Here is a 72089-nt window from a genome sequence, read left to right as displayed (position 1 = left end):
AATATGTTCTGCTAGGAACCGATCCTATTAGGGATCACCCAGTTAAGGAATGGCTAGAATACCTGGTTAAGGGTTAAACCCTGTTAAAGGCTACCTTGTCAAAGGATTTCAAGAACTCAATAGCTAAAGGATTTCAAACTCAATAGCTTTGAATTACCCTATTAAAGGATTTACAGCAAGCCTGTTAAGGCTACCCTGTTAAGGGATTTTCCAACTATTGAGGTGGTTAGAGATCAACATGTATTGCAATAATCTAGTAACAGCACTCAATGCCAATGCAGATCCGCTCAAGCTCCTCTTCACCTTCTATACTTACACTCTACAGGTATCACTTCCCTCCTTTCGGTTTGGCAAGAATCACGTATCCCTTCTCTTGGATACACACACACAGCTTCTGCCAACAACCTCAAAAAGAGACACAATATCGACCTTATAGGAAAATAGATAGGTTGGTAGCATAAACCTTAAACCCTAAACCTGTTAGGTTAAGGAATTCAAAAGATTCAATCCTGGCCGTTGAGCACACTGCATTAAATGTAGTAGTTCTTGATCCAATCTCAAGACATTCTCCATCGTCCATTTCCACCTATTTCATGGTGGCTAATAACCCATCACATGTTATCACCATTTTACAAACTTCTCACATTCCCGAGGTAGATAGGAACAATCTTCTTTATGTAAAATCCTTCATGTGCACATGGCTTACGTGGCAACATGATCTGTTCTTTGTTACCATGCTAACTCATCACATAAAGTCACCAATTGAGCCACATGGGTTTGAAGCACTTAAACTGGAAACCCTGAAGTTGAGACTACCAACCGGTAGTCATACAACACTTCCATATGCCAGTTCCCATAACTCTATGCCCGTTCATCATGAACAAACACACCACTTCACTTTGGCACAAATGCCTATTCACATTGTTTTACCAGTTCTCTCATATGCTAGTTCTCACTTCTTCAACATATTGACATCAATGACAAAATACAATGTCATTATGTCCTCATACCGGTTCACATAATGCCAACAATCTCCCAATTTGGCATTGATGGAAATATACAAAGATATCTCTCCGCTTCACATCTTCTCCCCAATTTCTGCAAATATCTTCTCCACTTCACATCTTCTCCCCCTTTGAGAACAATGCCAAAGTGGAGGCACAAGGTTCCCTGTTCCATTATGTTGCTCCCCCTGAGGAGTAGCATCCTTCAACACATCAATCCTAAAGAAAAATTTGACTTTGCAATACCTGATTGATGTGGAGCATATACCTTTAGTTTACCTCCTGAAGGGGCAACACCCCTAATTCACCTCTTAAGTACATAAATGTAGCCTTTGGGAGAGGCTAGGTGAATATTACTACTAATTTCTCCTAACTAGAAACATGTTCCAGTACAATCTCTTTGTTCTGAACCTTTTCCCTCAAGAAATGATACTTAAGCTCAAAGTGCTTGGTTCTAGAATGTAAAACTGGATTCTTGGAGATATTAATTGCACTAGTATTGTCACAAAATATACTTACCAGTTCAGATACAAGAACTTTGAAGCCATTTAATACATGCTTCATCCAAATTGTCTGAGTGCAGTTCATGAAAGTTGCAACATACTCTGCTTCCACTGTAGACTGAGAGATACAACTCTGCTTCTTACTCATCCATGAGACCAGTCTGACACCAAGAATGAATGCACCACCAGTTGTTCTTTTCCAGTCATCTATATTGCCTACCCAATCAGCAACTATGTATACTTTCAAGTTGAAATCCTTGCTATAAGGATACCACAATCCATAGTCAACAGTTCCCTTCAGATACCAAAGAATCCACTTGACTGCAACCAAGTGAGATTCTCTTGGGCTTTTCTTGAATCTTTTAGTAATGCCAACTACATGTGCAATATCCAGTCTACTATGCACTACATAATGCAACTTAGCAATCATTGATCGTATTCCTTCTCATCAACCAATTCTAAGTCATCTTCTTTAGATAGTTTACAACCGGTCACCATCGGAGTACCAACTGGTTTACTATCTTCCATGCCAAAGGTCTTCAACACCTCTTTGACATACTTGGACTAAGTGATAAAGATTCCATCCTTCATCTACTGGATCTGCAGTCCAATGAAGAATTTAATCTCCCCTATGAGTGGCATTTCAAACTCTTTCTTCATCTCATCTGCAAACTCATGACTCATCTTGTCATCTCCACCAAAGATAATGTCATCAACAAATACCTCACAGATTAGGATCTGATCTCCTTCAGACTTCAAGTAGATATTACTATCTTCACTTGTTCTCTCAAATCCAATCTTCACAAGATGGGAATGCAGATGTTCATACCATGGTCGAGGTGCCTGCTTTAGTCCATACAAGGCTTTATGTAGCCTACATACAATGTCACTATCTTCAGATAGGGAAAACCCATCTGGTTGCTCAATATACACCTCCTCTTCAAGTACACCATTTAGGAATGCAGATTTTACATCCATTTGATATACTTTGAAACCTTTAAAGGCTGCATATGCAAGAAGCATATGGATTCCTTCCAATCTGGCTATGGGAGTAAAGGTTTCTCCACAGTCTTCTCCTTCTTCTTGAGCATATCCTTTGCACACTAATCTGGCTTTGTTCCTAATCACTATGCCATCCTCATTCAGCTTATTGAAAACCCATTTAGTACCAATGACATTTTTATGCTTTGGTCTGGGTACCAAAGACCATGTACCATTTTTCTCTATCTCGTCAAGTTCCTCTTCCATTTCCTTGATCCAATCTTCATCCCTATGTGCCTCTTTGAATGATTTAGGCTCAAATTCAGAGATCATACATGAGTTTTCTCTGACCTTTCTTCTTGTAAGGATTCTTGCATCCTTATCTCCTATGATCTGCTTAGGATCATGATTCAGCTTGACATACCGAGGAATGGTCTTGATAGATTCCTCTTGCTTTTCTTCTTCATCCTCATCTCCATCAGTATCAACATCTATATTTGTTGGTGTAGGAACATTGTTACTAGTACTTGGTTGGTCGTCAACCGGTTCCCAGAAGGTTGCAACCAGTTCGTTTACTGCTTGCTCACTACTGGTTTCCTCAGTTTTCTCAGAGGTTTCATCAACTCTTACATTGATTCTTTCCATAATTCTCTAAGTCCTATTGTTGAAACACTTGAGAGCTTTGGTCTTGGTGGAATATCCTAAGAATATTTCCTCATCACATTTTGCATCAAACTTGCTTTGGTGTTCACTCCTCTTGATGTAACATTTGCTACCAAACACTCTAAAGTAGCTAACCACAGGTGTCTTACCAGTCCAATACTCATAAGGAGTTTTATCCTTACCTTTCTTGATGAGTACCCGGTTCATTGTGTAGACTGTAGTGCTAACCGCTTCTCTCCAAAAGGTGTGAGCTACCTTTCCTTGAATCAACATGGTTCTAGCTACTTCAACCATAGTCCCGTTATTCCTCTCTGCTAGGCCATTTTGTTGTGGAGTCCGGGGGGCAGATAATTGCCTCTTGATGCCATGTTCTTCACAGTACTTGTTGAATTCACCAGAAGTGAATTCCCCTCCTTGATCAGTTCTCAGGCACTTGATCCTTTTACCACTTTCCTTCTCCACTAATGCTTTGAAAGATTTGAACTTTACAAAGGCTTCAGACTTGTCTTTCAAGAATGTGACCCACATCATTCTTGAGTAGTCATCAGTGAGAATCATGAAGTACCTATCACCCTACACACTTCTAGTTTTCATAGGACCATACAAATCAGTATGTACAAGACCAAGCAAGTTGTCAGAAGTGAAAGATTTACCTTTAAAAGTTGAGGAAGAAATTTTCCCTAATTGACACTCTCTACACAAGGTATTATCTAATTTGTTTAGCACTGACAACCCTCTAACTACCTTGATCTTACTAGCCTTCAAAATGTTATCAAAGTTTACATGGCAAAGTCTCCTATGCCATATCCATCTATCATCAAATTTGGCCATAAGACATGTACTTATATTTGCATTCAGCTGAAATAGGTTACCTTTGATCTGCATGCCGGTGGCCACCAATTCACCATTCTTTCCTTTGATTCAGCAAACTCCATTCTTGAATTCTAGAGTGAGGCCACTATCATTCAACTGGGCAACACTCAGAAGGTTGTGTCTAAGACCATCAACCCAATACACATTGTCAGCACTACTCTTTCCATTCAGAGAGATGGACCCTCTGCCTTTGACCATGCATGGTGCATCATTTCCAAAGCAAACCACACCACCATCATACTTCTCCAAGGATAGAAACTTTCTCCGGTCACCAGTCATATGGTGAGAACAACCACTGTCAATGATCCACTCATTGGAATTATCAAACCGAGAGACAAGGGTCTTCTTGTCTGACACATCTTCCTTGACAACAACAAACACAATATCTTCATTTTCTTCATCCTCTGATTCTTCATCTGTGACACCTTCATCAACTGCCACAAAATAGTTTCTCCAGTTTCCTCCTTTGAATTTCTTGAACCTTTCCGGTTTGTCCTTGTTGTCGCCATTAGGATAGTTTACAGCAATATGTCCTATCTAGTTACAAGAAAAGCATTTCAAAGGTAGCTTACCTCTGTATTTGCTGGTTCCTTTAGGAAGTTTCTTGGAAAGGAGAGCTTCAAATGCCATCAGAGTCTCCTCATCATCCATTTCTCTACCCCATCTTGGTTCACTACTAGTGCTAGCTTCTTTTCCTTTTCTAGATGGTACTACAGAAGCTTTAAAAGCTGATTCAATCTTTTTAACACTGCCATTGAAACTATTTAGCTCATAGGCTGTCAACTTTGAAATGATGGAGTCTAGGGATACCTTAGTCTTGTCTATTGATCTTAGCTCCTGAATAGCAGCAACCCTTATTGCATAGATTGACAATAGGGATCTTAGGACTTTTCTTACCATAGTGGAATCTTCTATTTTACTACCTGCACTCTTGATATCTCCAACAACAGTTTTGATTCTTATTCCATACTATTGAATGGTCTCACCTTAAACCATCTGCATATCTTCAAACTTCCCTCTAAGGCTTTCTTCCTTAGCCTATTTTACATGCTCATCACCGCTATAGATATTTTCAAGAGTATCCTATACCTCTTTGGGATTTACCTTATCCTGAACATCAATAAACACAATGTCAGATAAGCTACTAATTAGGGCTTCCATGACTTGCCCATTCTCCTGCATCTCTCTCTTTTGGTCATCGGCGAGAGTACTGGTAGGAGCAACATAGAGATTCTCAACATAGCTCTAGTGTTGAGCACCCATGCTTCTGATGTATATATTCATTATGTCTTTTCATATACTAAAATTTTCTCTGTTAAACTTTGGACCTTCCCTTTTCATCATTAGACTTGGATCTTTACCTCAAGCGGTTAAGCTTATAGCACAGAGGGCCTAGAGGATGCTCTGATACCAGTTGATAACTCAATGATGAATGGATAGTACTAACCCAGTACTAAGAGGGGGGGGTGAATTAGTGCAGACAAAAATATAGTTCTAAACCGGTTTGACAATAGACACTTCAAATGACTGGCAAATAGTGACACCGGTTTGAAATAGAGTGCAACTAGTAAAGCTAAGAATGACTGAGACAAACATTAACTGATTACTCACTTAGCTTTTCACTCAACTCAAGACTACACTACCATTTCACCCTTATGCATAAATAGGTAATCTATCATCATACCATAATAACAGCTAGTTCAACATGTTTTATTGATAGACATAAAACAAAGAACCATCATATGCTTGATAGACAATAGCAAAGCATCACAAGATAAAAGCATCACACATGACACACATATTTTTTACATGGAAACCCAACTGGGAAAAACCATGGTGGGGATGAATACCCACAAGCTATTTTTGAACTCTTTAGAAGTCCTCTTTGTTAGGAGCCTTGTTCGGTTAGAGACATTACAATAGGTTCTACTAGGAACCGATCCTATTAGGGATCACCTAGTTAAGGGATGGCTAGAATACCCGGTTAAGGGTTAAACCCTATTAAAGATTACCTTGTTAGAGGATTTCAAGAGCTCAATAGCTAAAGGATTTCAAACTCAATAGCTTTGAATTACCCTATTAAAGGATTTACAGCAAGCCAGTTAAGGCTACCCTATTAAGGGATTTTCCAACTCTTCAGGTGGTTAGAGATCAACAGGTATTACAATGATCTAGTAACAACACTCAATGCAAATGCAGATCTACTCAAGCTCCTCTTCACCTTCTGCAATTACACTCTGCAAGTATCACTTCTCTCCTTTTGGTCTGGCAAGAATCACGTATCCCTTCTCTTGCATACACACACACAACTTTTACCAACAACCTTAGAAAGAGACACAATATTGACCTTATAGGAAAATAGATAGGTCGGTAGCATAAACCCTAAACCCTAAACCTGTTAGGTTAAGGAATTCAAATAGTTGAATCCTAACCATTGAGCACACTACATTAAATGCAGCAGTTCTTGATCCAATCTCAAGACATTCTCCATCATCCATTTCCACCAATTTTATGGCGGCTGATAACCTATCACACGTTATCACCATTTGAAAAACTTCTCACATTCCCTAGGTAGATAGGAACAATATCCTACATGCAAAATCCTTTATGCGCACATGGCTTATGTGGCAACATGATCTGTTCTTTGTTACCATGCTAACTCATCACACAAAGTCACCGGTTGAGCCACACAGGCTTGAAGCACTTAAACCAGAAACCCTGAAGTTGAGACTACCAATTGGTAGTCATACAACACTTCCATGTGCTAGTTCCCATAACTATATGCCAGTTCATCATGAACAAACACACCGCTTCACTTTGGCACAAATGTCAGTTCACATTGTTCTACCAATTCTCTCATATGCTGGTTCTCACTTCTTTATCATATTGACATCAATGACAACATACAATGTCATTATGTCCTCATATCGATTCACATAATGCCAACACACTCTTCTTAGTACAATCCTTATAACATCCTTGGGAAAATCAAGGATACTAAGGATTTCAATAAAACCTAGAGTTTCCACTATCTTATGTTCTAGTTTGATGTTTCCAAATTCACTACATAAAATTGTCTAATACATATTCTTGATTTCTTCATCTCCTAGTTCTTCTATGTGACAATGTATGTACACTCTAGGGTCTTCAGCATATACTACTCCTTTAAGAATTTGAGAGAATGCCCCTAGGGTATCATCTTTCTTTGCAATATCGAGAATGATCTTAAACATGAGTCTACAGTGTTTAACTTCTTCTACAATAATAGGGTTTGAAATGAATTAAGGAACAGAGGAGGATGCAATGGTTATAAATACCTTAATCTTCCTTTAGGTATGTGTGCTTGAATGATTTGCTTCCTTCTCACTATGGATGACCTTGCTCAGAATTTTTGCACTCTCGGGAGATTTGAATGTTTGATGAATGAAAAAGGAGACAAAATACTTACTTTATAATGTTATTTTCTCCAACTACCAAATTTAATGCTTGTTGGTAGCCAAAACACTTACTTTATAATGTTATTTTCTCCAACTACCACATTTAATGCTTGTCAGTTAAGTCACAACTTAACTCATCTGTTGGTAAAGAAGTAATTCAACTTCTCACCATCAATTGAGGGTATATTAGCATGTTTTTCAATTAGTTGCCAAACCCCCAAAGGATTTTCCTTTAGTTAGATGACGAATCTCCTGCAGGTGGAGTGATACTTTGTTTTGTTAGTGGAGGAGTATTCCCATCAACATTCTGATCTGATTTTCTCATCCATTGTTTTGAGAATTCTTTCTTTACCTCTTCAACCTTTTATTTACCTTTCAAGCTGGGTCCTTTGTTGTTTTCCGGTGATGCATTACTTCTACAAAATTTTTCAATATGTCCAATCTTGTTACAAGCATAACAAGTCACATTGTTTTTCTGAATAGCTTTCCCATATCCTATGTCGATATGTGTTCTACATTGATTAGATAGATGTTCAAATCTTCCACAAACATAACATCTTACATTCATTCTGCAATTTTCTCAATTATGACCAACTTTGTTGCATTTAGAACATTGACCGGTGGGTATATTAGTGTTCTGATAATTTCTAGATCTACACTGATTTTCTCTATGACCATACTTGTTACAATTAAAGCATTTCACATTAAATTTGTAAGCATTAGGTTGTCTTACCAGTTTGTTGTGATCATGATTATTTGCAGTATCGGAGCTTTCACCAACTTTGAAGCCAAGGCCATTTGTATCACCATTAGGTTTTTTATTTTTCAGCATGTCAACAAGTTCTTCTAAAATTTTCTTGAATTTTTCCTTGTGTTGATTTGCAGCAGCCAGTTCACTCTCCAAGATTCCTTTCTATCTCATGAGTTCATTTGTGTCATTTTGTCTATGCATCAAGTTTTTCTTCAACATATCATTTTCATGAATAATTCTTGTGTTTTCATTTCTAGCATCATTCAGTCTTCTAACCAAGTCCTCTTCATTCTTCTTCTGATATTCATTTTCTTTACAAAATCTCATAGTCATATCTTGCATCTCATTCTTCATTGTACTGTTTTCTTGTCTCAACTTGTTTACTAGATCATTAAGAGTTTCTTTTCATCATCATTATTCTGCATCTTCTCACAAAGTTCTCTTCTCTTATTCCTTGCAATAGTGAGATTTTCTTGAAGTCCTTGAATAATATCCTATGTATCCTTCAAATCATCTTCAAGCTTGGTATTCTTTACTTTTTCTGCATCATACTCTAAAAGAGTTGTTTCCAATTGCTTTCTCAAGTTTTCCATCTCTACCGATGTCAAGATCTTCCTCAACCTGTTAGGATTTTGAAAATAGAGGACCAAGATCTAATACCAATTGTTAAGATTCCCAAAGATATTGAGAGGGGGGATGAATCAGTATCTGATTGATAAAAGAACTTTCTTAAATTATAACATGAAAAACAATTCAAAACTGTGTACCGGTAAACCAGAATTAATGCAATAAATAAGAATAACAATCACAACATGAAAGACACACCATAGTGAAAGAAACACCATTGTATGACTACGGTGTGGGAAAAACCTCTATGGGATTTGTGACCCACAATATTCGCTTACTGGCCAATAAAGGAATATTATTGTTTACAATAGGGGCCTACACATGTAGGAAGGCTAAGTGCCTAGAGCTCAGTGCTCAATTACAAAAGAAGTGTCATGTCCCCTAATAAAAATAAATGATAGCTGATGTATAACAAATATTAATTCTTTTATATAAATCTCCCATTCATTTATATAAAAATTAATATTTACATATATTCTTTTATATAAATCTCCTATTCATTTATATAAAAATTAATATTTACTTATATTATAATGAAAAGGCATTATATGTATTTTTGTCTTAATCATCGTAAATAATCCTAACTATTATGGGATTTTGGAACCAACTAGTGAAAATAAAAGGATGGGCATCCAAGTTGATGGGGAGGAAGGGGTTTATGAAAAGGAAGCAAGTCCGAAAGAGAAGTTACAACCTATAAGAGTAAGACAGGATTCAGATTACAGTCACCTTTCGTCAGGGATACTGACCTATTGGTGAATTCATGGGTGTGAAAGTCATGGACTAGAGTGTTGTTGCAATTGGTTATGTAACATTACAGTGGCATCAAACAAGGTGCCAAAAGTTGTGTATTAACCCGTGCATGTGATATTCTTGAGTATGGTTGTGGGTGTCCACAATCAAACAGCAACGGAGAACAACCTTCCTGGATATGGACGTTGGAAGGAAGACGCACAGGGAGACGCTGATTTTATTCATACCTTCAGGTGTGGAAAGGCCAGGTTTTGTGTATTTCTGGAAGACCCGATATCAGGTATAGCATGTTAATAGTTCTCATGGAGTCCATCACCCAGGGCATGTCCCTACACCATCAGCACTGCAATCATAAAGAATACACGGCCTACATAGTGAGCGCTATAGAAGAGGAGAGAACTAGTGATGCCATGTTGCACTACGTATGTATCACAGAGAGACATCTCTAGTATGCAGAACATAGAGAATACATGGAGATGATCCAAGTTATCAATGGTCTCAGAAGAAACATGAGTAGTTACAGCAAATTAGCAGGTGCACCATCAAATTCTTAAATGCTTGTTATTTAAAGACAGAGGAAAATGTTGTAGAAGTTAATTCTGGGATGATAGAATCTGTATTATTCTTAGGCAAACTGCTAAAATCTATGAATAATTAATTCTAGAAAGACATGTGTTATACTGAATTCTTAGGCTACTGATAAATTGAATTAAACATTTGTGTAAAATCTGGACAAATACTTTCCATCGTAGTCAAATCTAAGCAAGGAATCTTATAGTGGTATCAGAGCTCTAAATCCTGCTAGCCTGTAGGGTATCCTCGGAAAATTTAGTGCAAACTTTCAGAAAAATTTAATGCACAGCTGAGTATGCACCAGGGAAATTATAATTTCCAAAGTACTAGGGCCCATCAAAATAGATTTACAAACTCTCCTTTAGCACAAAGTAGTACATATATTGCATTAGAAATTGAGAATAGCCACATAGAAATTGACGAAGAAATTATCTTTGAACCAACAATAAGGGAAATACAGGCAGAAATACATCAGGATTGGTTAGATTCTGGTGATGAATTCTGATCAAAAATCACATTTAGAGAATATTTAGATGTTAGAATGAAACATAGGCCAAGAGGATAGTGGGGAAATAACAGTGAATTACAAAGAAAAATTGGAAAAATGTCCATTCCTTATTTTGATGGTTCAGGTAAGACAACTACTCAGGATTGGGTGCAAAAATTAGATACATACTTCCAATTAAATCCTATGTTGGAAGAAGAGGCAATTAAATATGTTGTGTTACATCTTGACAGTGTAGCACATGAATGGTGGCATCACAAACAAATAACCTTAGGTCATAATCTGATAGGCACTTATGTTGAGTTCACTGAAAAACTTATTGATAGGTTTGATTCAAAAGATCTGGAACTACACCTTAAGGATCTAACTCAACTTAAGCAAATGGGAACCGTTGAACAATATATTTCTAAATTTGAAAAATTGGCAATCTTAGTCACTGAAATTTCTGAAAGGCACAAGATTGTGATATTTATAGATGGATTGTTTGACTCCCTCAAAGGGTGGGTTAAATCCTTAAACCCTCTTACTTTACAAACCACTGTCAAAAGGGCCAGAGAATTGGAACCATCTTCCAAAGGAAATTTTTTTAACAGAGGACCACCTCCTAAACTGGAAAAAGACAAACAACCTTTCAACAAGGAAGATTTCCCTAAAAATAGGTTAGATAAAGAGGAAAGAGAAGAGCTCAGAAGGAAAAAACTATGTTTCAGTTGTAGGGAAGCATGGCAGCCTGGACACATATGTTTAGGGAAGGGGAAAATTCATTATATTGAGGTCATGTCTGACAGTGAGGATGAAGAGAATGTTGACCCTAACATAGAACGAATACCTCAGAATACTGAGTCAGAAATAGGTACTAAACAAAGAGAAGGACTAATAGCATTCATGATAGGGACTCCACATTATAATATTTTCAGAGTTAGAGGAGTTTTAAATGGACAACGTGTAATTGTTATGCTTGATAGTGGTTCTACTCACAACTTTATAGATGTAGTACTCATAGGAAAATGTGGTTTGTAGACTGAAATACATGAGGGATTCGATGTCAGACTAGCCAGTGGAACTAATTTGTCTAGCACTCATAAGGTTCCTAAATTGAATATCACTCTTGGCAACTACACTGATATTGATGATTTCTATGTGATTGATCTAGCTGATACTAATGTTATCTTGGGCATTCAGTGGATGGAAATGTTGGATGAATATACAGAGAGTTTTAAAAGGATGGAATTCTCTTTTAAAATTGATGATAAGAAGGTAGTCCTTCGTGGTATGTCAAATAGTGGCCCTAGGATCGTCAGTACTAAAAGAATGGAGGCTATTTTTAGACATGGAGACATGGCATGGTCAGCACAATGTTTAATCTCCAACAAGGTATCAAGCTTTGAATCTAAATCTTATCAAAATGATTTGCTAATAGTCTTAGATTCACATCATTTGGTTTTTAGTGATATTCCTCTAGGAGTCCCACCTGATAGAGGTTTTGAACATACTATTGAATTAGAAGAAGGTGCTAAACCAATGATTACTACTCCTTATAGACACCCTAAAACATTCAGAGATGAAATAGAAAAAGCAATTAAGTAGTTACTGGATATGGGACATATAAGACCTAGTTCTAGTCCTTTTGCTTCATCTATAGTGTTGGTCAAAAAGAAGGATGAAACTCTTCGAATGTGTATTGATTATAGGGTGCTTAACAAAAAAACAATAAAAAACAGGTATCCAATTCCTCGAATTGATGAGTTGTTAGATGAATTGCATGGTGCTATTTATTTTTATAAAATTGATTTGAGATCGGGTATCATCAAATTAAATTAAGGGAACAAGACATTCATAAAACTACTTTCCATTGTCATTATGGTCATTATGAATTCTTGGTTATGCCATTTGGTCTAACAAATGCTCCGGCCACATTTCAATCCTGTATGAATCATATTTTTAACAAATAGTTAAGGAAATTCTTGCTTGTATTTTTTGATGATATATTGATTTATAGCAAAACTTGGGAAGAGAATTTGAAACATATTGATATAATCCTTGGAATTATGGAATCACAATCCTTGTATGCAAAGGCATCAAAATGTGAATTCAGAATGACTAAAATTTTGTATTTAGGGCATATGATCAGTGCAATAGGGGTATAGGTTCATCAAGAAAAGATAAGAGCCATTTTGGATTGGCCACCACCACGGAATCTTACAGAATTAAGGGGATTCTTTGGTTTATGCAGTTATTACAGGAGATTCATCATAGGTTTTTCACAGCTTGGGGCACCCTTGATAGATCTTACCAAAAAGGGGGCATTCAAATGGACTGAGGAAGCTCAACAGGTATTTAAGCAACTTAAAGAGGTAATGAGTTCTTGTCTAGTACTTGCTCTTCCAGATTTTAATCAGCCATTTGTATTGGAATGTGATGCTTCGGGTGATGGAATAGGGGCAGTTTTAATGTAAAACAAACATCCTATAGTTTATGAAAGAAGGAAACTTAATAAACTTGAGAAATTATATTCTATCTATGATAAAGAATTGTTGGCAATCATGCATGCACTGACACAATTTATATAGTATTTGGTTGGTAGCAGATTTGTTGTGAAAACTGACCATAACAGTCTGAGATATTTCTTGGGGAAAAATGATTTAAATGACAGGAAACAAAAGTGGATCAGTAAAATTCAAGCTTATGACTTTGAGATTGAATATGTTAAAGGTAAAAATAATGTTGTGGCTGATGCTTTATCTAGAAGGCCTGAAATAAATGCGTTATCTGTCGTAACAACTATTTCGAAATATTTATTGCTGGTCAAGCATTCAAAGGATTCTTTTGCATGTCATTTGCTAGATGTTAATATACAGGATGATAAATATAAAGTTGTTAATGATGTTATTTATTATAAAGATAGGATTTATTTAACTTTAGGATTGAAGTTAAAAGGAAAAATTCTCCAATCTATGCATGATATTCCTCTAGCAGGGCATCCTCGATACTTCAAAATGTATCGTCAGGTAAGAGAAAGGTTCACTTGGAAAGGCTTAAAAACCAATGTCCTACGCTATGTCAAAGAATGCACCACTTGTCAACAAAATAAAGTAGAACAACCGTATCCTGCCAGTTTATTACAACCACTACCTATACCAGAACAAAAATGGGAAAGTATATCCATGGATTTCATCACAGGTTTACCAAAATCCCAAGGTAAAGATTATATATTTGTTGTGGTTGATAGATTAACTAAATTTGCACACTTCTTCTCTATCACTAGAAAATTTACAACAGTTTAGATTGCAGAAGTATTTTTCCGAGAGGTTTTCCATTTACATGGTTTACCAAAAACTATAATCAATGATAGAGATAGAAGATTTTTGAGCATATTTTGGGGGCAATTTTTTAGATTGACAGGTACAGAGGTTACTCATAGCACCAGCTATCATCTGCAAATCGATGGACAGACAGAAATAGTGAATAAGTGGATCAAAGGTTATCTTCATAACTATGTAGTTGGTCATAAGAAGGCTTGGGTTCATTGGTTAGATTTGGGTGAATATTGTTATAATACTACCTTTCATATGTTAATTGGTATGTCTCCTTTCAAAGCATTATATGGTTATGATGTACTTTCTTTTCTTGACCTTGCTTTTGAATAGAGCAATGTACCTAAAACTCGTAACTGGCTTCAAGAAAACCATGACATTTTATCAGCTCTTAAGGAGAATTTGCAATATGCTCAGAATCAACAAAAAATCTATGCAAATAAAAAGCGAGTTGAACGCCATTTCGAAGTAGGTGATTTGGTATTTCTTAGGCTGCAACCTTATTGACAATCTTCTCTCAAATGTAGTGGGGCTGAAAAATTAAACCCTCGGTTTTATGGACCATACCAAGTAGTTCAGAAGGTTGGTGCAATAGCCTATGAACTTGAGTTACCAGTAGATAGCAAGATACACAATGTCTTTCATGTATCTTGTCTTAAGAAATCTCTAGGGCAACAGGTGTCAGTGTCCAAAGATTTACCTCCTTTGAATGATGAAGGGAAGCTCGAAATGATACCAGAAGTAATTTTGGAAACACAGGATAGGCAATTGAGGAACAGGACTATCAGGGAATATCTCATCAAATGGAAAAATCTACCTCAAGATGATGCCATCTGGGAAAATGAACGAGTTTTGGAGTTGCTTGAGGGCAAGCAACATGAGGCAAGGGAGACTGTCATGTCCCCTAATAAAAATAAATGATAGCCGATGTATAACAAATATTAATTCTTTTATATAAATATCCCATTTATTTATATAAAAATTAATATTTACATATATTCTTTTATATAAATCTCCCATTCATTTATATAAAAAATTAATATTTACTTATATTATAATGAAAAGGCATTATATGTATTTTTCTCTTAATCATGGTAAATAATCCTAACTATTACGGGATTTTGGAACCAACTGGTGAAAATAAAAGGATGGGCATCCAAGTTGATGAGGAGGAAGGGGTTTATGAAAAGGAAGCAAGTCTGAAAGAGAAGTTACAACCTGTAAGAGTAAGACATGATTCAGATTACAGTCACCTTTCATCAGGGATACTGACCTATTGGTGAATTCACGTGTGTGAAATCCATGGACCAAAGAGTTGTTGCAATTGGTCACATAACATTACAGTGGTGTCAAACAGGGTGTTGAAAGCCGTGTATTAACCTCCGCATGTAATATTCCTGAGTGTGGTTGCGGGTGTCCGCAATAAAATAGCAACGAAGAACAACCTTCCCTGAGATGGACATTGGAAGGAAGACGCACAAGGAGACACTGATTCTATTCATACCTTCAGGTGTGGAAAGGCCAGGTTTTGTGTATTTCTAGAAGACCTGATATCGGGTATAGCGTGCTAATAGTTCTCGTGGAGTCCATCACCCAGGGCATGTCCGTACATCGTCAGCACTGCAATCACAAAGAATACATGACCTACAGAGCAGGTGCTATAGAATAGGAGAGAGCCAGTGATTCCATGTTGCACTACGTATGTATCATAGAGAGACATCTCTAGTATGCAGAACATAGAGAATACATGGAGATGATCCGAGTTGTCAACGGTCTCAAAAGCAGCGTGAATAGTTACAACAAATTAGTAGGTGCACCATCAAACTCTTAATTGCTTGTTATTTAAAGAGAGACGAAAATGCTATAGAAGTTAATTCTGGGATGATAGAATCTGTATTAGTCTTAGGCAAACTGCTAAAATCTATGAATAATTAATTCTGGAAAGATAGGTGTTATACTAAATTCTTAGGCTACTAATAAATTGAATTAAACATTTGTGTAAAATCTGGACAAATACTTTCCATCGTAGTCAAATCTAAGCAAGGAATCTTACAAGAAGTCTCACTGACTTAGAGAAAGGATTATAGAAATCTAATGTCTTGTACTACTTTAGATCAACATCAACTATGCTAGATTCAGTACCGGTATAAGCTCTGCAACATACATAAACCCTTATCCAATATCTGCCTTACAATTCACATATTAGGTTTGCATTAATCCTTCCATCAATCACTACATCTAAATGATCTACAATAATCTCATACTTATATGAGTCATATTACAATCTATCATATTCACTTACAAAATATAATTAAACAAAATTCTTGTTGGCCATGGTGCTAGTAATCTTCCTTTTCGGTGTCAATAAACTTGTATGCCGGTGTTGAGTATAACGGTGATGGTGCCTGCCGATATCACATGATTGTAAGGTTTCTATCAGTGAAAATACCTTCAATCACCTATAATTTCTAATTGGAGTGTCCATTTGCCAACAACTTGGACCAACAATAACAAGGATGGAGGGTCCACCTACACTTTAGGCCCTGCAGAACTAGGGAGGGTGATCCCTTCAGTAAGAACCTTCCTTCTCTTCATAAGGATATTCAAGGAACTTACTGAAAACAAAGAAAATTATCTCATTAATTAAACTCAACTGAAAGGGAGAATTCGCGAGGATGGGAAATCCTTCAATGATCCTCAACCTTAACCTAGAGTGTGAGAGATGGTGAGACTTTTTTTCAAAAAATACATAATTCTTAGCAAATGATTGTTTTGATTTTTTAGAAGATTCATTCTGAGAGATCATGAAGAAGATAAAAATGGAAACCTAATAAACTAATAAGATTTTCTAGCTAATACCAATGCCTTATTCATTTGGGCTACGGAGTTGATGAAAGATGTTACTGAAAATCTGATAAAAATTTATCTAATAGCTAATCGTGCCTTGAAAAAATACTACCTTACACTATTATTTTACTTATGCTCCTATATCTGAACTACTTTGCAAATCCCATGGTGAGCCTTATTTTCTATATAATCTTATTCAAGCATTTTTAATTAACCCCTTGGATTAAAGAACTAAATAAAAGAGTACATATATCATAACAATACAATAAACAAAAGAAACCCTTGATCCCATTTTCTTAAAAGAAGATAAAATCACACACAGGAGAGTACGAATTCGGAAACTATATTTGCATTAGTATTATGAGCTATCTTTTATTGGATGATAGCCAACAATTTCAAATATAGAGTGACCCATTTTAAAAAGGGAGAAACTGCAACCATTTTATTACAATTTTTGCTTTGCAAAACAACATTACAATCCTAGTTATTTCCTATGACTCTCTATAGCTCTTTTGGACCTAACCCTGTAGAAAAGATCTATTTTACAGAGATCTTTTTCAGAAAACTTTGGACATGAACTAATGGCCTTGAATTCCCTTTTATAGAAAACAAGGGAGTGACAAGCTTCAAGCCATTAAACACTTGTCAATAAAAGATTCATTTCTTGATAATTATCCTTAAAGGCTATGTACAATTTTGTTTCAAAAAATCCACATGTCTATGTGTTGGCACCTATGAATAATTGTTTTCAAACCAAATATTGGTAGAAGAAAAATCATTTGAGTCATGTCATTATCACCTTGACACCTTCGGATGACATGTGGGATGTTGCATTTTTGTCCCATAAAGCATTTCCCTTCCTTATGTAGGGAAACAGGATCCTAGAAAGAGGTAAAGTCTCTCCTCAAGCTAGAGGAGGAACTCAACCTTCATGTTCCCAAGATCAGAAGTAGGGGGAGGTGAAGTTAGGGGGGAGACATAACATGCTGAGGAGGGGTCGCAACTTCCATGCAGCTACATGGATGGATTGCTACCACTCCCTACCCAAGCATGTCCCTTTTTGGTTTCTCTGTGAGCTTTGTCTCAGAACCCTCTGCCACCCAGAGATTGACATGACACAGAGCTTGCGCCATGCATGAACTTTCTTTGCAAGAGAGGGCTTTCACACCCCCTCTAGTAATCCTCCCCACTTTCACATCCCCTATGGAAATAGACATACTCACATATAAAAGAAAAGTTCCATTTTCTATCATAGAGTATATTACAACTTTGTCTATGAGCATGCTCAAACATCATTTCTTCTGCAGGAAGAAAAAATGCACCTAGAAAATGAAAAGGCTTCATACTCTTCTACCAATTCAGGCAATACCTTGTTGTATTTATAGCTAAAACTTATTTCATCAAGTAGTGGTTGTTCTTGAAACTTCATCACTCTAATGTTCTCACTTTAATTTGTCAACTATAGATACTAGAATTCATTAACTACTTGCTTAAAGATGGTTGCAAGATTTGGCACAAGATTTCGTTAACTGCTAGACAAATCGCTCTAGTTGCTTTGCTCTTGAAAAATTCTTCTTTCGAAAATAGATAAGTGAAAATGATGATGAAAACCCTTTTAAAAAAACTCTCACCAACCATAATAAATGCATCACCGCTAGGGCACAAACCCTAATTTTGCCTTTTACCGCTTCAGATCTTCTGTTGTCTGACAGGTGACATATATCGGTAAGGGTCTTTACCAATATAAACCAAGGGTTCAAAATATTTCATAGATATGTTCCCCCTAAGCTTTTCTGAAGCTCAGTTTGTCAGTTCAGTGACTTCCACACTAGGTGCAGAAGTAGGTTCATCCTGTGACTCTCTTTCTGATTTCTTTTTCCATGATTTTTTCATTTCCACTTGAACACTTTCAACATCAATCTTTCCTTCTGGAGTGATTATTATATCATCTAATAGGTTCTTTCTCAGTCTGCAAGTTCTAGCAGTGTGTCCTGGTTTGTTACAATGATAGCATACCATTCCAGATGTTCTCCATGGTCCATTATTCATACTTCCATTCTTCCTTTTGCATGTTGCAGTAGTGTGACCGCTGCCATAATAGATCAAACAGGTTGCTTTCCAACTATTTGTTTCTTGATAACTAACTGACCGATGGTCATAGGTATTATGTCGGTTGGGATTCCAATTCACAGAAAATTACTAAATAACTCCTTGAGTCCTTGGAGGATATCTCCCAGTGTTGTGCAAAACCGACCTACATTCAAATGCTCTATGCCCAGACTTGTTGCATGCATAATAGTTTCCATTGAATCTATTGGATCTAGGCATATTGTTTTGAAAATAAGAAAAAAATTTATAGGCCTTGCTTCTACACACATTGGCAATATGTCCTTCTTTGAGACAATTAAAGCAAACGGGTTTAAATTTTTGCTTACCTTTATCCTTGGATGTTGGTTGCTTCTTTGATGCTTCAGCTTTTGTTCCAAAGGACTCACCTTCCTCATATCTAGAGAAACCAAGTCTAGTGGTATTCTTTACTAGCTTTATTGATTCTAGCTTTTTCTCTAGCTTAGCAGTACTCTGATTGAATTTGGAAAATATTTCCTTTGACTCGGTAAGTTCCTTGGAAATAGAAGCATTGGATTCCATCAAGGTTGCATTCTCAGAAATAGACATGTTTAGTTCACCTTGCATTTCTTCTTTTTCCACTTTACTCTCCTGAAGATGAGTGGTAAGGGTACTGATTTCTTGCTTCAGATTAGAGATCTCATGATCTTTGTCTTTTACCAGATCTTCAGCTTTCCTTTTGTTCTCAAGATCTTTGTAAGGAAAGCAGTGCGTAGAAAAATCTCTCCTAACATCAATTCTAGGGGGATTTGCAAGAAAGGAAGTATTTTACTTCTTTTTTGCAATACATTAAGATAAACACAGACAAAAGATTAAGATTAACCAGACATAATAACACTAGAGAAAGACATCAAATATATGTGGGAAAACCCTTATGGGTAAAAAACCCACCACCAAAAAGAGATCCCTTTATTCAATAAACAAGACAGTTACAATAAAGTACTCAAATCCTCTTTTATGGACTCTATTCTTAGAACTCTACTATAACATCATGTAGAACATACAAGACTACAGACATGCCAAGACTACAACAATGTAGCTTCTCTGCATCCCTTCGTAGTCACTCCATTTTGCCCTGATCAGCCACCATTCAGTCTCTCTTTGGCTCAACCTCTACAACTTCCTCTTTGGCTACACACTCCTCACACATCGAGCAAGGAAAAACATCTCAGAGTTCCTATCATACTTCAATGACACTCCGTGCCTTCTGCTCTATGCCAGTCTGAGCATTTCACTCATCCTTCTGTGCCATAGCTACTCATCGATTACATATCTCAGCCAAGATTTCAATGTATCAATTTGCATAATCATTATGGAATCCAACGGTCTTCCATCCATCTAGCTATGTTTTGGTTTCTGCTGGCCACTCTGACAGTTAGTTGCTCCAACCACCAGGCAATCTAACTGTCGGTCTACATTCATGAGAAACATAATATCCCACATGTGCCAGGAAGTCGAGTCAGTTCATCTTCATATATACTGACAAGACCATCTTTAGTGTCCAAGTGTTAGCCTTTTGAACTTTGGTTTGATCGCACATCCACAGTCGGTCTCTACTCCATCGGCCATTGGTATAGCTTTCACCCAGTAGAGCCGATCACCTGATGATACCCGATCACCAAAGGCAACTCCATCGGGTCATCAACAAGACACATGAAATGTTATCCCGATCTCATCGGCCCATCGGAAACAACACTGTGATGTTACCCCGATCATACCACAACGACCCCACTAGACCATCGGCATATCACTTCACAAGTCATTGCAATCTCCGATGACTCTATTAGGCCATCAGTGAGACAGCTTCCGAGCTATCCCGATCTCCAATATCCTAAGATGCTTCCATCAGGCCATTGGCGACACTGTTCTTGAGCTATCCTAATATCTAACATCAACCTAAACACCGAAGGCAACCTCATCAACCCATCAGAACCATCACTCAGCAATTACTCTGATCCCTGATCAGTAGTAGATGACTTCATCAGACTTCAGCATAGTGTGAAACAAGTAATTCCGATAGCTGATGCTACCCGATCGCCGAAGGTGACTTCATCGGGTATTGGCATAGCTTCAAATCAAAACCTCTGATAGTCGATGACAAGCCCAATCACCTAAGGTTACTCCATCAGGTTTCGACATAACATCCAAAAGTCTCTTTCAATAACCAATAGTGCTTTGATGACCCAAGGTGGATCCATCAGGTATTGGTATAACTCAAGCAAGCTTCCCCAATGTCCGATAACACATCCAACACTGAAGGCGACTACATTGGGACATCGACAAGACTTCAATATGGTTATCCTAATAACCAAGAGTGGACTTCATCGGGACTTCAGCATAGCCTTCAACTCATCAAACCCAATAGCTTCCCATAAGCTGTTCCATCGGGGTAAGCTACACCGATCAACCCAAACACTGGTCATGAGAATTCAAGGCATATTCCCAACAATCTCCCACTTGCTGAGGAATCCACTGGACATGTTTGCCATGCCAAACACTTACAGATTTAACTCAGAACCATGGACTCAAAAGCCCATCAATGTTGATCTACCATTCGATCACACACCACTAGGAAATACAATTTACTTTGTGTACCACTAAGACACATGCAGAGAACTATCATCTCATCCATAGATATTCCCACCTTCTATCATGTCATTGCCACTAGACACAAATAGAAGCTATCTATTGAGAAAAACATAACTCTGACTTCCAGAACACAAAAAATTCACATTCCCAGGACTACTCAAATGTGCCAACATTAGAAACATAGCTAGAATAGCACCCACAACAAGTGCTAGCACATCCAACTACACATACCTTCATGGTATAACAAGACAAATTTCAAATCAACAACATATACAACCTGTTACTCATAGTCTCAATCTTCAAGTGCATAATCACATGCACACCAAGAAACTCCCACTGCACAGGTAATGTCAGAATTGAAAAAGATCCTTCTTTCAACATTACATAGAAGTAAATAAACCTTTGTACCAAAGGCATTCACAATACTAACTGTATACAATGAAATTGCAAGCAAATCTTCACAGTACCCTATATCATACCCTTTCTTCACTTCTAAATGCTAACTGTGTTATCATAGATGAGTGCCTCTCAGTTGGACCTCTTAAAACATTCCAACACATACATCTCTAGTCATAAGAGAAAGACAACACCATCTATTATTTCCATGTATCCATGAGCACCTGTAACTGATCAACATATGCCAACCTCCAAATGCAAAACCACACTATCATGAAGTACCAAACAAATGATCAGTGTACTCAAAACAAAAAAATAGAACCAAGATCATTGTCAAAATTCCAACTGCAGAATCAGGAACTTAAACATGATAGCCATGATCTAAAACATCTCACCCAAAGAGATCACATGCTCCATATAAACATACACACATTATGTCACAACTCTAAATACATCTCAAGAGTATATCCTAAGATAAAAACATCCTAACTAAGGATTAAAACATCTCTACCAAAGACCCCTTATGAATCTTCAAGGTGTTAACATCTCCAGTTACATGAAGAACATTCACCAATACATGATGAATCTGCATCACTGCCAAAGACCCATGATACCTAGTCTTCATAGCATCATGATTAAACCAGACATCAATAGATGTCTGACTCACCAAAGTAGCTTAGAAGGCATCTCCATCCTCATTTTGAGAGGACCCAGAATCAGAAGAACCCTTACTTTTCTTCTTCTCTCTGCAATCCTTTCAGATATGACCAGTCTTCCCACAATTCTAGCACTTCACTTTGGACTTCTTTCCAGGAGTCTTGGAGCTTTCCTCTGACTTGGATTCTGACTTCTTGTTCTCTTTCTTGCCTCTAACAATGAGAGCATCCTTGACCATCTTAGAAGATTTCCTTCAAGTTTCTTCTGACAACAATGAAGCAACCACACCTTCCATTGTGAATGTGGTTGTTGTACTCCCAATGGTCATTACCAGATGATCCCATGTGTCAGGCAGAGAACATAACAGAAGCATGCACCGATCCTCATCATAAATCTTGACTCCTACAAAGGTTAGCTGAGCAACGATCATGTTGAAAACATTCAAATGATCTACAATAGATGTACCAAACCAATGGAAAATAGAATGATCCAAATTGTGGAGGTGGAAGAGCTCAGAACTCTAGCTCATAAAAGAAATCAGAAGATCCAATTGCAGTCCAAATACCTTTTTGATAAAAGGACATCATTTAGGAAGTTTCAAATTGATGATATTGTTCTTCAGTGGAATGCAAAAGGACAGGACAAAGGGGAGCATAAAAAAATTGAATCATTATGGATTGGCCCTTTTGTGGTCTGTGACTTAAATGGAAAGGATTCATATTTTGTGAAAAATATGAATGATGAAGTATAGGAATTTCCAATGGATGGACAATTCCTACAACATGTTTTGTCTTGATGTCCATGCATAGTAGGTCCTTTGTTTGTATATATTTCATTTCTTTCCTATTGTTTTGTTTGGGTCTATTTCTCCAGAGTTTCTGAGTTTTCTTGTGTTGACCTTGCGATCAACCATCCCCAGTCAGAGCCGTTGTTATCACTGTTTAAAAAATGGGTTTTCTTTTCCCATAATTGGCTAGGTTTTTGAAATTTTGAGTTAGACACACTATCAATTATTTCATGTCTATGTTGGGTCTTAAGGGTTTAGGGTTTTAATTTTAAGACGCTCAATGTCTGATCAAAAAACCCTCTAGTTTCTATTCCTATGTTACTTTATCCACTTAAGTAATGGGTGTTGGGGTTGTTTGAGGTGTCCCCCCCATGTAATTTGCCTAGGCGGTTGTTTAATTAATCGTAAAAATCTATGCCTTATGACTTTTCTTCCTAATGTTGTCGGGCCCAGTAAGTTGCACACAGCTCTTAGATGGATCTATGGTTTTCACTATTTCATTAGGCAAAGTTGCATGTGGTTTAACACTTGTGAAATGGCAAAAGGGAAAAGCATTCTCAATGGTGTGCATTTGGTCCAGTTTAAAAGGGCTCCATCTCATTCAAAATCTAACGGTTGGCATTATTTCGCAGCCAAAACATGCAAGTGAAATACCTTTTGCAAAATGGAGAAAGCGTCTGGTGGGACCCTCCAATGAAGATTTTCCAAGTGACTAAAAGGTGATCAAGTCCAATCTGATCCAGTGGTTTGCGCTATTTTGTTGCTGATAGATGCTCGAAGGTTATGCCCCGCAAAATAGCGAAAAGGTTTTTCAGCCTACGAAAAGGGAGTTTTAATAAGAGCATAACAGATGCACAAGTCTCATTTGATCTAATGGCTAGCACAAATTCGCAAGAGGAAGATGCTTGACAGTTAGCTTTCGTGAAGTAGCAAAATGACATGGCACTCCAAGCAGGTAGTCTAGTTGGTTGAGATGGCGAGTAAGATGATGGCACATGGCAGAAGATCAAAATAGTCAGCAAGTCAGGTCTAAGGACTAAAAGGTGGGTCCCAATGGTGAGTCATGCCATGGGATATGAGGTGACCTAGCAGATACAGGTGGCAAGGATAAGGTGGAATAAAATGTGTCCTCTCAATGAATAAAAGGTGAACATGTCAGTTTTAAAGGTGACTAGATGCCAGGTGGATGGAGTTGAGTCAAAGGGCCCACGTCTGCAGAACTCAGTTGAGTTGTTAAGCATCGAGCAAGTCAAATATAATCTAATAGCCCGCATGAATTCGCAATGGTAAAATTCTTGTGTTTTATGCCTTGCAAAACAACGAAAAGGTTTTCAGGCCCCAAAGATAGACAGAGCATGAAGTTAAAAGGGGATCAACTTCGTTTTGATACAAGGGCTCGCATTGTTTCACAGTTGCGAACCAATCGAAGGAGATGCTTTGTGAAATAGTGAAAGGAAGAGAAGGTTCATCCATGTGTAATGCTAGATGGTGATGTGTCAATTGACATGTGGTTTTAGAAGAAGGAAAGGGCCCGCCAAGGTGTAATTGGCAGTTATAAGGGAAAGACACGTGGCTGACATTGAATTAAACTTGAAGAGTTTTCCAAAGCTAATGATTGAATGTCACGTGGTGTTTGGTAACCAATGAAAAAGTGGCCAAAGTGAAGCAAGAATAAAGGTATCCCTTAAAGGATGGTCATCTCCGATTTGATCCAACGCTTCGTGTTGTTTCGTGGCCTAAAGTTGAAAGCAGTTTAAGCTATGCGAAATAGCGAAAGACTACTAGATGTCAAGATAGAGGCACAGTTGATGAAGAAGCTGATGGTCCTGGTGAGAAGTAAATGCTGAATAGTTAAAGTTCCATCCAATTCCTAGCACAAATTCATGAAAGAAAAGTGCTCAGAGGATAAAGCTCGCAAAATGGAGAAAAGGAGGTGGGGCCCGGTGCTAAGGAAAAGCTGTTAAGTCGATGTAAAGACTGATCAAGTTTCATTTGATCGGATAGTTGGCATGATTTCATTTAACGAAATTGCCCAAAGGTTATGCTCTATAAAATAGCGAAAGAGTAAAAATGAAAAATGTGTAGGTATGTTGTCACCTGTTGGAGCGAAAAATTCAAATTCTCTCATGAATTCAATTCTGAAGGGACGACCGAAGCATGTGGTATCAATATTGCAGTTAAGAGCTTGAGTACCATATATGATCTTGTATCAATTGAGTGAAGGTATTATTCTAAAGAATTGTTGTAGAGGAGCGGTTGCAGAGCTATTTTCTTCAAATACAGAGCAAATTCATCCAGTTGCAGAGTGGATTCTTTCAAGCTAAAAATAGGTTTTCTTGCACTTTTGTTTGGCAATTTCTTACCAGTGTGTTTTAATTGAGGTCTTGATCTGTCATGAAACCAGTTGGGGGTAATAGTGTAATTGCTTGCATATTTTAAGATGGCACCTAAGAGAGAGTTCTTAGGGAAAGTTAATTACTAGGAGAGGGCCATTTGTGATGATTTTCTCGAGCAGTTGACATTGTCAACTAATCAGGCATCAAAAGTGAAAGAACTAGTGCCAGGAGGTCCTCGTTTGAAGATAGGAGAAGGGTTATATGACAAGGGTAATTGGTTGAGAGACCCACAGGTTGGGTTGTCTGGTTTGGGGTTGTTCAAAGTTGGATTTGGCATGAGAAATTCCCCAGCCCCACATAATAGCATCTAGGAGTTAGATGTGGGAAAATTGGTAGTTCCAAGAGTATTCATGGATATGGATCTCCTGACTCAGATTGCACATAATTATGATCCAGTCACAAGAAGCATTAGGGATATAAATGGGAAAGCCCTCATTGAAATAAATAATGAGGAATTTAGAAGTGCTTTTGGGCCTAATGAGTTTACTAATTTTCTAGAACTTATCAATTTCAAATCACTAGCTCAAGTATACAATGCACAGAGGAACCACCTTAGAAATGGGCCTCTTAAGGAATTCTTTGTGAAGATAGGTGGGTTGATAGTTGTAGGACCAAACACTAAAGAGCCTTCTCATTGAGTCCATTCACCCTTAGGGCTAAGGAAGTGTATTGGTCACTTTGCCAAATCTTAGGAGAGGATGCTGAGGCAAATATGCCCAATCATTACATGCTGATAATTGCTCAGATTTTGAATCCTTCTCTTGTAGTAACCTTTGATTATGCTTCTTTTACTACTGATGTTATCCATGGAGGGTTGATAGGCCTTTCGGATGGTATTCCCTCCTCATGCATCTATTTTTATTCAAAGGTGGTGATTATTTTGTGAGTGGAATGGACCTTATAAAAGAGAAAGATGGAGAAAAGATGCCAATGCAATTATGGAGTACAGTGTTGTCATGGGACAGAGATGATGCTAGTTTCTTAAAATTTGATAAATATTTTGCATCAATGATTAGGACTCTCCTCTATTCAAAAAATCCAAGAATCCCCAAGGTTCTTCTGGAATTTATTAGACCAAAAGAATTTGCAAAAAATATAAAAATTGTTCATAATTGGGGTGATATTTACTTATACCCTATCTCCACAATTTTCAGAGTATTTGGTTTCAAAGGCACTGCATTTTTATTTCCCTATCAGGGCTCTCTCAAAGTGGAAACTATAGAAATCCTCAAACAAATTGGTAGTGTACAGGAAGCAGAGCTAACAGGAAGGGGTAAAGGGACTATTTTCCCTACGGTTACCATAGCCCACCAATTTGTAATAACCAAGGGAGGTTGGAATTGTTTTTAGGATTTTCTTAAGCCTTATCATTTGTCAACTGCAATGTCCAAGTGTGTTGATCCTGAAGATTTCTTTAATGGCATGTTTAGAAAGAGAGCAGTGTGTAGAGGTAGACCCCATCAATTTTAGTTTGCTGAAGACCTCATTAGAAATGAGTTTGATCTAGATGAGCAGGAGCTAAGGAAGGAAAAATGGGTGGCTTATAAAAAGGCCTTATATTTTGTACATCAGTTTGATACCAGCTATGACCCATTGTCTAGCTTTTTCCCTTTTGAGGAGAAAATAAAGTTCCTAATTCTTTACTTTGAGGATGTAATGTAGACTATAAAAGAAAAGAGGGAGGTTGTGATTAAAAACAACCCTGAAAAGGCAAGAATGTTTCTAAGTAGGTCTGCCCCCACTAGAGCAATCCCTCCTGGTGACTATACATTGCACAAGAAGTCTAATTATAGTGTGTTGATGCCTACAATAGGGGAGCCCTCTACCTCTAAAGGAAAGAGGAAGATACAAGATGTCATTGACATCCAAGATAGCTTGACGAAGTAGAATGGTGGAAAAGAAATACAATCTGATACACCTCTGTATTCTCCATCTCAATCCCCTATTCATATTGGAGATGAATAGGCAACAGTAGAGCAGCTGATACAGTTAGGTAGCCTGGGAGAAATAGCCTACACATATGATGAAGTAGAAGAAGGAATGCCAGAAGAGCCCCTTGCTACTGAGATGAACATCACTACCAATGAGTTTAAGGGCTAGGAGTGGGATTGTGAGATCAAACAGGCCAGTGAGGACTTCTTGGCTGGCAATAACTTTGTTACATCAGGAGCATTCATGCAGTTTGTATAGAAGAAAAACATTGACAAATACAATGCAAGATGTGAGAAGAGAAAATGCGAGCAGCCTCATAAACATCTAGCTATGGTTGAGGAGGAAATAAAGAAAGAAATGATGGATGATTTTAAGACCATCACTCCTAAGCAAGGAAGAGATATGGTGGCACAAGCTGGAGTACTTATTCTCTCTGAGTGGGACATAGCAGATGCCTTGGTATTGGAGGTAGTGAGAAAAGAAACTAAACCCATGGAGGGAATCACTTTTAGCAAAGACAATGCTGCATTGGTCATGTGGTACCTCAAAAGCGATGAAAATAGGAGAAATAAGGACACCCCAAGGTCAGGTTACCTTGGTGGAATGATAGTAAAAAGAGTGCAAAACATAGGGGTGGTGGAAGCTGCTAGCACTATGCTAGAAATTGCAAAGTTTAGTGTTGCAGTAGCAGAAAGGGAAGCTAAGGAAAAAGCAGACCTCCAAGTCAAGTTGGAGACAATTTTGAAGGCTTACAATAGTGCTAAGGAAGAGGTAAGGGGTAAGGATAGCATCATTGCTAAGCTACAAAGCTAGTTGACAAGACAATACCATCAATGTGAGTCTTCAACACTGATGATCTCCTCTTCTCCTACAAGACCTCCACCTACCAGCCCCATTATTGAGTTCCCACCATCTCCAGCACCTTCTAGTTCCAAATGATTGAGATCACTCCCCAAGAATTGGAGAATTTAAAAAAGGCTCAGGCCTTGTATGCCAAGAAGTATGAAGAAAGAGTAAGGGCTCCCATTTCAATTTTTGCAGACACCATGAGTGCCTCACTATTATACAACAACATAAGCAAGATTTTAGATATGTGGAATGAGCTTAATGGAGATAAGGCCATTTTGACACCCATTTTTGACAAGTGGAAGCCTAGAGAGCAGGATTTGGAGTTTATTTTTGTATCATATGATGAAGCAGGGGTTGATCCTATCATCAAATCCGCTTGTGATACCACTAAGGACTTAGTAAAATTGGCAAAAGGGATAGACAATGTTAACAAGAAAATCAACTTATACAAAAAGGAGTACACTGATCAGGTTTTTGAATTGCTCCCAGGAGTTTTTGTCAGCTCAAATCAATTAAAGGACAAACAAGTGTGGCTTAAGGAATTAGAGGCCAAATTGTCAGCCAGAATAAAAGGAATTGTTGACTTAGATGATGCTTCCTTTTTTGTTGTAACAATTTAGGAGATAGAGAGAATCAAATCTCATTATGGTTTTCTCAATTCAAAGGTTAACAAGATGAGAAATTCCCGGTAAAGGTTAACCAAGGCTAAAGAAAAAGTTATTAATTTGACATGGCTGACTGATGATGTATACAATGCATGGACAAGAAAATATGCCATCCAAGATGTAGAGTAGTTAGAAGGTGCTCCTGAATAGTTAGAAGAGGTTGCAATCGGACCACAAGTAGAAGAAGCTACAGAGGTTGAAAAGGACTCGTAACCATTTTTGTAAAAGATTTTGTAACTTCTTCTTGAGAAGCAATAATTGTAACAAATTCTCTTAGGAAAGTCCGAAGCTATGTGCATCCATATTGTTATAAATGGATACCAGGACTAGTGAAAAAATGATTGCAAAGAATTGTAAGAAAACGCTGCAGAAATTTATCTGAGCTTTTGCAAGTTTTAATGGAGAATATTCGAAGGTTTCTTGTAATACTTTTTTGAAGAAAATATCAATATATAGACCATTGGTTTTGAGTAAAAACTTTGTGTTGTCTTCATATGTGTTTGCATGTGTTTATTGTTTCACTCTAAATAATCCATGGTTATTTCGTTTGAATGGGGGTTGTAAGGCAATTTTCAGTAGGTGTGTTTCTTAGCTTTTCTCTTCAGGAGGGAAATTAAATATGCAGGGATCACTTCTTCCAGTAAATTCCTTGTGAGATATTTTGAATCTTGATGAACATAGTTTACTTTGGTATGCATAAATTCTTATATGTGTCGGGCATATATAGGGATCTACAGAAGCCAAACTAATGGGATACGTATAGATATTTGACTGTGAGAGTGTTGTTTGAAACTTAGACGACTCTGTAACCTTGGATAAGGCACTAGTACAGATTGAGGTTGTCTATTGCATGTTTTGTAGGTCAAAATACTGAATATGAGTACACTTTTCATTCCTTTGTTTTAGTAATTTTTAAGGTGATTAGATCCACTAGTTTTCTGGACTAGTTTTCTATGGATTTACCTTTTTAAAGTGTGAATTTAGTTCACAAAGGTATACTTGCCTAGACTCTGAGTAAGTCCAAAGTGTGGAAGGTTAAATCAAAACCTTGTCATATGTTGTCCTAAGAGTTTCCTTCCCTTTAATATCTCTTTTGCATAGAGTTATCATATTATTATAAGGATATTGAAGTGAATCAGATTTTGAGAACAACAGTACCCTCGTCCATCTTCAGGGAATATAACTTCTTCCTCAGGAACAACTTGTTTACTAGAGACTTTCCCTGATAAATGTCTCCAAGCTTCTTCAATAGAAGATTAGCAGTCTTCTCCTCATGGACATTCAATAGAACAGAGTCTACCAAACAGAGTCTAATTAACCCTCTAGCTTTTCTATTTGCAAGATCCCAATCCTTTTGCCTCATGCCTGAAGGTTTAGCGGTTGTAGTCACAGCACCCCAAAGATCCCTATCAACTAGCAAGTCTTCCATCTTGAGTTTCCATAACTCAAAGCTTGCACCACTAAATTTATCGATCTCCACTCGCCCTAAAGCATTCGCCATCTTAAACTGCAAACAAAATACTCTGCTAGACTCCCACTGAAAACAAAATTAACACAAAACAACCCAACCCAATAAGGATAACACAACTAAATGGCTCTGATACCACTTGTAAGGAAAGCAGTGCATGGAAAACACTCTCCTAATGTCAATTCTAAGGGGATTTGCAAGCAAGGAAGTATTTTAATTCTTTTTTGCAATACATTAAGATAAACATAGACAGAAGATTAAAATGAACTAGACATAATAACACCAGAGAAAGACATTAGATATACATGGGAAAACCCTTATGGGTAAAAACCCACCACTAAAAAGAGATCCCTTTATTCAGTAACCAAGACAATTACAATAAAGTACTCAGATGCTCTTTTATGGACTATGTTCTCAGAACTCTGCTATAACATCATGTAGAACATACAAGACTATAAACATGCAAAGACTACAACAATGTAGCCTCTCTATATCCCTTCGTAGTCACTCTATTCTACCCTGATCAGCCACCATTCAGTCTCTCTTCGGCTCAGCCTCTGTAACTTCCTCTCTAGATACACACACCTCACACATTGAGCAAGACAAAACATCTCGGAGTTCCTATCATACTTTAATGACACTCCATGCCTTTTGTTCTGTGCCAGTTTGAGCATTTCACTCATCCTTTTGTGCCATAGCTACTCATCAATTACATATCTCAGCCAAGATTTCAATGTACCGATTTGCATAAACATTATTGAATCCAACAGTCTTCCATCCATCTAGCTGTGTTTCGGTCTCCATTGGCCACTCTGATAATTAGTCTCTCCAAACCACCAGGAAGTCTAATCATCGGTCTGCATTCATGAGAAACACAATATCCCACATGCACTAGGAAGTCAGGTTAGTTCATCTTCATATATACCAACAAGACCATCTTCAGTGTCCAAGTGTTAGCCTTTAGGACTCCAGCTTGATCGCACATCCATAGTCGGTCTCTACTCCATCGGCCATCGGTATAGATTTCAACTGGTAGAGCCGATCGCCCGATGATACCCGATCGCCAAAGGTGACTTCATCGGGTCATCGGCAAGACACATGAAATGTTATCCCAATCTCATCGGCCCATCGGAACCAACACTGCGATGTTACCCCGATCATACCATAGAAACCCCACCAGACCATCGGCATATCACTTCACAAGTCATTCCGATCTTCGATGACTCTATCAGGCCATCGGTGAGATAGCTTCCAAGCTATCCCAATCTTTGATATCCTAAGATGCTTCCATCGAGCCATCGGCGAGACTGTTCCTAAGCTATCCCGATATCTGACATCAAAATGAGAACCAAAGGTGACCTCATCAGCCCATCAGAACCATCACTCAACAGTTACTCTGATCCACAATCAGTAGTAGATGATTACATCAGACTTCGGCATAGCGTCGAACAAGTAATCCCGATAGCTGATGCTACTCAATCGTCAAAGGCGACTTCATCGGGTATCAGCATAGCTTCAAACTAGAACCTCTGATAGCCTATGACAAGCCTGATTGCCTAAGGTGACTCCATCAGGTTTAAGAATAACATCTAGAAGGCTCTTCTAACAACTGATAGCAATCTGATGACCCAAGGTGGATCCATCAGGTATCGTTATAACTCCAACAGGCTTCCTCGATGTCCGATAACACATCCAACACTGAAGGCGACTACATCAGGACATCGACAGGACTTCAATATGGTTAACCTGATAACCAAGAGTAGACTTCATCGGGACTTCGACATAGCCTTCAGCTCATCAAACCTGATAACTTCCCACAAGCTGTTCCATCGAGGTAAGCTACACCAATCAACCCAAACACTGGTCATGAGAATTTGAGGCATATTCCCAACAATCTTGACATATTCTGATAGTCAGTCCTTCCAACTCCTTTCTTATATTGGCTTTAGATTCATTCAGTTTTTCAACTTCTTCAATTAGGGCATCCATGTATGCTTCATCAAAAGAGCTATTTTTAGTAAGTTCCATCAGTTTCTCAGCATGCTCTGTTCTTTTGGCCAAAGAGGCTTTACACTTGACTTTGAGTTCATCATATACTCTCTAAGTTAGATGATGAGTAAGTTCCCTCACACTATATTCCCCCATATCTCCTTCCAAGTGGTTAGACTTATACACAGGTTGGCTCTGATACCAATTGATGAATACTAAGAGGGGGGGTAAATGAGTATGCCAAAAAATATTGCAAACAAAATTTTAAATAGTTTAGCAAATAACTGGTATAGCAGATGTTGGCATTACAATAGAAAGGAGATTGTTGGCATTTCAATAAGGATATTGAAAAGGTTGTTGGAGATTATTGATATAATTGAAGAAGGATGATTTCTATCTTAATAATATTGTTTTGACATTGATGTCAGAAATTGATTTTCTGATTTAGTATGATGTTGCCATATCTTGAGAAGTATGTGTTGATGAGTATTAGGAGGTTGGTAAGTGACACAGAAAGAATGTGATAATAAAGGGGAGAAATAAGTTATTCAATGGGCAACTATTACCGAGTTAGATAATGATGGGATCATGGTATTTTGATTGTTTTGATATCCTACACATGTTGTTGATTATAAGTTTAATACTGTATTATGTCACCGAGCAAGGAACCTAGTCAATAAACCCTAAGGTACCTAGTCGGTAAACCCTAAGGTTATTGATATCCGTTAAAGAAGGTAGAATGTCTACCGAGCGAAGTTTAGTAACAACCGAGTAACAACCGAGTTATAATAGATCATATTGGATGGATAAAAGCATTATTTAATGAAGGATGTTGATGAGCTAGAGATGAATAAATGATTGGTATGTCGCACAAGAAGTTTTTGTTAAGGATCTATGGCAATGAAAAATCAAGAGGAAAATCTACAGCACAGATTGAACCGCAATAACCTAGCACAAGTTCCTAGGAAGGAATGCAAGTTCCAAGGCGAGGTAAAACATTTTCAGATCAAAGGATTCATTGAGCCTAGTCTAGTTTAATGATCTGATGGCTAATATTGATCATGGGAAATGTGATCAAGGAGATTAAGAGGTTAGAAATTGTTTATAAATAAGGAATTGTTGATATACAATGGATGCGGGCAAATGTATGCACGGTGATGCTACAGGATTGTTTACCAAGCTCAGAAGCTTGAAGATCTAATTGAAGAATAGATTGAGAAGCCTAGCAAGTCCAACAAGGGACTAGATAAGTCTTATGAAAAGATTGTTTTGAGCAAATAGAATCTATTTTAACATTTCAGATGTGAAGTTGCAGATATAATTTATTACTATTATTTATTTTGGAAGTGACAGGAAATCTCTTAACCAAGTGGACCTAACAGTCTTATTTGTAAACCCTCTAGCAAGGTAACATTCTAAATGAGTGTTTGAAATCCTTTGATAAGGTCACTTCTAACAAAGTGAAAGACTCTAACAAGTTTGAGGGAAATCCCTTAATCGAGTCACATCTAGCAATGTGTTTGTAATCTTTAACAGGATTTGGTTTTAATTGAGCATACTCTAGAAGGGTATATTTCTTAGTGGGTCCGAAATTCCTTAGTGGTTTTTCCCTATTTGGGTTTCCATGTTATATCTAGTGTTATATGTGTTGTGATGTTATTTGTTCATATGTTTGAATGTTTTACAGTTTTGGTTACATACTCTGAAGTATAAGCTACCGAGGTTGAATCAGTTGAATATATTGAAGAAGTTAAGTTTGTATGATTCACCCCCCCCTCTCATCTTATTTTCATCAGAACTTTACAATTGTTATTAGAGTTGTGGACTCTAGAAGAAAAGTTTAAAGGTACTTGAGGCAAAGATTTGAAGATGTATAAAAGGGATACACCAAAGCTAAACAAGTCAAGTTTCTCCACATGGCAAAAAAGGATGAAGTTGCACTTATCGGGAATTGGAGAATATGCAACATATTATTTGGAGAATGATTACATACCACCTAGCACCAACGCAATGACTATGGAAGAGATAAAGGCAAAGCAAGAACATATTCAAGCTATGATTGAAATAACATCAACATTAATTGACTCAGAGTATAATGATCTAGAAGGGTGTAATGATGCAAAAGTGATGTGGACCAAACTCATATCTGTGTATGGTGATGATGAACATGTTCAAAGAGAAAAGGTAGATAGTCTAAGAGGACAACTTGAATCCATGAGAATGAATGAAGGTGAGAACATAACCCAATATAGTACAAGGTTAAAGGAAATAGTCAATCAAATTAAAGGAGTAGGAGGAACTATTGAAGAAAAGGATGTAACAAGTAAGTTGTTGAGAATCCTTCTACCTGCTTATGCCATTCGAGTTTCCCTAATCAATTAATTAAGGTCTGTACCAAACATGCTAGTCTTTTTGGATGCCACTATCAGTAAGCTACATGTATTTGAGCTAAGTAATTTTCATAACAGTGGGTCTTCGGTAAATAAAGTAGAATCTGCATTTATTTCTTTTTATATTAGTGAATCTGATGACTATAATGATAGAATGAATAAGTATTCTGAAGGAAATCATAGTGGAGTAAATGAGAGATTTTGTAAAAACATGGAAGAAGTACACAAACTATATGAGGAAATCAGAAAGCAAGAAGAGTTTGAAGCACTATTGGCCAGAAGGTTACCAAGAGGCAAAGGTAAGTATAAAGGAAAGCTACCTTTAAAATGTTTCAATTGTGATAAAATAGGAAATTTGGTTTCTAACTGCCCTGACAAAGAATCCATTGAAAAGAGAGACTACCGAGATAACAGGAAGAAAGACAACTAATACAGAGGACACCGAGACTTCAGAAGGAGAGATAGAAAGACATGCCTAGTAGCTGATGAGGAATCCAACGATGATAAATCTGATGAAACTGATACAAAGGAAGTTGTTTATGTGGCTATTAAAGATGGATCTGATGAAGAAAGGTATGAAGAAAAAGCCCTAAAATCTCACATAAACAATAATGATTCTTGGATCATAGACAGTGGATGCTCACATCACATGACAGGTGATAAACACAAGTTTGTTAAATTAGAAGACTATGATGGAGGATATGTAAGATTTGGTAATGATGCACCATGTTCGGTGAAAGTTAAAGGATCTATAACACTTCTTGACAATGCTAAATGTGATGATGTATACTGGGTTGAAGGTTTGAAATACAATTTGTTGAGTGTAGCACAACTAAACAATACAGGATATCGAATAGAATTCCAGAAGGGATGTCTCAAAGTTCATGACAAACATGGAAAGTTGGCTGCTACCAGGACACAAACAAAAGGTAATACATTTCATCTTGACTCAACTCGGAACAAATGTCTATATGCAAAAATAGAAGATACCTGGTTATGGAATAAAAGGTTTTGTCATGTAAATTTTGATAATCTGATCAAAATAAGTAAGAAGCACTGAGTAAGAGGTCTACCAAGCTTGGAAAAACTTGAGAATGCTATGTGTCGAGGATGCCAGATGGGTAAGATGACAAGATCAAGCTTTACAAGTAAGTCCTACACTTCTAAAGGAATTTTAGATCTAGTACACACTAATCTTTGTGGTCCCATGAAAATTCAAAGTTATTATGGTGATAAATATTTCATATTATTTGTGGATGATTACTCAAGGATGATGTCAGTTATGTTTTTAAAAGAAAAATCAAAAGCTTTTCAAATGTTTAAATGGTACAAGGCAAGAGTTGAAAATGAAATAGGAAGATAGTTGAAATGTCTTAGATCTGATAGAGGAGGAGAGTTCACTTCTGATGAATTCAACTTATTCTACAATGATCATGGTATAAAAAGGCAAGTGTCTGCACCGAGAACACCTCAACAAAATGGGATAGGTGAGAGAAGAAAAAGATCAATTGTAGATTGTGCTAGAACCCTGATGATAGAAAATATGGTACCTCAAACATTTTGGAGAGAAGCAATCAACACTGCAGTTTACACCCTGCACTGAGTACAACTGAAGAAAGGAACTATGAAGACACCATATAAAATCTGGTATGACAAAAAACCTAATGTAAGTTATTTTAAAATCTTTGGAAGTAGATGTTATGTTCACAAAGATGACAGAAATGGAAAGTTTGATCAGAAAAGCGAGGAAAGAACATTTCTTGGTTATTCTTCTAGAAGTAAAGCATTTAAATGTTTGATCAAATCATCTAACAAAATAGTAGAAAGTGCAAATGTGAAAATTGATGAATTTGTAGAAAAAAATGATGAAGGAAATTCCAAAGAACCAGAAAATTATGAAGAATTTGTTTATGTTCAACCGAGAAGTCCTATCGAGAAAGTTGCTGAAGAAAATGAAGATAATATCTAGTTACCGAGTGAAGAAGAAGATCATATGGAGCCTACCAAGCCTATATTAAGCAAATATGTTAGAAGAAATCATGCATCAAGTCAGATTATAGGAGATAAGGATGATCCAGTGATGACAAGAAACAAACTGAGATATAACACATGCAAAATCACTAAGTTAGGAGTTTGATTTGTTTGGTCTTTGACTAGCGAACCTGCATAAGATTTGTTAGTAGTTTCATTCTTAGTCTTTGTCACATGTAATGCCAAGGTGCTGCACAAAGAATTAGTACCCAAGAAAACTAGAATATAAGAATAGAATGCAAAACAAAGTAATTTGCAAGTAAAAACACTGATTTTCACCTCTATTTCTGTCCTTACACAGGCACAGGATACCTTACATAGGCATAGAATTGCTTACACAGGTGTAGATCCCTTCAACACAGGCATAGATATATATATATATATATATATATATATATATATATATATATATATATATATATATATATTTGTTTTTACACAAGCGCAAATTGCCTTAACACAAGCGTAGAACCCATCAAGTTGCACCTGTGTAGCATCAAGCTACACCTGTGTACCTTACACAGGCACAAAACACCTTACACAAGTGCAGAAGGTGCCCACATAGGTGCAGAATGCTTTGACACAGGCACAGAAGTGTCCAGAAAGCTCTGAGTCACCCTGTTTCTTGAGTTTTTCACCTGCAAATCAGCTCAAAAGCACTCAAAACATAGTTAAGGGGTTAAGTTCACGTCGGGTTCACAAGAAAATGTAACTAGGAATTTGAGGACTCATCAAAGAAAATCAAAATTAAACTAGCTCAATCAAGAAAACCAGATTGCAATGATAAGAAAACCTACAAACATTCAATAGAGATATGGAAATAACACATTAAATTCAAATGCTAACCATCACAAATGTGGATGTCTCCTCCATAATTCTCCATTGTCCTTCTTTCTCCTTCGAAGTGCTTTGTTTTGTGGATCTCACCTTCAAGTGCATAAGCATAATGTGAAAGCAAGATTGAAAAGACGGTAGCGCAAGAGTACTAGAAGCGTGATTGATTTGGGGATCCTTTGATTGAAGAAATTCATCCAATTTATAGACAAATTGGAGAGATGACAAGATTAGCATGAAGAGATTTGAAAGGAAATTTCAAATCAAGAATGACAAATATGACAAATTATGACAAATTGACACTTTCTATGCAAGATTGATTGATTGACAAATTATGACAAATTGACAAGGTTGCTATGCAAAATTGATTGATTGACAAATTATGACAAATTATGACAAATTTGCTATGTCATTCCCATGAAATTAGGAGAAAATAGAAAATTAGATGAATTAGAAATTAGGAAATTAGAAAATTGATGAAAATTAGGAATTAGGAGAAATTAGTAAATTGGAAAATTAGGTAAATTAATTAATTTTTCATTCATTAATTAATTCACAAAGAGAGGAGGAATTAGTTAGCCAATTAAATAAATATTTAATTGTGATAAGAAGACTTAAGATAAATAAATAAATTATTTAACCTAGAGGGAAAATGACAAACAAGATTTTATGAATAAATCATAAAATCCTTAGAAGATGAATTAGAAATGCAAGGATGACAATTAGGTCTTGACAAAAGATAATTGATGCCGATTCGATCATGATTTTGATTGACAAAGGACCAATGCAAATAAATGATTGAGATTGGTTGATGAATTGACCAAGATTGATAAAGAGAGCAAATTGATAGGCGCCAATTTACGAGGAACAATAATTGATCCAAATTGACACGATCGAAAAGGACAATGATCGATGACAAATCGATCACAAAATTGACGAGATTGACAAGAGGACAAGGATCGATGATGAATCAATCGCAAAATGACAAGATTGAAAAGAGCAATGATCGATGACAAATCAATCACAAAATTGATGAGATTGACAAGAGGACAAGGATCGATGACGAAATTGATTTGACAAAAATCAATGACAAATTGACCAAGATTGACAAGGAGATCAAAACCCTAATTCGAAAGTGATAAAAATGAGGAATGCAAAAGAAGGACTCGATGCTCACAAATGATAAAGACCAAGTATGCAACATAGAAGAAATGTTAATGCGACACAAAAACCCTAAAATAAGGCAATGCACAAATGTTAAAGTATGACTCCGCAAGCGTTGACCATTTTTAGATGTCTACACTTTGCCCCTCTTTGAGACAATGCAATTCTAAGCATTGTTTCAAAGAACAATAATGAAAATGTCCCAGACAATAACAATGACATATGCATGCCCCCTTGAGGAATTGGCTGGAAACATCCAAAAAAGAGGCCAAGTGATCAATAAGAATGACAGAAGATGATAGGTTTGAACGGACTACCAAGACTAATGGAAGAAATGTTAGTAAGCAGAAATTAGATAGAGCACAATTAGAGATGAAGGAAAACTTGCTTTTACAAATGCACATAAGTAGGTGAGAACCTTTATTTACTGTAGCAAAGCGAATGCAGAGCATCATGGCATTGAAGGCCAGAGCTGGAACACAACCCCTTTTGCAAAAGACAGACACATTGCACACAAGGAATGAGTGAAGAATCCTAGGGTGCATACATCAAGGGTTGAGGTATGTGCAGTGTTCACAAAGCGAACGTACTTATCACAGACACCCAATGATATAGTTGCCCCAGTTTGTGACAATCATTCCACAAATAGTAAACACAACAACAAAAAAAAGGAAAGGGACCATGAACCATCCTGGTCACTCTAAATCACTCAGTGACATCATCGAGCAACATAGGAACATGATCAAAGCCAAAGATAAATCATTAAAAAGATAAGACACACAAATTCAACCAAGTCAAACAAACAATGTAATCATCATTGTCAAAAGTGGAAAACAAGAATGATCATGCTGTTTGGTTTCAGGGAATGCGGTACCCCGTCGAAGATAGGACATAGTCTGGTTTCGAGTATACCACAGCTTGTATAAGACCCATGATAATAGTGACAAGGACAAATGATATTGATGTTGATTGATTGACATGACAATTTTGATCAGTTTGAATGCCTGGTTTGATTGAAAAGTTCATCTATTAATGCATGATTTCATTAAAGCACAATGTTTGATTGATTCTTATTGGATGTATGCTCAGTGATTTGTCTATGCATAGAGGGTACCATTTATTGACAAAATGCAAAATGCCAAAGAAATTGTTTTTGGATTTTGATGTTTCAAAATTTTTTTGTTCATTTTTCAGTACTTTATTTGACTTTTTAGGGATTTTTCTAGGACATTATTTGATTTTTTTGGATTTTTTTCAGGACATTATATGATTTTTTTTGAGATTTTTTTAGGACATTATATGATTTTTAGAGATTTTTTTAGGACATTATATGAATGTTTTTGAATTATTTTGGGACATTTTTCAATTTTTATGATTTTTTTAGGACATTATTTCATTTTTAGGGATTTTTTCTTCAGGACATTTTTTGAATTTTTTTGGATTTTTTTGGATTTTGCCCCTAGTGTCTAGCAAGGCAAGGAATATGACAGGTGAATAAATAGGCTTGCTGAAATGTTGGTGAATAGAAGGAAGATAAAGGCCTTTTATTATGGAGACAATACGGATGCAATTTTTGAGGGCTATTGCGTGATGGGACAACAGATTGGATATGACAATGTAAAGCAGTGACATGGCATGAGGGACATGTCAAGAGGTTTTTGAAACCATGTTTAAATTTTGCATCCTTATGTCAGATCAAGATCAAGGAATGAAAAAGAGTGTATGGATAGTGATAAGATATGGATAGGATAAGCAAGACCAAGAATGGATAAGGGACATGGACTGAAGGTCGGGATAGGATACGGGATAGTGGCAGAAAGTTGCAATAAGCCAGGGAATATGGATGAAAGGTTGTAATAAGAAAATGGATAAATTACCAAAAGCTATGATAGACTAAAAGCTACAAAAAAGATGCATGATGCTCATGACGATCCTTAGCCTTGTCAAGATCAAATGTGGAAAAAGGAAATGGACATGAGGGACAATAGGATAATGGAGGAGTATGACAGGGTATGATAGGATAATGAAGGGAAATAGGATATGAAGGAGGAAACCTGCCCCCAAGTGTGGTGTGTAAGAAGTTCATAGATTATGCATGATGCCTGTTTGCTAGGTTTTCATCACAGTACTTGCTGAAGGTGCCTGTTTGCCAAGTTTTCAGTAGTGGACGAATTATTTTTTTTTACTTTTTTTTCTTTTTTTGTCCTTTTTTTTTCACTTTATTTTTTTCACTTTTTTTGATTTTTTGTTTTTTGAATTTTTCAATAGAAGATGGACGCATGATAGGGGATGGAAGAAGGACTCAAGTGTCTTTTTTTTTTGGGATAGTAGCCCTGAAAAAAATGGACCATGACCTTTAAAAGTATGCTCAAAGACATTGGTCGGATAAGGACATGGAAAAAGAGATGAAACTAAGACAAGGATTTATGCAAAGGATTGGACCAAAGGGATTGAAGGATGGAAAATATGCATTGGATAATAGGTAGGGTATTGGAAGAATTGGGCTTCACTAGATGGAAATGAAGAAAAGATCAACATTGGAACACACCTTGACGGGTGGTGGATTGATGGAGGAAAAATGTATTTTGGATATTGAGATTTGGATGGAGGAATAGCTTGGGATTTTGGGACATAAGGGCCCAAAATGGATGAAGAAGGTGATGAAGGAACAAATTTGAGAGGGTTGGATGGAGGAATAGCAACTTTGGATGCCAAGTTGGATGTTTCTTTAGGCCTTTGTGCTTCAAGGAGCTGCTTAGGGATCCACATGGTTTTTTATTTTTCATACTTTTGTGGTTCCTTGGAGTGCATTGCTTGCACAAGGGATTTAGGAACCTATATATATTTTGAGTTTTGTTTTTGAGAAATGGGCCCTTGTGACCTTTTGGATTTTTCCTTTTCTTTTTGGATCATATTTTTCTTTGTTTTGACATGTCGATTGTATTGGACATGTTGATCCTTGAATACATGTGGATTGCTAGACTTATGATGTTTATACTTGGCATCCAAATTGCTTGGAGGGGGAAAGGAATGCATGGATGGATATGAATGAAATGGAGTTCTTTTGGATGGATGGAATTTACTCAAGGATGTGTGCCTTTCCTGACCTTGCATAGAGGAGGAAGGGATATAAGGACCTAAGATGGATGGAAGGGATGATGGGGAAGGGATATGTTTGGATTTTGATGAAGGGATACTAACATCTTGAGAGTGAGTTGTGTAGACATGACCCTGAAGATCTTCTTTGACATGAAGGGATTCTTGCTTATGGAGATCTACTCCTTTGCCTTTATGAATATCTTGACTTGTAGGATACTCTTTTCTTTGGGAATAAGACGCGAGTCCATTATGAGGTGGATATGATATGAGAGAAATAATGAGATCTTGGAGTGGATCGGATTGCACCAAAGTGGAAGAACCCATTATGCATGTTGAGGGTTCATGAACATCTTGCACTGACATGTTAGAATCATGAGAGGGTTTAGGATCATGAGAGGGACTAGGATTGTGTAGTGGACATGGTTCAATGATAGGCTCTTCAAGAGATGGAATGGTAGAAATAATGGGATCATCAAAAGAAATGCAATCTTGGAGTGGATATGCTAGATTAGGACATGGAGATGGAGGAACAAGTGAATCTTGTGGAGGATCTGAAGGAATAATTTGATCTTGACAAGGAGGAAGATCATTGGAATCCTCTTTAAAGGTTCTTTGCTCTTGACTTTTAATTGGATCATCAGAAAGGATGGAAGGGATACCTTGATCTTTCTTAGGAAGTGGAATGTCAATGGGATTTGAAAGGATATTGTGTTCTTGGATAGAATGGATAGGAATAATGGAATCATTGCGAGTGTCTAGGGAAATGGGATCTTGGTCAACAATTGGATGGGATGATAAGGTTTCAAGATCTTGATCTTGATCTATTTCAAGACATGTTTCTTCATGCTCTAAATTATCCTCTTGACATGGGGTTGGAGTTTGGATATGCATGGGGGATTCTGACAAGGGATCAATGTTTTGGGATGAAGGAAATACACTTTGGACATTTGCGATGGATTCTGGCAAGGAATCAATGCTTGAACATGTGGAAGAGGGACTTTGAATGGGGTCCTCTAAAATAGGTAATGGCAATAAAGTGCATGGTGGCATTGGGTCTTGTATTTCTGAAACATGAAAAGGATGTGCATCATGAATTGGATTATCTTGGCAATCAATTATGGATAGCCCTTGGATAATTTCATCCTTGGGTGTATTATTTGATGAGGACAATATGGAAGGTTCTTGTGAAACTTCTAAAGATGTAGGGATAGATGCCACTGGAGAGTCAATTTGTTTATGGGGGGATGAGGCATTGCTAGACATAATTGTATTATCTTCATCTTCCTCAAAGAACTCACTTGGTAATCTCCTTAAGAGCCTTGCAATAAAGCCACCTTTCTTTCGAGGTTTTGACATGATTGGATCTAGAATTTGAACTTGTTTTTGGTTTGATGTCATGTTTTGATATTGGACTTGGTTCAATTGTTTCGACATGTTTGAAACTTGTCTTGGTGTGGGCTGCAACCTTTGTTTTTGAATGTTTGGTTGTGGTTGTTGACATTGATATTCCACCATTGGTTGAACCATTTGTTGACATTGTATAATTGGTTGGACATTTTTTTGAAATTGGACCATTGGTTGCATATGTTGGACCATTGGTTGTGTCTATTGGAAATGTTGAACAATTAGTTGCGATGGTTGAAAATGTGATTGATAGTAAACACCTTCTTGTTCTTGTTGTGAAGGCACATAATGTTGTTGTCTCTTTTCTTGAAATTGTTTCATCATCTCTATTCGTGAGAGGAGAGCTAGTATGTCTGATCATTCAATATGAGATCTTACATCAATTGGCTCAATCTTTGGATTTCGACCTGGAAATTTTTGAAACATTTTGGACATTTGTGATCTATTCTTCTCAATGTTTTTCACTTTTTGTTCCAATATCTCCATTTCTTGAGCTAGTTTCTCCTCTAGTTTTTGTATCTGGAGACTTGTTTCATCATAATAAGTTTGATCCAAATTCTGAGACATGTAGAGATTGAATTGACATGATTGATTTCTCAATTGTGATGACATGGCTTCATAAGAAGGTTGAGACCTCATTTCAACAAACATTTCACTATGCAATGCAACTAATGGGATTGACAAATGAAACCTAAAAGGATGACAATGCAACTTAATGTTTTTGTTGTTTTGAAATTTTTGGAGACAAACTTTCGAAATGCAAAGCTAAAGACAACCTTGGGAATTTGAAATGAAGCCAAGACCTTAAAGGACATAGGACCAAATGACAATAGGACAAATTGACAATGTCTCACCTATATGCTTGGATACTAAGCTAGGTTTGACAAAATGATATTAATGAAAGGACAAATTTTAGACAAGGTCAAGACTCCCTAACAACAACTTAGGGTATCATCCAAAGTTTTGATTTTTTTAAAGTTTGACGAACCAAATTTTTGAGAATAAATGCAAGAAGGCAATTACTATGCAAATGACCCTAATATGATATGATAATGACCTAAGCTTAATGAAGAGACCTAGGGTATGCAAATGTGACCTAATGTTATTAGGACAAAGATGCAAATGCAAATGTATGACAATGTCAATCTAAGACAAAACCTAAGGTTGAATTATGAAATGGTATTACTCTAATGCAAGAGGACACATGAAAATGGATGACCCTTATTGATATGCAAAGGAGTATGACCTAGGTGAAACCTAACCTTGGTACTTGACAATGACTTTGCAAAATGAAAACCTAGGATGAACCTAATGTTGGACATGAAATATGACACCTAACTGAGGACCTAATAATGAAATGCAAGGGGACACCTAAATGAGAACCTAATAAGGACATGCAAATGGACACCTAAATGAAATGGACCAAGTGGAATGCAAGAATGATGCTCTAAGCCCTAAGTATGGACAATGGAGGACCTAAATCTAAGTGACATGAATGTTGAGACAAGATTTTGAAAAAAATTTGACAACCTTGTTTGAAGGTGTTTTGAACTTTGTTAGATGAGTGTTCTCTTTTGAAAACCTTGTTTGGACAATGTTTGGACTTGTTTGACAAATGATGTTTTGTGACAATTGTATAATTCAACTTTTGACAATCACAAAAGACAAGATGTTTGGACGTAGACCCAAGACAATCATGCTCATTCACACATTTCTTATGGTAGGTAAGGACAGTAGGTACTTGAGAGGTAGACTCGTTATGAGATTCAAGGAGAATACATAGATGCTTGACCCCACGGGCTCCCCTCCACGGCACTCACTTCTCAGGACAGCCAAGCATCAGTCCCCATGGAAATCTCCCCATGGCAAACTTAGTATCTCTTCCAAGTATCCGAACTCCTCCTTCTTATTTAACTAGAAGGATTTTGGCCTCTAAATACAAGGTTTTTAATAAGGATTTCTATTAAGCATTACTCCTTGGTGTCACGCAAGTGTGATTGAGACACATGGCCCACCAAGATACCAAACAAATTTAGTTGCGCAAGCATGATTTAGACCGTGAGGTCCTACTTAGATGCTGATATGAGAAAGAGTCCAAGGGTCATCACTTCCCAAGTAACTACAATTCCCATGTAACCCTTCCTTCAAAGCTTTCACCCATCAAGTATTTATTTATAGTGAGTTAGAATGCCAAGGTACTCTAGCTGTGCTCACTTTGGGTCGTTCCCTTCTCACAATTATCACTTGCTTGCAAAAGAAAGCAAATGGTCGGGAAGGCAGACCCTCTAAAGGTAACACACAATCCAAAACATGAGAATGGTATCGAAGGTTTGGATTTTTGATCACCCTAAGAAGGGTGAGAGCACACTCTCCTACTCTAATGTCAAACTCGATAGGCAAAGTGAACACGTGTTCATTCCATCCTACTTAGCAAACATAGTAGGTGCCTAATTAATAATTGCAAACACAAAGTTTGGTTGGAATATAAGGCAACCTGCAAAATCACTAAGTTAGGAGTTTGATTTGTTTGGTCTTTGACTAGCGAACCTACATAAGATTTGTTAGTAGTTTCATTCTTAGTCTTCATCACACGTAATGCCAAGGTGCTGCACAGAGAATCAGTACCCAAGAAAACCAGAATATAAGAACAGAATGCAAAACAAAGTAATTTGCAAGTAAAAACACTGATTTTCACCTTTGTTTCTATCCTTACATAGGCGCAGGATACCTTACATAGGCGCAGGAAACCTTACACAGGCATGCAGGATACCTTACACAAGCGCAAAATTGCTTACACAGGTGCAGATCCCTTCTACACAGGCATAGGTTTTTATTTTTTTTAATTTACACAAGCGCAAACTGCCTTAACACAGGCGCAGAACCCATCAAGTTGCACCTATGCAGCATCAAGCTGCCCCTATGTACCTTACACAGGCACAGAACACCTTACACAGGCGTAGAAGGTTCCCACATAGGTGCAAAATGCTTTGACACAGGCGCAAAAGTGTCCAGAAAGCTCTGAGTCACCCTGTTTCTTGAGTTTTTCACTTGCAAATCAGCTCAAAAGAACTCAAAACATAGTTAAGGGGTTAAGTTCATGTCGGGTTCACCAGAAAATGTAACTAGGAATTTGAGGACTCATCAAAGAAAATCGAAATTAAACTAGCTCAATCAAGAAAACCAAATTGCAATGATAAGAAAACCTACAAACATTCAATAGAGATATGGAAATAACACATTAAATTCAAACACAAACCATCACAAATGTGGATGTCTCCTCCATAATTCTCCATTGTCCTTCTTTCTCCTTCAAATTGCTTTGTTTTGTGGATCTCACCTTCAAGTGCATAAGCATAATGTGAAAGCAAGATTGAAAAGATGGTAGCCCAAGAGTACTAGAAGCGTGATTGATTTGGGGATCCTTTGATTGAAGAAATTCATCCAATTTATAGACAAATTGGAGAGATGACAAGATTAGCATGAAGAGATTTGAAAGGAAATTTCAAATCAAGAATGACAAATATGACAAATTATGACAAACTGACACTTTCTATGCAAGATTGATTGATTGACAAATTATGACAAATTATGACAAATTTGCTATGTCATTCCCATGAAATTAGGAGAAAATAGAAAATTAGATGAATTAGAAAGTAGGAAATTAGAAAATTGATGAAAATTAGGAATTAGGAGAAATTAGTAAATTGGAAAATTAGGTAAATTAATTAATTTTTCATTCATTAATTAATTCACAAAGAGAGGAGGAACTAGTTAGCCAATTAAATAAATATTTAATTGTGATAAGAAGACTTAAGATAAATAAATAAATTATTTAACCTAGAGGGAAAATGACAAACAAGATTTTATGAATAAATCATAAAATCCTTAGAAGATGAATTAGAAATGCAAGGATGACAATTAGGTCTTGACAAAAGATAATTGATGCCGATTCGATCATGATTTTGATTGACAAAGGACCAATGCAAATAAATGATTGAGATTGGTTGATGAATTGACCAAGATTGATAAAGAGAGCAATGATTGAGATTGGTTGACGAATTGACCAAGATTGATAAAGAGACCAAATTGATAGGCGCCAATTGACAAGGAACAATAATTGATCCAAATTGACACAATTGAAAAGGACAATGATCGATGACAAATCGATCACAAAATTGATGAGATTGACAAGAGGACAAGGATTGATGATGAATCGATTGCAAAATGACAAGATTGAAAAGAACAACGATCGATGACAAATCAATCGCAAAATTGACGAGATTGACAAGAGGACAAGGATCGATGATGAAATTGATTTGACAAAAATCAATGACAAATTGACCAAGATTGACAAGGAGATAAAAACCCTAATTCAAAAGCGATAAACATGAGGAATGCAGAAGAAGGACTCGATGCTCACAAATGATAAAGACCAAGTACGCAACATAGAAGAAATGTTAATGCAACACAAAAACCCTAAAATAAGGCAATGTGCAAATGTTAGAGTATGACTCTTCAAGAGTTTTATCATTTTTAGATGTCTATAGGTACAAAGTGGATTTTCAGAAACAAGCTAAATGAAAAAGGTGAGGTCATTCGGAACAAAGCAAGACTAGTTTGCAAAGGATATGCTCAAGAAGAAGGAATAGATTCTAGTGAGACTTTAGCACCTGTGGCTATACTTGAGGAAGTAAGAACATTGTTGGCATATGCTGCTTTGAAAAAGTTTAAGGTATATCAAATGGATGTTAAATCTACATTTTTGAATGGTATACTAGAAAAGAAAGTTTATATTGAACAGCTTGAAGGATTTGTTGAAGAGAAGAGTAAAGATCAGGTATGTAAATTAAACAAAGCTTTATATGGTCTGAAACAAGCACCTAGAGCATGGTATGAGTGACTACACTCTTACTTAATCAAGATTGGTTTTATAAGAACAAGTGAAAACAACAATATGTACATGAAGAATGATGAGGACAATGGAATACTGATCTTAGCCATATTTGTTGATGATATTATTTTTTGTGGAAATGATTCTCTATGCAAGAACTTTGGAAATGAAATGTGCAAAGAATTTGAGATGTCATTAATCGGTGAGATAAAGTATTTTATAGGTTTACAAATACTGCAAATGAAAGATGAGATTTTTATTACTCAATCCAAGTACATAAAGGAAATCTTGAAGAAATTTGGAATGGAGGATTCCAAACTTGTAAGTAAACCTATGACTACTAACTATAAACTATCAAAGAATGATGAATCTGCATCTGTTGTTGAGATACTTTATCGATCTATGATTGGAAAGTTGCAATATGTTGTTCACAACAGGCTAGATATAGCACATGTAGTAGGAATAGTTGCAAGATTTTCTGCAGATCCCAAAGAAACCCATATGACAACAATCAAGAGAATTTTCAGATACTTGAGAGGCACTAAAGATTATGGCTTAGTATATGAAAAGATGAATGATTTTGATTTAAAAGTTTATACTGATGCTAATTGGGCAAGAAACATTGATGATAGGAAAAGCACAAGTGATGGAGCTTTCTTCTTGGGAGATAGTCTAGTAAGTTGGCTTAGCAAGAAACAAAGATGCATTTCACAATCAACAGTCGAAGCTAAATATGTTGCTGCAACATTAAATTGTACAAATATAGCATGGATCAAGCAACTATTGGAAGGTATAAATGAGAAAGTTACCAAGCCAGTAACTATATTCTGTGATAATACTAGTGCCATAAACATTTCAAAGAATCCGATAATGCACTCTAAGACAAAACATATCTCTATAAAGTATCATTATCTTAGAGAAGAAGTTCAAGTGAAGAAAGTTGTGCTAGAATACATTAGTTCAAAGGAGCAAATAACAGACATCTTCACAAAGCCACTGCCAAGGGACACTTATGAGTATCTTAGAAGCAAGTTAGGGGTCCTACCCTTATCTTCTACTCACTGAAAGAGTTCAGTGAAAGCACCAATTTGATGACTATAGAATATTATTTGTGGATTGATGCTGGTTTACGCACTTTAGGAGGTTTTCTAAAGGTGTGCAGGAATTAGTGAATAGAGACAAGTTGCTCTGACTAAGACTAAGTTGATACATGTGTAACACAACAAGGCAAATCACTTCACAGGGGAAGAAACCATGAACTTTTTTTTGGCATTGTTGTCAAAGGGGGAGAAGACTAAATGGAGAAAACATCAGAAGACTAATAATAGGGTGAGAAGACTTCAGGAGATAGCTCAAGGATAACAAGAAAAGTCTAACAGCAATCTGAATTCGAATCAATTGAAACAAATCAAGTTGGTATTGCCACTTAAAGTTGGTTTTTCCATCAATGGCAAAGGGGGAGATTGTTGGCATTACAATAGAAAGGAGATTGTTAGCATTTCAATAAGGATATTGAGAAGGTTGTTGGAGATTATTGATATAACTGAAGAAGGATGATTACTGTCTTAATAATATTGTTTTTTCATTAATGTCAAGAAATTGATTTTCTGATTCAGTATGATGTTGCCATATCTTGAGAAGTATGTGTTGATGACTATTAGGAGGTCTGTAAGTGACACATAAAGAATGTGATAATAAAGGAGAGAAATAAGTTATTCAATGGGCAACTATTACCAAGTTAGACAATGATGAGATCATGTTGTTTTGATTGTTTTGATATCCTACACATGTTGTTTATTAGAAGTTTAATACTGTATTATGTCACCGAGCAATGAACCTAGTCGGTAAACCCTAAGGTTATTGATATCGGTTAAAGAAGGTAGAATGTCTACCGAGCAAATTTCAGTATTAACCAAGTAACAACTGAGTTATAATAGATCGTGTTGGATGGATAAAAGAATTATTTAATGAAGGATGTTGATGAGTTGGAGATGAATAAATGATTGGTATGTCGCGCAAGAAGGTTTTGGTAAGGATCTACGGCAATGAAAAATCAAGAGGAAAATCTATAGCACAGATTGAACTGCAATAACCTAGCATAAGTTCCTAGGAAGGAATGCAAGTTCCAAGGAGAGGTAAAACATTTTCAGATCAAAGGATTCATTGAACCTAGTCTAGTTTAATGATCTGATGGCTAATATTGATCATGGGAAATGTGATCAAGGAGATTAAGGGGTTAGAATTTTTTTATAATTAAGGAATTGTTGATAAACAATGGATGCGGGCAAATGTATGCATAGTGATACTATAGGATTGTTTACCGAGCTCAAAAGCTTGAAGATCTGATTGAGGAATAGATTGAGAAGCCCAACAAGCCCAACAAGGGACTAGATAAGTCTTATGACAAGATTGTTTTGAGTAAATAGAATCTACTCTAGCATTTTAGATGTGAAGTTGCAGATATAATTTATTACTGTTATTTATTTTGTAAGTGACAGGAAATCTCTTTACCGAGCAGACCTAACAGTCTTATTTGTAAACCCTCTAGAAAGGTAACATTCTAAATGAGTGTTTGAAATCCTTTGACAAGTTCACTTCTAACAAAGTGCAAGACTCTAACAAGTCTGAGGGAAATCCCTTAATCGGGTCACATCTAGCAATGTGTTTGTAATCTTTAATAGGATTTTCTTTTAACCAAGCATACTCTAGAAGGGTATATTTCTCAGTGGGTCCGAAATTCCACAGTGGTTTTTCCCTATTTGGGTTTCCATGTTAAATCTGGTGTTATATGTGTTGTGATGTTATCTGTTCATAAGTTTTAATGTTCTACAGTTTTGGTTACATATTCTGAAGTATAAGCTATCAAGGTTGAATCAATTGAATAGATTGAACAAGTTAAGTTTGTATGATTCACCCCCTTCTCTCATCTTATTTGCATCAGAACTTTACAACAGATTCACTAATAAATCAGTTAAGATAAATGCAATTCAAATAGCAAACAAAGTATTCACCCACAAGAGTTAAATCACCATAACACAAGAGACTTGATGTGGAAACTCAAATGGGAAAAACCGCAGTGAGAAGAAACTCACAAGTAAGTATCTGCAGAATAGAAACCAAACTGTTAAGGCCAGATCGGTTAAAGTCATACAATGTTCTTCACCAGAATAGATCCATTTAGGAGTCTAGATCTCTGTTAGGAGATAAGTCCTATTAAAGACTAACTTGTTAAAGGATTTTAGATCCACAGTTGTGAACCACCTTGTTAGAGGATTTACAAAGGCTTTGCTGAGCCTACCTAGTTAAGGGCTCTAGACTTGTCGAAGATGTGAGTAATCAACAAGTGAATGATCTAGCTAATAGCACAATCTACTTGATTATATCCTTGACAACTCTTTGTTAATGCATTTTAGCATTACTTCATTCTTCAATATCTCCACACTCTATCTCTTTACATAGACCTAATCTTCTCTTCAATGATCACACATAACCTTTTCTCTTTTATGTCTCACACATCACACATCTCACATGCAAACCCTAGACATGATGTCCTTATAAAGGAATCTGATTTCATGTCAGTCTAATAGGATTAGACTACAAGTTCCTAGGTTCAGTGTATCTAGACACATTTGGTAACATGACACAAAAACACCACCAAAGTGTCAGTGGATGATAACTCATCACACATTACAGTAATACTAGTTGGTAACTCATCATAGAGTAATACCGATTAATACGATATACTGATTGCCAGTTGTCAAAAATGAAGACTGGTAGATCATAGTGTTTTGATCGAAAGTTAACTACCGCTTGGTTCCTTCGTACCACTTGATCTCCTCGAACCACTTGGGATCCTCATATTGCTTGGGGTCTTCATACAATCTATGACCAGTAAACCATTTTCTACAAAACATCGATAGTCTAAAGACTATACATTAAATAATACACAATACCGGTTGGAACAATTATTGGTTGAATATAACTCATACATCAAGAGAGTGTGTGTCCCAATGACAATCAAAACATCATCAAAATGCCAACAGGAACAAGTCTGTTCTTTAACTCCAAGGATTTTAACCTTAATCGAGCTTTCTCCTTTTCAATTTTTTCTATTTTCTCCTCATATAATATCATTTCTTGATCTAAAACTAAAGTGAGTTCAAAAGAACCAATCAGGTTGTCTGCTATATCATCAATATCCTTCTATGTTTGTTTAATGTGATCATCAATATCTTCAGTCCAATGGTGTGTCTTGCAAACATCTCTATACAATTCCTTAAACTCCAAAACTGTTGAATTTATTACTGGTATTAAGTAATCTAACTTTTCTGTATAGTCCTCAATAGATTTATTAAAGAAATCTTCCTTCTCCTTATTTATTGTTTCTCTAATTATCTCCTCATTAATCTTACCAATCAACTGAATATTAGATGAAATGAATTTAGAGAATGTGTCTAACTTACCAATAGAGCCTACAACATCATCTACCTTACATGTCAGTGCTATCTGTTGTAAAATAAGTAATTTGTCATCAATAGCCTTAAATGCTAAGGTATTGTATTCAGTGATCTTCTTGATAGAGTCTAATAAAACATCTATCACATTGGTAGGTCAGTAATCTATGATGGAAGTTCTAGGTAGAGTGAGATGTTTTGCAGTAGGTTTCTTATTATCTCTAGATGTTTGCACATTAACCACTTCTATTAATTGACTACCATCATTTACCTCTTCTTTATTTACAGTTACTTCCTTAGATCACTTTGTGTTTCAATTTTGTTTTCAGCTGTACCATCATCCTTTCTCTTTTCCTTGCTAGTTGTCGGTTTACCTATACTCTATTCGTGTCCCTTACCTATCTCAATTTGTGCTTCTATCAGTTTATCAGTGTTCTCATTAACCATTGACTGAGAGATCTCAGTGTTTGTAGCTTGAGTTTTATTTTCTTCAACATTCTCAAAAGATTTATCTATAATTACATTGATATCCTGAGTGTCCACATTCATTTTAAACATAATGTTTGACTCCAGATCAATATTATCAGTGTTCACTCCCTTTGTTTTCTCTTCCTCATGTTTAACTTATGCCTTAACTTGTTATTTAACCTATTCCTTTGTTTGATCCTCAACTTGTTTCTCTGCCACTACTGGTGGTGTGTCTTTAGCTGGTGGGGGTAGGTTATCCTTGATAGTCAAGTTAGGAATACGACCATCTTTGTTCTTACCTTAATCACTTTTCTGATATACTTAAGTGAAAGATTTGTTTATTTTTTGTCTATTATTATCTTCCTTCTTTTCCTTTTCTGATGAATAATGATGAATAGTAAATACTCAACATATACTGAGAGGGGGGGATGAATCAATATTGACAAAAACTTCTTTAACAACTTAAATTGCAAAGACTGCACAAACTGGTAAATAGCATCACCGATCTAAATCAGGGCAATATTGGTAAAACACAATATGACTATGAAAGACATAAACCGGTAACACTTAGATCTTCACAAAACCTAATATCTCATTTCCACCCATATGCATAAACAAGTAATTCATCAGAAATATAATGACCACTGGATCAAAATGCTTTACCGCTTAGCAAAAAACAATAAAACATCAAATGAAAAAGCATCACACATGACACACTTATTTTTCACGTGGAAACCCAACTAGGAAAAACCATGGTGGGGTTGAATACCCACAAGTTATTCTTGAACTCTTTTAAGGTACGCTCTGTTAGGAGCCTAGTTCGGTTAAGGACTTTACAACAAGTTCTACTAGGAACTGATCCTGCTAGGGATCACCCAATTAAGGGATGGCTAAATACCTGATTAAAGGTTAAAGCCCTGTTAAAGGTTACCTTGTCAGAGGATTTAAAGAACTCAATGATTTTGAGTCACCCTCTTAAAGGATTTACAAAAATCCTGTTAGAGCTACCCAGTTAATGAATTTTCCAACTGCTAAAATGGTTAGAAGTCAACAGGTAATATATTGATCTGATAACAGTACTTAATGCCAAGGCAGATCCACTTTAGCTCCTTTACATCTGCAATCACACTATGCATATCTCTACTCATTGCACCAGTTTGGCAAGAATCAAGTATCTCCTCACTTGGATACACACATAACATTTCCCAACAACTTCATAATGCAAATCATCATTGACCTTATAGACAACAATTAGGTCGATAGCCAAAACCTAAAACCTTAAGCATCTAGGTTAACAATACAGTCGGTCCAATCCTGACCATTCAATCACATTGCATAATGTAAAACAATCTTGAACAAATCTCAAGACATTCTCCATCATTCATTCTTTGCCGCTTATGGAAGTTGATAACCCATCATGTGCTCTCCATTGTTTATGGAGACTTCGCACATTCCTGAGGTAGATAGAATCAATCTTCTTCATGCAAGATCCTCAAGGAAATCCTTCATGCACACAAGGTTGATGTGCCAACATGATCTGATCTTCATTTCAATGCTAACACATCATAGGATGTCATTGGTTGAATCACACAGACTTGAAATACATCAACCAGAAACCCTAAAGCTAAGACTACCAACCAGTAGTCATATCAAATGAGACCCCGATACAAACTTTGTATATACTGGTTCACATTCCAACATATCGATTCACCTTTTCACATATACCAGTTCACTTCATACCATCATACTTGTTCTCTTTCCATTTTTCTTTCTTCAATATACCAGTTCATACTTCATCATATTGACATCAATGATAGCATACAATATCATCATGTCATCAAACTCTGCACATATGCCAACAATCTCCCCCTTTGGCATTGATGGCAATATACAAAGATATATCTCTGCTCCACATCTTCTCCCCAATCTCTTCCATATTATGTCTTCAAAACTACAGATATCTTCTCTACTTCACATCTTCTCCCCCATTGACAACAATGCCAAAGTGGAGGCACAAACATCCATGTTCCATTATGTTACTCCCCCTAAGGAGTAGCATCCTTCAACACATTAATCCTGAAAATATTTGACAATGCAATACCTGACTGATGTGGAGTACATACCTTTAGTTAACCTCTTTAAGGGGCAGCACCCCTAATTCACCTCTTAAATAGGTAAATGCAGCCTTTGGTAGAGGTGTGGTGAATATATCTGCTAACTGCTCCTTACTAGAAACATGTTCCAATACAACCTCTTTTTTTAGAACTTTATCCCTCAAGAAATGATACTTGAGCTCAAAGTGCTTGGATCTAGCATGCAATACCGGATTCTTGGAAATATTAATTGCACTTGTGTTGTCACAAAATATACTCACTGGTTTAGATACAAGGACTTTGAAACAACTTAATACATGCTTCATACAAATTGTTTGAGTGCAGTTCATAAATGCTGCTACATATTTTGCTTCTGCTATAGACTGAGAGATATAACTCTGCTTCTTACTCATCCATGAGACTAGTCTACCACCAAGAAAGAATGCACCACTAGTTGTGCTCTTTCGGTCGTCCACATTACTAGCCCAATTGGCATATGTAAATACTTTGAGATTGAAATCATTACTATATGGATATCACAATCCATAATCTATAGTTCCTTTCATATATCTAAGAATCCACTTGACTACTACAAAGTGGGATTCTCTTGGACTTTTCTGGAAATGTGTAGCAATACCCACTACATGTACAATATTTGGTCTGCTATGTACTACATAGTGCAACTTACCAATCATTGACTAGTATTCCTTCTCATTTACCAATGCTGAGTCATCTTCTTTTGGCAATTTACAACCGGTCATCATCAGTGTACCAACCGGTTTTCTATCTTCCATGCCAAAGGTCTTCAAAACCTCTTTGACATATAGACTGAGTGATAAAGATGCCATCTTTCATTTTTTGAATTTATAGTCCAATGAAAAACTTAATCTCTCTAATTAGTGACATCTCAAATTCCTTCTTCTTCTCATCTGCAAATGCATGCCTCATCTTGTCATCTCCACCAAAAATTATGTCATCAACAAACACTTCATAGATTAGAATGTGATCTCCTTCTAACTTCAGATAGATATTGCTATCTTCACTTGTTCTTTCAAATCCAATCTTGATAAGATGAGAGTGTAAATGTTCATACTATGCTCTAGGTGATTGCTTCAATCCATAAAAGGATTTATGTAGCCTACACACCATATCACTCTCTTCTGATAGGGAAAACACATCTGGTTGCTCTATATACACTTCCTCTTCAAGTATTCCATTCAGGAATACAGATTTCAGATCCATTTGATACACTTTGAATCCCTTCAAGGCTGCATATGCAAGAAGCATTCAAACTTCTTCCAATCTAGCTACTAGAGAAAACGTTTCTCCATAGTCTTCTCCTTCTTCTTGAGCATATCCCTTACATACTAATCTTTCTTTGTTTCTTACCACTGTGCCATCTTCATTCATCTTGTTTCTAAAAACTTATTTGATAACAATAACATGTTTATTCTTAGGTCTTGGTACCAAAGACAATGTACCATTCGTTTCTATCTGGTCAAGTTCCTCTTCCATAGCCTTAATCCAATCTTCATCTTTGTGTGCCTCTTTAAATTTTTTAGGCTCAAATTCAAAAATCATGCAAGAATTTTCTTTGACCTTTCTTCTTGTAAGAATTCCTGCATCCTTATCTCCTATGATATGCTTTGGATCATGATGTATCTTTACATACCTAGGAATGATCTTAACTGATTCCTTTTGCCTTTCTTCTTCATCCTCATCTTCATCATCATCTATAGGTGTAGGAGCACTTTTACTAGTACTTGGTTGTTTTGCAACCGGTTCCCAAGAAGATTAAAGCCAGTTCATCTATCGCTCACTCACTATCAGTTTCCTCAGATTTCTCAGAGGTTTCATCAACTCTAACATTGATAATTTCAACAATTCTCTAAGTCCTATTGTTAAAACACTTAAGAGCTTTTCTCTTGGTGGAATACCCTAGGAATATTCCCTCATCACATTTTGCATCAAACTTTTTTTGGTGTTCACTTCTCCTAATATAACACTTGCTACCAAACACTCTAAAGTAGCTTACTACAGGAGTCTTACCAGTCCAATACTCATAAGGAGTTTTATCCTTACCTTTCTTGATGAGTACCCGGTTCATAGTGTAGACTGCAGTGTGAGCAACCTTCCCTTGAGTCAACATCATTTTGGCTACTTCAATTACAGTCTGGTTGTTCCTTTCTACCAGGCCATTCTGTTGTGGAGTCCGGGGGGCAGACAATTTCCTCTTGATGCCATTGTCTTCGTAGTACTCATTGAATTCTCTAGAAGTGAACTCACCTCCTTGGTTGGTTCTAAGGCATTTGATCCTCTTACCGCTTTCCTTTTCAACTAGTTCTCTGAAGGCTTTGAACTTTCCAAAAGCTTCAGACTTGTCTTTCAAGAATGTGATCCACATCATTCTTGAGCAATCATTAATAAGAATCATAAAGTACCTATCTCCCTGAACACTCCTAGTTTTCATAGGACCAAACAAATGATTATGCACAAGATCAAGTAAATTATCTACTATGAAAGATTTACCTTTGAAGGTTGAGGAGGATATTTTCCCTAGTTGACATTCTCTACATAAAGGATTCTCCAGTTTGTTTAGCACATGCAATCCTCTAACTGCCTTGATCTTACTAGCCTTCACAATATTATCAAAATTTACATGGCAGAGTCTCCTATGCCATATTCAACTATCATCAAACTTGGCCATTAGACATTGACTGATATTTGTATTTAATTGAAATAGGTTACCTTTGGTCTGCATACTGGTGGTCATCAGTTCACCACTCTTTCCCTTTATTTTACATACTCCATCTTTGAATTCCAGAGTGAGTCCTTTATAATTCAGTTGAGCAACACTCAAAAGGTTATGCCTAAGACCTTCTACCCAATACACATTATCAGCACTACTTTTTCTATTTAAATTGATGGACCCTTTGGCTTTTACCATACAAGGTGCATCATTACCAAATCAGACTACACCTCCATCATACTCTTCCAGAGATAGAAACTTTCTCCAGTCACCAGTCATGTGGTGAGAACAACCAGTGTCAATAATCCACTCATCAGAATTATCAAAGTGGGAGACAAGAGCCTTCTTGTCTGACACTTCTTCCTTAACAGCTACAAATACTATGTCTTTTCTTTCTTCATCTTCTGATTCATCATCAGTGATACCTTCATGAACTGCAACAAGATATTTTCTCCTATTTCCTCCTTTTAAGTTTTTAAACCTCTCTGGTTTGTCCTTGTTATCACTATTAGGACAGTTGACAACAATGTGTCCTATCCTATTGCAAGAAAATCATTTCAAATGGAGCTTACCTCTGTATTTTCTAGTTCCCTTAGGAAGTCTCTTGGCAAGAAGAGCTTCAAGTTCCATCAGGATCTCCTCATCGTCCATATCTCTACTTTGTCTAGGTTCATAGCTGGTACTAGCTTCTTTACCCTTTCTAGATAGTACAGCAGATGCTTTAAAGGCTGAATAAGTCTTTCGAACACTGCCATCACAACTATTTAGCTCATATGTGGTCAACTTAGCAATGATGGAATCTAGAGACACCTTTGTCTTGTCAATAGTTCTCAACTCCTTAATAGTGACAACCCTTATTTCATAGACTGGTAATAAGGATCTCAAGACTTTGCTAATAATGGTGGAATCATTCATTGTACCTCAGGAACTCTTGATGTCTCCAATAATAGTTTTAATCCTTATCCCATATTGTTGAATGGTCTCTCCTTCAACCATCTGCATGTCTTCATACTTTCCTCTAAGGATTTCTTCCTTAGCTTGATTCACATGCTCATCACCGCCATAGATAGACTCCAGAGTATCCCATACATCTTTAGAATTGTCTTTTTCCTAAACATCTATAAACTCAACATCAAATAGACTGCTGATAAGAGCTTCCATGACTTGCCCATTTTCCTGAATTTCTCTTCTTTGATCATCGATGAGAGTACTAGTAGGGACAACACAAGTATTCTCAACATAGTTCCAATGTTGACAACCCATGCTTTTAATGTATATCTTTATTCTGTCCTTCCATATCTTAAAGTTATCTTTGTTGAACTTAGGACCTCCCCTCTTCATCATTAGAATAGGATCTTTTCCTCAAGCGGTTCAGCTTATAACACAAAGGCTTTGGAGGATGCTTTGATACCAATTGATTAATAATGATGAACAGTAAATACTCAAAACATATTGAGAGGGTGGGGGGGGTGAATCACTATCAACAATAACTTCTTTAACAACTTAAACTGCAAAGACTGCACAAACTGGTAAACAACATCACCGATCTAAATCAGGGCAATACTGGTAAAACACAGTATGACTGTGAAAGACACAAACCGGTAACACTTAGATCTTCACAAAACCTAATATCTCATTTTCACTTCACCCATATGCATAAACAAGTAATTCATTAGAAATATAATGACCACTAGATCAGCATGCTTTACCGCTTAATAAAAAACACTAAAACATCACATGAAAAAGAATCACACATGATACACTTATTTTTCACGTGGAAACCCAACTAGGAAAAACCACGATGGGGATGAATACCCAAAAGTTGGTCTTGAACTCTTCTGAAGCCTGCTCTGTTAGGAGCCTAGTCCAGTTAAGAACTTTACAACAGGTTCTGCTAGGAACCAATCCTACTAGGGATCACTTGGTTAAGGGATGGATAAATACCTAGTTAAAGGTTAAAACCTTGTTAGAGGATTTAAAGAACTCAATGATTTTGAGTCACCCTGTTAAAGGATTTACAAAAAGCCTGTTAAAGCTAACTGGTAAAGGGATTTTCCAATTGCTGAAATGGTTAGAAGTCAACAGGTAATATATTGATCTGATAACATCACTTAATACCAAGGTAGATCCACTTTAGTTCTTTTACATCTGCAATCACACTCTGCAAATCTCTACTCACTGGATCAGTCTGGCAAGAATCAAGTATCTCTTCACTTGGATACACACATAATATTTTCCAACAACTTCATAATATAAATCATCATCGACCTTATAGACAACAAGTAGGTTAGTAGCCAAAACCTAAAACCTTAAGCATCTAGGTTAACAATACAGTCGGTCCAATCCTCACCGTTCAATTACATTGCATAATGTAAAACAATCTTGAACAAATCTTGAGATGTTCTCCATTGTTTGTTCTTTGCTGCTTTTGGAAGCTGATTACCCATCACACACTCTCCACTGTTTACTGAGACTTCACACATTCCCGAGGTAGATACAATTGTAGACACCTAAAATTGTCATGTCTAATTAAGTAAATATCTTTATTTATTTAATTAATTCATTTATCCTCTTCTAGCCTTATTTCTCATTTAAATAAATACATTTATTTATTTAAATTACCCTTTTCCTAAATTAAATAAATATCTTATTTATTTAATTATCCCACTTCCTTTATTAATTAAATAAATCTTTATTTATTTAATTAATTCATTAGCCTTTTCTACCCATGACACATGTCATTCATCTCTTAATTCATACACTACCTACCCCCTTTCATTATTTTATTATTTTCTCTACCCACCCTTTAATCATAGCCGACCTCTTTTTACACCTCTCAATCTTATCCCTGCATTTCTTATAGTGTCTTCTATATAAGGAAATTCTTCCTTCATTATCAAACCCTAGCTAATTCAATTATGCATTTGACTACACTATGCCTTTTACATGCGATCCTACTTGCAACCATGTTTCTGTTCTTTGTTGAGCTCTTGTGCACATAAAATCTGAGAGCAAATGTATCAAGCAAGATCAATGGAGATAGGAAGAATGGAGATCCAAAACCCTATTGGACATGTGATGGTATAATCTTTGTGATTTCATTTGATTTGCATTTTCTTAGGTAATCTTCATATGTTATGGTGGATATTTGTTGTTCCTAGGCTAGGGTTTTGTGGTTGAATTCATTTAGTCTTTCAATATTGTTGTTCCCATTTTCACCATAAACATTTTGGCATGCCCGATGGGACTCTTGTCCCTTTTGTATTTAACATCCTTGTTGCAGATTTTGTGTTTTGAAGTTGCAGATTTGACATTTTCAATGGTATTTTGGTATTTTCACGTCTGTGTACTTTCAGACCACATTTTTGGTTTTCTGTCGCGTCCACATCCTCATTAGTATTTTATTTTTTTTTTTTTTTTTTTTGCAGATTCCAGAAATCGCATTTGTGTTCCCTAGTCGCGTCTGTGGGGTTTTCAATCGCATCTACGTCCAAAAGCCACATCTACGTTTAGGAGCCATGTCTGTGTTTCACAGAAGTGCGTTTGCATCCAGAATCCGCATTTGTGTTTATGGTAACCGCGTCTATGTGCACTGACTTTGTTTTTGGAGTTTTTCATTGATTCAGTTTTTAGTCATTCGATTTTTTTAGATCTAGTTTATTTTGAGCTAACATTTTTAGATCTAGCTAATGAAATTGGTGTAACTTGTCTTGAAAGCAAAATCATTTTGTTGAAGGCCCCTATTTCTCAAAGTCTTTTGGATCTAAAATTTACCTAGCTTGTGTGCTTGTAGGAAGGGGTGATCATTTGAAACAATCCAAACTACTAACAAATCTTTGTTGCAGGATCTTGGCAAGGGTTTTTGATCTTTATTATGTACCTTGTTTTCATAGGCTGGCAAATACTTCAATTGGTGCTTTAAAATTGAATCATTGTCTTTTGTGTCTTGAGCAATAGGCTCTTTTTTTTAATCTTTAGAGGGCCTATCTCCCCATGTGGTCATTAGGACTACTAGTGAGGAGAGAATGACCCAAGTGGTAGCAAAAGAAAAGCCATCTTCTTTCAAACCACTATAAATAACTATATTCATGGTGAAAACTATGGATAACATGTGCTGATTAGTTCATACTGACACTATGTCTCCCCATAAACCCGTTTGATAAAATTTATTTGATCAGTTGTAGGGCATAACCCCTACTGGCTGGGAGCCTTCTATATTTACAGAGCTGAAAGTGCCACATGTATGGCCACATGAGCGGATGCCCTTACTAGCACCTTTTTGTTTTAGAAGCCAAAATCCTTCTAGTTGTTGGGGAAGGAGGTCAGACCTCTAGTAGCGGCCCACACACATACGGTTCTTAGTAGAGATACAAAGTTCACCATGGGGAGTTTTCGTGGGGACTGATGCTTGGCTGCCCTGAGAAGTGAGTGTCGAGGGTGGAGCCAGTGGGGTCAAGCATCTAAGTATCCACTCTGAATAGTGTAGCCTTGGGGGAAACTCCATGTGGGATCAACAACTATTGTCTTGGCCAGCCATAAGAATTGTGCTTGACTTATTTTGAACAATCAAACATTCAAGACCAAATATCAAAACATTGTGTCTTTTGTGTCTTCAAGTGTATGCAAAACATTTTTACATCAGACATCACACTTTTCTTTGAGTCATTTTTTGAAAATTTGCAAACATTGAGTCCTCATCAACACTGTGTCCTCTTGTCACAAAAAAAAAAAAGTCAAACATTCAGATTTGGTCACAACAAAGCAACTTCATAGATTGGAAAAAATTGCACAAATTTTGCAGAAATGCATTTGTGTCGTATAACTGCGTCTGTGAAGGGCAGAAACGTGTCTATGTTCTAAGAAAATTTGCATTTACAACATCTTAGAAACACGTCTGTGTCTATCAGAATAGCATCTGTGTCATTTAAGCGCACCGGTGAAGTATACAGACACATCTATGTTCAGGATTGAGAACTTTCATAATTCAGCAAACAAGAACAGTCAGTTTCGGACTTATTGAGCTTCCTAGGTTATCTCTTCAAGTTTTCACCTAGCATTCAACTTGTCTTTGGGTCTCACAAAGTCCATCATTTCTTTACACCTTACATTACATCCACATTTGTCTAAACTTGAGTCAAAAGGTCACTTGCTTGTCCTCATCATACTTTGTCAACACACTACATAAAACAACATTTTGCTAAGTGGTCCCTCATGAAGGTCTATCACCTTTGGGTCTAATTTGGTCTTACTTAGAGTCAAGGTCAACTTACCTCATCAAGAAACACTATCATCTCTTTGGAAGCCACACCTACGCTACTACATACATACTAGGTCTTACACTTTGGACATTGCAAGTAAACTTTAGATTCATTTATATTCCATCCAAACTCTTGGTCTTCCATACTCTTTACATTTTCATCTAGCCTCACACATCTTGGTCAATACCTAGTTCATGGTTGAAACTCATTCCCAAAAATCTAGGAGAGAAGCTAAAGAGGCTCAAGAGTCCACAAACATGAGTTCCTATGAGTATGACAATGATATCTTTTTCAATTCTGATCATACTACATTACCTGACATGGATGCCTATAGAAACATTCCAAATGTTGAGAATATGGACACTACAAACAACAATGATACACACAATGACAATATGGACAACTTCTCTGTACATTCAGCAGAAGTGGAAGACACCATTATGAATCCCCATTTCAATAGATTGGAAGAGGAAATAATGAGGAGAGATAGACAATATTTTTTACAAGTGATGGCACAAAGTGGAACCAAGATCCCTCATGATTTTGACATGTCTCAAATAATGGAAAATTGACCTTTGCAACAAACTCAATCCAACATGGATCAAAGGAGGCCTAATAGTGGAGGCAATAGAGGACCACATCTTGTGCCTGAATCACCATCATCTTTGTTTCAAAAACCTGAGGTCCCATACACACAAGGTCAAGCATATGATACTCTTTGCCGACCATTATGGAAGTCTTATGCAGAAAAATATGCTCAATCACATATCAATGCTAAGGATCAATCACCAAAGCAATTGGATATTCAAAGGCATGCTCAAAATTTGGACACAAGGAAACCCCGTGTCAAATTTGGGGGCAACACACTATAACAAACTCATGAAATGCCTATAGAGTATGGTATACATGGACAAAGAAGATATTCTGTTCCTCAACATGACTCTATACCAAGTGGTCCATATACGCAACATCATTATAGACCTCCACCATATGAACATGTGTATGATCAATATCATCCATATATGCAACATGCTCCTCCAATTGGTGCCTCAAGCATGGGGTATGGTCCAAGAAGTTGGTCTCCACCTAAGAACAATTTGGAGCAACAAATCAAGGACTTACAAAAGAAAATGGAGGACATAAATACACTGAAGCCAACATACACAATGAGAGACATATGTCCCTATCCATTTGACAAAAGCATTACAATGCCTCCATTTCCTACACACTTTGTGACACCTAAGTTTGATAAGTATAGAGGAAAAGGGGATCCTAAGGGACACATAAGATAGTTTTTCACAGCTTGAATTGAGGTAGCTTCAGAAGAGACATATTTGATGAGATTATTCCCACAAAGCTTAGGTGATCAAGCTATGGAATGGTTCTCCCAACTTCCACCTAGAATTAAGTCATGGGGTGACTTAGCAAAGGAATTTATCCAACATTTCTCATACAACATAGAGACAAACATATCAGTCACTACTTTGTGCAACATGAAACAAAAGGATGGAGAATCTTTTTCATTATTTTTACAAAGATGGAGGAATCTAGCCAACAGATGCTCTTGTGAAATTCCACAAAAACAAATGGTAGAAATGTTCACCTAGAATGTTAACAAAGACATTGGCTATGATCTAAAGAAAGCTTGTTTGTTCACCTTCAAGGACATCATTGAAAAAGGCTTAGCAACAAAAAAGGTCCTAATTGAAAAAGGAGTCATTAAGATATTCAAGGAAAACAAAGATGACTTTAAAGGAAAAGATAAGCTAAGATTTTGGAATAAAAACAAGAACATAGTCAATGATGGTGTTGTTGATGCCAATACAGTGCGACCCAAAATCATTTTTTTGGGATCAAGCTCTACAAACAATCAAGTGAATACTCAAACAACTTCTAGATCACGAAGGAAGTACACCCCATTGGGAGAACCACTTGAGTTAGTTTTCAAAAAGCTAGTGGCAAACAAGATAATAACAATTCTAGATTTGCCTCCATATAAACCAAAGGTTAAACCAAATTGGTGGAATAATGATGAGTATTGTGAATTTCATAACAACAAGGGTCATAAAATAGGAAGTTTTCATCGACTAAAGAACATCATACAAGATCTCATTGATAGAGGTGACATTAAGATTGAAGGACACTCATCTAATCAACAACATTAGATGTTTAAGGAACCATTCCCAAAACATGACAAAGGAAAAGCTAAAGCCACAGATGACCAAACCAACTATACCAGAGCATCCTATAACTATGATTCAACTATCAATCACATTTCAATGGATGATTATGTCTCTACTATTGTCATCACGGACAAAACCCCTGAGAATTCTACCCAGAGACCCAAGATTGTCCTAAAAGGTGTTGGATCTTCTTCCGAACTTACCTCTAAATGTAATGTTACAACTCATTGAGGTAAATTCACTTTGCAAGGTGCTCCAGCTAAAAATGCCACTTCTTCATCAACCAAGCCTGAGTATGACCATGTAGAATAGTTAGGGAAGACACCCACACTCATCTCCATCCTTGAGCTTTTATGCATATCCCCTGCACATAAAGCTATTCTTGACAAAATCTTGAGAGACACTGCCATTCCTACTAATCTGAACATGGACCAGTTTCAAGCCATGGTGGGATACCTTTCCATTCTACACTCTCTTACATTCATAGAAGCCGATGATGCTTCAGTAAGTCAGCCACATAATGCACCATTACACATTGAAGCCTTCATACACAAACATAGAATCAAACCAGTCCTGATAGATGGAGGAGCAGGTCTAAACATTTGTACATTGAGCACTATTAAATAATTGGGATATTCTAACAAAGCTGGGAATTCTACAAACAAAATTACCATCAAAGCATATGACGATGAAGAGCGTTCATCCAGAGGCACAGTCACCTTACCTCTTCGAGTTAGGCTGGCTACCAAAGATGTGGTTTGTCAAGTATTAGATCTTGATATCACATACAACATATTGCTAGGATGTCCTTGGATTCATGAAATGAGGGAGGTCCCATCTACATATCACCAATGCATCAAGTTTCCTCACAATGGAGTTGAAATAATAGTTAATGGAGATCCTAATCCATTCATATACTGCAATAACTTGAGACCAAAAACTGAGACCATCATTCCTAGTAATCACAAAGTTGTTCCTTCTTCTGCATACATTGATCCTGAGTCATTAAAACCTTCGACATCAAAACAAGGTGAACTTAAGGGCAAATTCCAGGACAAGGGCATGGGTGAATAGACTTTGAATTAGACCATGTACTTACAACAAGTCATGAATTCACCAAAAGAATATGGAAGACCACATCCTAATAAGTAGGTATCTATCATTATACTCAAATGGGACCCTACTATCTTTCAAAGCTGGGGTGAACTGGAAGAGGAAGACTTATACAAAATTCTTTACAAAGACCTTGAAAATGATACACAAGATCACATTAGTATACCATGTGAGAAGTATGGCAAAGGGTTCAAGATTCTACAAAAGTGTGGGTATGATGGCAAAAGCCCTCTTGGGTTAAGAAAGGAAGGCATCATTGCACCTTTACAACCTAAATTGACATTCAAAAAGGAATGTTCCAAAGGACTTGGTTTCATGACTTCCAAGGTTCACACTCAAAAGATAGAAGAAGCATTACAAATCAAAGCTGCCAAAATTCAACAAGAAAATTGCTATTCCACAGACTCCAATGAATGGGAATGTGGTTCAGACAAATCCTCTAGTGACTATAAGCTCATTGAGACATTCAGAGAACCAAGTGAACCAACAGAAGAAGAGGAATTTAATAGGAAATTCAAAGTTGGTCGAGAAACAACCCTAGAGGATCCCATACAGTCTTTGCCTCTAGGTTCTGGGTTGAAATCACATAGAATGAGAACACCTATCCTAGAATGCACTACTAGTGATGATAATTTGGATTCATTCATGATCAAGACTGATGAGGAGAGTGCCAATGATGACCTCGATAACTATCTTGACATACTTGAATATAACTGCATCTTCACTCTTAACCCCACTAACTTTGAAGACATTAAAGGCCTTCCCCTTGTTCACCATCAACTTATTGATTTGGTAATGCATCATTTGACAATTAAACCAGGGGTAAAACCAGTGAAACAGAAATTAAGAAAGATACATCCACAAGTGGCATTACTCATCAAAGCAAAACTTGAGAAATTATTAGATGTCGGATTCATACACCTAATTGATTATCCTAAATGGATCTCCAACTTAGTGCCTATCAGTAAACCAGATCTTAGCATCAGAATATGTACAGATTTCAGAGACATCAACAAAGCTTGTCCTAAGGATGATTTTCCATTACCAAATATTGACTTGATCGTTGATCTCATAGTAGGTCATGCGATGTTATCTTTGATGGATGGATTCTCTAGTTACAATCAAATAAAAATTGCATCCAAGGATCAACACAAAATGGCATTTACTTGTTCTTGGGGAACCTTCTACTGGAATGTCATGCCCTTTGGGCTAAAAAATGCAGGTGCTACATATCAAAGAGCCATGACTACTATCTTTCATGATCTCATGCACATTACTATGGAAGATTATGTTGATGACCTCTTGGGAAAATCAATAGATAGAAATACACATTTGGACATACTTTCAGTCATCTTTGATCGGTTGGAAAAATATAAAGTAAGATTAAACCCCAAGAAATGTGTGTTTGGAGTAACCTCTGGGAAGCTCCTGGGATTCATTGTATCAAAAAGAGGAATTGAAGCCAATCCAACAAAAGTCAAGGCCATCCTAGAGATGCAACCACCACGAAACATCAGTTAGCTTCAATCTTTGCAAGGGAGACTTCAATCCATACGAAGATTCATAGCACAACTTGCAGATAAATATAACCCCTTTCAGTACTTGCTACATAAAAATATCAAATTCAAATGGGATGATAACTATCAATAGGCTTTCTAGATACTCAAAGATTATCTTCTGAATTTGCCAGTTTTGATGCCACCAATTCCAGATCAGCCTTTATTACTATACATATCAGCTACTTCAACAGCACTAGGGGCACTCTTAGCACAACAAGTTGTTGAGGGCAAAGAAAAGGTAGTATACTATATCAGTCGCACATTGGTGGGATATGAGCTAAACTACACACCAATTGAGTGTGCATGTCTCACCATGGTCTTTACTTCACAGAAATTATGACATTACGTGCTAACTCATAAGACTAAGTTGGTTGCAAGGATCGATCCATTGAAATACCTTCTCAATAAAGCAACACTTACTAGGCAACTAGCCAAATGGGTAATGATCTTGAGTGAATTTGACATCGAGTATGTGGATAGAAAAGCAATAAAAAGACAAGCTATCATAGATCAGTTAGCAGATGCCCCCATGATAGATGATGTTCCTCTAAATTCATAATTTCCAGATGAATCCATTTTAACAGTGTCACATGCAAAGCCATGACAACTATACTTTGATGGCTCATACACACAGCATGTGGCAGGAGCTGGCATCCTCTTCATAACTCCTCAAGGGGATTCTATACTAAAATCAAATCAATTATCATTTCCCTGCACTAATAATATAACAGAATATGAGGCATTAACAATTGGATTATGAATTGCAGTTCAGTGGAAAATCTAGGAACTTTGTGTTTTGGGGGACTCTCAACTTGTAATTCGTCAAGCAATTGATGATTACCAAACAAAGGATGAGAAATTAATGCCTTAAAAAAGAATGGTGGATGACTTGAAACAACATTTCACAAAGATAGACTTTGAGCAGATACCAAGAGAGTAGAATCGAGCCACAGGTGCCATGGCTACAATTGCTTCACTAATCGATCTACCTCAGAATGAGACCCGCTATGAGTTCTTGGTGGATAACCTTTTGGTTCCTTCATATGAAATCACTCTTACAGAGATAATATGTGTCGTCGGTCCTGAGTCCCAGTTATATGGTTCCATTTCTACATACCTTCATGATAATATCCTTCCTCCTAACCTATCCAATAACCAACGTTGCACTTTCATTCGCCAATCTTCCTGATATGTCATTTTAGCTGATATCCTATACCATCAAGGTCTAGATGGAACTCTTCTTAGATGTTTAGAAAGGGATGAAGCTCAGGTTGCGTTACGTGAATTTCATGAAGGGATATGTGGTCTGCATTCTAGTGGTCCTACCTTAGCCAAGAAACTCATCAGGACTAGATATTACTGGCCCAATATGGAAAATGATTCATATCAGTTTGTCAAGAAATGTAAGCAATGTCAACTTCATGGAGACCTCATCCATGCACCAGCACAAGAACTTCAACCAATTGCGACTCCTTGGTCCTTTTGTCAGTGGGGACTCAATCTCATAGGCAAGATTCACCCTTCATCCTCCAATGGTCATAAATTCATTATCATGGCCACAGATTATTTCATAAAATGGATCAAAGTCATGCCTCTCATGCAAGTCACTAGAAAACAAATTGCTACATTCATTCTCAACTATATCATCTGTCGATACGGTATTCTTGTTTCCATTATCACTGATAACGGGCATCCCTTCAAAAATCAAGATTTTCATGAACTCTATGACCGCTTCCATATTTCCCATCATTTCTCCACACCATATTACCCCCAAGGTAATGGTCAAGCTGAGGCGTCTAATAAAACAATCCTTAAAATCTTAAAAAGGACAATCAATGACGCTAGCCGTAATTGGCATATCCAACTTAATCTCGCACTTTGGGCCTACCGCACAAGTGTCCACACACCTGCAGGAGCTACACCCTATTCACTTGTTTACGACACTGAAGCTATCTTTCCTATTGAGGTCGAGCTACCCTCTGTACAAGTCTCTTTGCAAAACATTATTAGTGATGAAGACTATACGGTCTCTCGCTTACAAGAACTTGAACTATTGGATGAACGAAGACAAACTGCTTTTAATCATCTCAAAGCTTATCATAAATGAATGAGTCATAGCTACAATCACAAAGTCAAGCCTCGCACATTTGAGGTAGGAAATTTGGTTCTCAGAGAAAACCCCAAAACTCAGCAAGACAGAGAGAAGAAGGGAAAATTCAAACCAAACTGGCTTGGTCCTTACATCATCACAACAACATATGGATCTGGTGCATATCATCTCTCAACCACAAAGGGTGAACCTTTGGAGGATCCTATAAATAGCATGCATCTTCGTAGGTTTTACACATAGCTCTTCAGAGTATCCTAATTCAAAAATACAAAAAAATAAAAAAAATAAAAAAAATTGAAAAATAGAAAAACATTTTGTCCAACAGTGAAAACCACTTTGGTGGTGCCTGGGCAAGTACCATGGTGAAAAATAGGTCACCAGCACCAGGTGTAGAGACATTGCTGCTCCCTCCTTCAGGATTCCATCTCATCCTTTCACTTTACACACACTCACAACCTATCCATTTATAATAAACTTACCCATTCCCATCATGGCTTGTTATTGATCTACCCAAGATTGGTTCACCATTCATAATAAACCTCCCTTTTCACCCCTTTCCATCCATAATAAATCAGCTCCTATCTGTGGCTAAGGCAAATCCTACATCTAGTGATGGGTGTGGAACTAAGAGCAATGCATGTTCTAAGGAGTACAATTTCTTCCAGTTTTCTTCAGTTTATACGTGCACAATCCACAATAAAGCAACATCTACATTGCTGATCTACAATAAAGTTTCATCTTCTTTGTAATAAAGTATCAGTTGCATGGATTCAATCAGTTTCAAATGAGACACAGAAGCAACAATGGGTTTCAACAAATCAGATCTTTCAACAGACTCAGACAACATTATGGTTCAGTGCTATCTATCCTTTTGTGAAAGTAAACATTGTGACCATAATCAAATAGACTTATACAAGTGACAAGAGACTAAACTTGAGGACTACAGTGGATGTTGGTGTCAAGCCTTGGTTTTATTTTGATTTTATCTTTCTAGTGACATGTCTTTTAGCTTTTCTAGGATGTCTCTAACTAGATATTTTATCTCCAGGATGTCTTTGACTAGGAAGGCGAGGATGGGGTATCGTCACCTATTTTCTTTGCTATCTGTGGATTGTCTCTTAGTCATGCTATGACTTGTCCAAGGATATGAGGACACTATGAGTCTAGTATGAACTAGGGCATTCCTTGTTTGCAAGTGTCTTATCTCCATGCAAACAGGTACAATGACTTTCTAGGTCGAACATATGCCTCAATTTTCATAACCTACTTGCCATAATAAAGCTCAATGATGATAACACACAAGAATCTCTATCACTTTCATATCTTCTATCTTCCATCCCCATTTCTTGATTGACCTCCATCATCCTTCTTGAGTCCATGTAGCTTGCCATCACATGACTGAGTATAATGACACACCAAAAATATTTGCATTTCATGTAGTTGCACCTGCATTACCACATATTAAGCATTTCATACATACATATAGGTATCACAATTGCATCACATCCCACACACAACACATATTAGCACATTTTAAATTTTCATCATGTAAATAATTATTTGCATTTCATACATTCACATTCACATATGCATAACATATTAA

Source organism: Cryptomeria japonica, chromosome 1, assembly GCF_030272615.1.
Source record: "Cryptomeria japonica chromosome 1, Sugi_1.0, whole genome shotgun sequence".
NCBI lineage: Eukaryota > Viridiplantae > Streptophyta > Pinopsida > Cupressales > Cupressaceae > Cryptomeria > Cryptomeria japonica.
The sequence above is the reverse complement of the archived record's forward strand: the minus strand, read 5'-3'. Positions refer to the sequence as shown.